The 69,457-nt window shown below is 39.5% G+C and overlaps 9 protein-coding genes across 21 annotated transcripts; 3 read left to right on the forward strand and 6 right to left on the reverse strand.

The window, feature by feature from the left end:
* Positions 1–4,776: 4,776 nt before the first annotated feature.
* On the forward strand, positions 4,777–5,683 carry LOC141612618 (RING-H2 finger protein ATL80-like). Its single transcript, XM_074431432.1, has one exon. It carries the CDS (start codon positions 4,964–4,966, stop codon positions 5,543–5,545), a length of 582 nt encoding a protein of 193 aa, XP_074287533.1. The 5' UTR covers positions 4,777–4,963; the 3' UTR covers positions 5,546–5,683.
* A 1,890-nt stretch (positions 5,684–7,573) lies between these two features.
* On the forward strand, positions 7,574–9,779 carry LOC141610582 (protein trichome birefringence-like 42). Its single transcript, XM_074428745.1, has 4 exons — positions 7,574–8,101; positions 8,629–8,806; positions 8,964–9,148; positions 9,242–9,779. The coding sequence occupies exons 1-4, from the start codon at positions 7,653–7,655 to the stop codon at positions 9,714–9,716; spliced, it is 1,287 nt and encodes a 428-aa protein (XP_074284846.1). The 5' UTR covers positions 7,574–7,652; the 3' UTR covers positions 9,717–9,779.
* Positions 9,780–9,827: 48 nt separating this feature from the next.
* LOC141610581 (putative F-box protein At1g49610) lies at positions 9,828–11,803 on the reverse strand. The gene is made up of 3 exons (XM_074428743.1): positions 10,691–11,803; positions 10,405–10,584; positions 9,828–10,317 (listed from the first exon to the last, which is right to left on the reverse strand). The coding sequence occupies exons 1-3, from the start codon at positions 11,648–11,650 to the stop codon at positions 10,015–10,017; spliced, it is 1,443 nt and encodes a 480-aa protein (XP_074284844.1). The 5' UTR covers positions 11,651–11,803; the 3' UTR covers positions 9,828–10,014.
* Positions 9,942–19,209, reverse strand: LOC141610580 (putative disease resistance protein RGA1). Of its 11 annotated transcripts, none has more exons than XR_012528349.1 (4): positions 18,948–19,209; positions 17,902–18,095; positions 12,710–16,814; positions 9,942–10,022 (listed from the first exon to the last, which is right to left on the reverse strand). XR_012528349.1 is itself a non-coding variant. In XM_074428740.1 (3 exons), exons 2-3 carry the CDS (start codon positions 18,067–18,069, stop codon positions 13,462–13,464), a joined length of 3,489 nt encoding a protein of 1,162 aa, XP_074284841.1. In that variant the 5' UTR covers positions 18,070–18,095; positions 18,948–19,039; the 3' UTR covers positions 12,665–13,461. The 11 variants fall into 11 exon arrangements, 3 of the variants coding, with proteins under 3 accessions (XP_074284841.1, XP_074284843.1, XP_074284842.1); XR_012528351.1 differs by having other exon boundaries at positions 17,976–18,095; positions 18,948–19,052; XR_012528350.1 differs by having other exon boundaries at positions 17,942–18,095; positions 18,948–19,052.
* Positions 19,210–20,094: 885 nt separating this feature from the next.
* Positions 20,095–35,236, reverse strand: LOC141610585 (putative F-box protein At1g49610). 2 transcript variants are annotated; one of them, XM_074428749.1, is made up of 4 exons: positions 35,150–35,236; positions 21,005–22,797; positions 20,716–20,895; positions 20,095–20,621 (listed from the first exon to the last, which is right to left on the reverse strand). In XM_074428749.1, exons 2-4 carry the CDS (start codon positions 21,962–21,964, stop codon positions 20,319–20,321), a joined length of 1,443 nt encoding a protein of 480 aa, XP_074284850.1. In that variant the 5' UTR covers positions 21,965–22,797; positions 35,150–35,236; the 3' UTR covers positions 20,095–20,318. The 2 variants fall into 2 exon arrangements, with proteins under 2 accessions (XP_074284850.1, XP_074284849.1); XM_074428748.1 differs by lacking the exon at positions 35,150–35,236 and adding an exon at positions 31,793–31,866.
* Positions 23,543–29,351, reverse strand: LOC141610584 (putative disease resistance protein RGA1). Its single transcript, XM_074428747.1, has 2 exons — positions 29,020–29,351; positions 23,543–27,160 (listed from the first exon to the last, which is right to left on the reverse strand). Exon 2 carries the CDS (start codon positions 27,144–27,146, stop codon positions 23,790–23,792), a length of 3,357 nt encoding a protein of 1,118 aa, XP_074284848.1. The 5' UTR covers positions 27,147–27,160; positions 29,020–29,351; the 3' UTR covers positions 23,543–23,789.
* On the reverse strand, positions 31,765–36,610 carry LOC141610583 (disease resistance protein RGA2-like). 2 transcript variants are annotated; one of them, XR_012528356.1, is made up of 3 exons: positions 36,522–36,610; positions 31,983–35,758; positions 31,765–31,866 (listed from the first exon to the last, which is right to left on the reverse strand). XR_012528356.1 is itself a non-coding variant. In XM_074428746.1 (2 exons), the coding sequence occupies exon 2, from the start codon at positions 35,447–35,449 to the stop codon at positions 32,042–32,044; it is 3,408 nt and encodes a 1,135-aa protein (XP_074284847.1). In that variant the 5' UTR covers positions 35,450–35,758; positions 36,522–36,610; the 3' UTR covers positions 31,765–32,041. The 2 variants fall into 2 exon arrangements, 1 of the variants encoding a protein (XP_074284847.1); XM_074428746.1 differs by having other exon boundaries at positions 31,765–35,758.
* A 2,577-nt stretch (positions 36,611–39,187) lies between these two features.
* On the reverse strand, positions 39,188–41,623 carry LOC141612619 (F-box/LRR-repeat protein At3g58900-like). The gene is made up of 3 exons (XM_074431433.1): positions 40,126–41,623; positions 39,868–40,047; positions 39,188–39,770 (listed from the first exon to the last, which is right to left on the reverse strand). The coding sequence occupies exons 1-3, from the start codon at positions 41,101–41,103 to the stop codon at positions 39,468–39,470; spliced, it is 1,461 nt and encodes a 486-aa protein (XP_074287534.1). The 5' UTR covers positions 41,104–41,623; the 3' UTR covers positions 39,188–39,467.
* A 3,215-nt stretch (positions 41,624–44,838) lies between these two features.
* Positions 44,839–50,992, forward strand: LOC141610586 (aspartic proteinase A1-like). Its single transcript, XM_074428750.1, has 14 exons — positions 44,839–45,075; positions 47,032–47,404; positions 47,507–47,567; positions 47,828–47,922; positions 48,003–48,115; positions 48,228–48,396; positions 48,496–48,535; positions 48,643–48,707; positions 48,947–49,060; positions 49,185–49,249; positions 49,392–49,551; positions 49,628–49,747; positions 50,416–50,504; positions 50,730–50,992. Exons 2-14 carry the CDS (start codon positions 47,033–47,035, stop codon positions 50,812–50,814), a joined length of 1,548 nt encoding a protein of 515 aa, XP_074284851.1. The 5' UTR covers positions 44,839–45,075; position 47,032; the 3' UTR covers positions 50,815–50,992.
* Positions 50,993–69,457: the final 18,465 nt, after the last annotated feature.

The raw sequence follows: 69,457 nt of genomic DNA on the forward strand, positions 1-69,457 counted from the left end.
CGATTCAACCTCAAATAACGAGCATTAATACATTTTTCACGATTATCCGAGGTTCGACGAATGCTGGTTTATGGCATATCGGCACCACCAAATGTCTTCCGTTGCTACTCAAATTTTGCGTGGGTGCTTTATCTGACCGGAGGAACTTTCTATGTGATTTCCGAAGAATTTTGTTCCGGGACCTTGGAATCCCGAAAAACCGTGTATTATGCACTTCAATTTGAGTCGTTCGGGATGTCGTACCAGACCCTGTTTCTTTTTCTCCCGGTTTTTCAATCACGCGTCCGAGGTCATTTCAGGAGTTAACATATTCGATTCAGCCTCAAATAACGAGCATTAAATAAGCATTAATCCATTTTTCACGATTATCCGAGTTTCGACGAATGCTGGTTTATGGTATACCGGCACCCCTAAATGTCTTTCGTTGCTAATCAAATTTTGCGTGGCCGCTTTATCTAACCCGAGGAACTTTCTATGTGATTTCCGGATAATTTTGTTCCGGGACCCTGGAATCCCGAAAAATCGTGTATTATACACTTCAATTTAAGCCGTTCGGGAGGTCGTACCATACCCAGTTTTTTTTTCTCCCGGTTTTTCAATCCCGCGTCCGAGGTCATTTTAGGAGTTAACGTATTCGATTCAGCCTCAAATAACGAGCATTAATCCATTTTTCACGATTATCCGAGTTTCGACGAATGCTGGTTTATGGCATACCGGCACCTCCAAATGTCTTCCGTTGCTACTTAAATTTTGTGTGACCGCTTTATCTGACCCGAGGAACTTTCTATGTGATTTCCGGAGAATTTTGTTCCGGGACCCTGGAATCTTGAAAACACGTGTATTATACACTTCAATTTGAGCCGTTCGGGAGGTCGTACCAGACCCTGCTTCTTTTTTTCCCGGTTTTTCAATCACGCGTCCGAGGTCATTTCAGGAGTTAACCTATTCGATTCAGCTTCAAATAACGAGCATTAAACGAGCATTAATCCATTTTTCACGATTATCCGAGGTTCGACGAATGCTGGTTTATGGCATACCGGCACCCCCAAATGGCTTCCGTTGCTACTCAAATTTTTCGTGGCCGCTTTATCTGACCCTAGGAACTTCCTATGTGATTTCCGGAGAATTTTGTTCCGGGACCCTGGAATCCCGAAAAACCGTGTATTATACACTTTAATTTGAGCCGTTCGGGAGGTCGTACCGGACCCAGTTTCTTTTTCACCCTAATTTTTAATCACGCGTCCGAGGTCATTTCAGGAGTTAACCTATTCGATTCAGCCTCAAATAACGAGCATTAAACGAGCATTAATCCATTTTTCACGATTATGCGAGGTTCCACGAATGCTGGTTTATGGCACACCGGCACCCCCAAATGTCTTCCGTTGTTACTCAAATTTTGCGTGGCCGCTTTATCTGACCCGAGGATTTTTCTATGTGATTTCCGGAGAATTTTGTTCTGGGACCCTGGAATCCCGAAAAACCGTGTATTATACACTTTAATTTGAGCCGTTTGGGAGGTCGTACCGGACCCAGTTTCTTTTTCTCCCGATTTTTCAATCACGCGTCCGAGGTCATTTCAGGAGTTAACCTATTCGAATCAACCTCAAATAATAATCCATTTTTCACGATTATCCGAGGTTCGACGAATGCTGATTTATGGCACACCGGCACTACCAAATGTCTTCCGTTGTTACTCAAATTTTGCGTGGCCACTTTATCTGACCCGAGGAACTTTCTATGTGATTTCCGGAGAATTTTGTTCTGGGACCCTGGAATCCCGAAAAACCGTGTATTATAAACTTCAATTTGAGCCGTTCGGGAGGTCGTACCGGACCCAGTTTCTTTTTATTCCGGTTTTTTAATCACGCGCCGAAGGTCATTTCAGGAGTTAACCTATTCGATTCGGCCTCAAATAACGAGCATTAAATGAGCATTAATCCATTTTTCATGATTATCCGAGGTTCGATGAATGCTGGTTTATGGCATACCGGCACCCCTAAATATCTTTCGTTGCTACTCAAATTTTGCGTAGCCGCTTTATCTGACCCGAGGAACTTTCTATGTGATTTCCGGAGAATTTTGTTCCGGGACCCTGGAATCCCAAAAAACCGTGTATTATACACTTCAATGTGAGCCGTTCGGGAGGTCGTACCGGGCCCAGTTTCTTTTTCTCCCTGTTTTTCAATCACGCGTCCGAGGTCATTTCAGGAGTTAACCTATTCGATTCAGCCTCAAATAACGAGCATTAAACGAGCATTAATCCATTTTTCACGATAATCCGAGGTTCGACGAATGTTGTTTTATGGCATACCGGCACCCACAAATGTCTTCCGTTGCTACTCAAATTTTGCGTGGCCACTTTATCTGGCCCGAGGAACTTTCTATGTGATTTCCGGAGAATTTTGTAAAATATCCTTAAATCACACGAAATATTTCTCGGGTCAGACAAAGCGGCCTCACAAAATTTATGAAGCAACAGAGGACATTTGATGCGCTGCCTTATTGCGATAAACCAGTTTTCAGCGGAAATAGGGTTTTTTGATAAAAATGTTATAATACATGTTATTTTGGGTTGAAATCGAATTTGGTAACTCCTGATGCAACCCTTGACACATGGTAGGAAAACTTGGAGAATAATAAACGAGACCCCGTACAGCCTCCCGAACGGCTCCAATTGAAGTGTAGTACACGTTTTTTTTGTGATTTTAAGGTCCCGGAACAAAAATGCCCGTAAATCACACGGTTGGTTTCTCGGGTCAGACAAAGCAGCCTGAAAAAATTTGAGAGGCAACAGAGGACATTTGAGGCTGCCAGAGTGCGATAAACCAGTTTTCAACGGAAATCGGAGACTCGTTAAAAATGTTATAATACTCCGTACATGTTATTTTGGGTTGAAATTGAATATGGTAACTCCTGAAGCTACCCTTGACACATGGTAGGTAAATCGGGAGAAAAATAAACGAGACCCCGTACAGCCTCCCGAACAGCTCAGATTGAATTGTATAATACACGTTTTCTGTGATTTTAAGGCCCCGCAACAAAAATGTCCGTAAATCACACGGATGATTTCTCGGATCAGACAAAGCGACCTACTATTATTACTTCATTTTTAATATGGTGACAAACTTTGAGAAATAATAGAAGACATTTGAAGCTGTCAGTATGCGTGTGCGATTAACCAATCTTGATTCTTGGCCATAGAACCAAAAAATTACGAGTCTTTGGATCCCGTTGGAAATGGAAATTCTTAGGACAGCATCAATACCAATGAATATTCTTTTGTACTTTGGACAAACGGATGGTGTTCAGCAGAGAACAAACTACATGTGTAAAGCATGAATTAGATTCTTTTATAAATTATCATCTTTTGGAGAACTACTTTTCTGATTAGGTTATCCCACTACTTCTATAAAGAGGGCATAAAAAAGTTGTCCCACTTCAAAAGTTCACTATAGCTTTTTGTCATGTGTAAGGTTTAGGCCCTGTTTGTTAAACAGCGGATTAATTTCAGCATAAGCAGATTGTAAAAGCAGATTATAAATGGCAGATTTTATCAGAAGGTTTGACTAGCATATTATAATTAGTAGAACTAATTTGAGTGTTTGGTAATTGACAGATTACGATTAGTAGATTGTTAGTTTTCTTTGTAAAATGGAGAAAAATTTCCTATTTTACAATATGCTAACCAATATGCTGGGTAAGCAGCATATTATAAAACAGCATATTGACCCCAAATATGCCGTTTCAATATGCTGTTTACCAAACACTAAAATTAGCATATTGATTGGTCAAACATGCTAAAACCCTTGAATATGCTAAAAATTGGCCAATATGCCGTTTACCAACAACGCCTAAACCTATATTGCTCAGATTCGATTAGAAGTATTCCATATGGGTGCGTGTCCAAGTCTCAGATTTATTTATTTTATGAAAAACAATTTATGTTTTTTTGGTTTAAAATAAAGTGTCCGAGTATCCTACCTATGTCTGAGTGTCGTCATTCGAAAAAAATACATGAAGTAATATTGAAGAGTCCGAGCAACATAGCTTTAAACATTTGCTTTTACTGAAACTTCACTTTAGCTTGTTTTTCAGTAGCACCAGGCATGTTATGTTCAAAATCATATTTAAGCATTGACCATGTTTTTCCTTAGTTCTTATAATATACATCTCATGTCAACATTCTGACATGGACATGATACTTCGGCGCTTCATTTAAGACTAAAAGAATGTGAGAAATTTTCATAGAATAGCCGAGTTGACTAACTTGACTCTTGGAATATGCCCTTTTCGGATACTTCCTAACGAGTCTAAGTAGCATAACTTGGAATGTAATGCTCTAGTTCTTTGTACTCAATGCTAATTACTCTGAACAATTACTGTGCAGTAAAAAAATCAGTGAAATGACAATATGGTGGCTATGCTAATGCTTTTGTACTGTACTAGTGCACTGAGAAGTGACAAACCAATCAAGGCTTGACAATTTTTCATAAAATAGCCACGTCTGGCACTTGGGTACACACATGTCTCCAACCATTCAAATTTCAAACCGAGTCTGAGTAACATAGGGAAAATGATCAATATTGCTCAACTAGTGAAAATCAAATTGTAATTATTTGGAAATTTTATTATAAAAATGTGTCATGTAAGGTTTTTGTAATATTATAAAAAATAGAAAAAAAGGGCAGTGAACTCTCTGCATCATTATATGGACTGACTAACCTATACTGATGTATTAAGCTAAACCACTAAGTATAGTTGATTGAAGAGAACCTTTCTTTACTGTCCTTTGATTGGCTGACAGCATCTTTTTCCTGTGTACTGATGTTACTATAAAAGCTTCAGCAATCAACATAATTCCTAGACTTCCAACATAATTCCTACACATCCCTGAATAAATCTTAGTAAAAACTATCCTCGGCCCTGAACCCTAAACCCTAAACGCTAAATCCTAAATGAAGTGATGGGTATTACCCTGAGAATTTTAACTGCTGTCAACGAATCAATGTCGACAGAGAATGCAGACCTTAGTTCAGCACAATCTGACTACATTGTCATCTTGGCAGCTCTCTGCTGTGGCCTTATATGTGCAATAGGCCTAGCAATGGCAGCTCGTTGCGTCTGTTTCCACCGACATCTTCATGTTTTTTCAACACCTCCAACACTTCCCGTCTCAGTACCGCCACCAGGTCTTAACAAGAAGATCCTGGAATTGATTCCGACAACCAAGTACGTTCCTGAACGGACTGTAACAGATGACAGTGTGGAACAGACAGAATGTGCCATCTGTTTGTCGGAATTTACAGATGGAGACCTTATGCGAGTCCTTCCTCACTGCGGTCATGTATTTCACGTTACCTGTATCGACAAATGGCTTGAGACCAACTCTTCTTGTCCCTCGTGTAGACAGTTGATTCTTCTGGTTTCTCGGTGTCATCACTGTGGCGGGTTTTCTGCCAGTCAGGGATCCTGTGGGGTTGAGGTTGATGTTCGAGAAATTGATATGTTGTCTAGCCAAGATTGTGCTCATGGTTTTTTACCATAACAGTTTACGGTTTTTTACATCAGTTACTTTTACTGATGCTTTTTTTTTCGTCTGAAACCTGATAGAACACAAATCTTTGACAGATTGATAGACTTGTGTATATAAATAAAATCCAAAAATTTACATTTTTTTCTGATATTCTTTTCGCGTAGCCACGGGTTCTCTGTCGAGAATCCCTGAATATGTTCGCTTAATCTCTTACGAAGAGCAAAGTTTCCTAGAATTTCGCATTTACAGCGTGATAATTTGCTAAAGGGTAAATTGATAAACACTACCAACTTTGTTCATCTTTTTCATAATTAATACCAACATAATCAATAATTAGTAATCAGTACTAAAATATTAACTTTTTTATATGATGAGTACCAAGTCGCCTTCTTACACTAAATTATTTCCTACTTTTAAATGTGCTTTCATCTAAGAGAGGGATTTTGGAAGTGGGTGAGTGGAGATTTGTACTTGAATGATGGCTTTTTGGACTTTTTCGAATAGGTTAAGATGAGATTTCAAGGTGACTTGGTACCTATCGCAGTAAAAAGTTACGGAGTAATATTTTGGTACCGATTACTTTATTTATATTGGTACTGATTATGAAAAAGTCCTTATATTGATACTGATTATGAAAAAGTCCTTATATTGGTAGTGTTTATCAATTAACCCTTTGCTAAATGTACCTCGGAAATGTATCTTCTAACTAATCTGTGAATCATTTCCGATATCAGACTATCAGTAATCAATAATCAAAAGAATAAAAGTAAAATGACCCAGTAAATTATTTGCACCTCTATTACTGCGCAGTCGTAATGCTTCAGAGTTCAGATACAATCTCTTGCGTTTCCAACACAAGGGTAAGATGGCGCACATTCTTTGCCAATTATAGGCAAATGAGCCATTAAGACACTAGCGTAATGTTAAATAATCCGAAATATGAAACTTGACTCTCTTGCAGGTCCAAATGCTAGAGTATATAAAAAATGGAAATTTTCTGGTCAGTCCACTTCCAGGGATTTTGGGTATAAAATATTTTACAAAATCAGATTTTTGGTAATGCATGGTATATAAGTCAGAGATTCTTTACATTTCCCACTAATAAATTTTTTAATTATTCTTTAATTTTCCTGATTAGTCTTGCACTTGCTGTTTACTACATAAAGTTTGATTAATTTAAAGGAACAATTTTAGAAAGATGCTGATTAGTGGAAGCACCATATGCTTGTCACAAATTCTTGTTTATGTTAAGACAGGGCATATCCGTCTTAAACATGAAACGGGTCAAATAGATAGATGAGACAAAAAGTAGAATGTCCAGGGAATGGAAACAAACTTTGTCTCATCTATCTATATTGGGTAGTATTTGACCCGTCTTAAACTTAAGACGGATATGACTGTCTTACGGGAACCAACTGATTCCTTGTAGCATTATTAATTACTGGCTGACTCCAGTTAGCATTCTGTCAGTAATGACACAGTGGACACTGACTACTGAGACTGTGTGCAGCTTAACAAAAACAATTGATCCTCTCGGTCATGAATTATGAGCACTCAGATCAACTGGTAACGATTAATCTAATTTTAATCTAAATTTTCGTGTTTTTTTCTGGCAAAACGGACTTGACTTGTATTCCTATTTTCTGTGTTAAACGACCTAACCTAAACCCCGCTTGTAGACTGTTTTTAATCTGATAAAACGCGAACATGATGTGATTTTACTTGAAACCTACCCGATTGCCACCTCTAAGTCCGAGTCACACTAATTTGTGGGACCTATCGAAAGGGGGCCGGGGCCCTTCATGAACACTCAAGTCATAATTTTGCCTTATTAATTAAATGGTGGTTGTCTGGGTGACCACTAAAATGGTAAAATGTGTACTTTCCAATTCCCACTATAAAATGAAATAAATGGGGGTGGTATCGAGTCTCGGGACCACCCTGTCGCACTTTTATATGGGATCTATTATTTTGATGGTCCCTACACAGTTGATGGAAGAGGGTGGTATTGAGTCTCGGTACCACTCTGTAGTGCCATCTCATTTTCCGATATGAATGACAACCTCACAATAAGCAAATAAGTTAATAACCATTAACCAGTTACCATTGTCAAAAACTAATGGAAATAAGCTCAATTAACAAACAATGGAGATCTATAACATTATCAAGCTTTATATGTTGCTTTATTTTCATTTATTTTATTCACCAAAATCGACAAAGTTCGAATCTTTTTAGCTCCAAAAGTAAAGTTCTTACATTCACAGTAGAACAAGAAGCACCCAAAATTATTACTGCAGTGAGAAATTTTACTGATAAACCAATGACGACAACATTACCTCAGTGCCTCAAGTGCTCCGGCAAATTGCGAGGCAAGGAGGAGTCGGATGTACGCAGCCTCGAGTGTGACATTAATGTTGGGAAATGGGTTTATAAGCCAGGAATTAAATCAAGCTATAATCATAGTAACTGTCCATTTTTAGAAGAGAAGATGAACTGCAGAAGTAATGGCAGGCCAGATTTTGAGTATGAGAATTGGGTGTGGCAGCCCAAAGATTGTGACTTTATTCAGTATGCTCAATACAATTTTATGTTTTTAAAGTTTTGTTATTATTTTTGGAAAGATTGCTAGATGAACCATCTCAACCAAAACCTTAAGCTGATGGTTGATGCCCAACTATTATAAATATTCCTATTACGCTCCCTCACTCAAATGCCCGTTAGGCTTGAAGAGTGGTTAGTTGTGCACCGGCTCCCCCGTACCGTGTGCTGGGTTTCCACTTCGAGTTTTTGAGGAGTTTTGAGGTTGTCAGGCTCTGATACCATGATAGATGAACCATCTCAACCAAAACCTTAAGGTGATGGTTGAGGCCCAACTATTATAAATATTCCTATTACAACTGACCTCCCCAAACCCCGTACTTACCTTGACGAGGAGTCGAGGACCTTGTTGGGGGTGTTTGTAACAATGTGGTATCAGTTGGTCTTGCATAAGACCGTCTTAACTTAAAACTCTCACAACCTTCTTTTATTTCTACCTTTATTTTTAATTTAAAACCGTCTTAAACAAGAATTGGTGATGTGGTATAGTTTTGCAGGTTTAATGGGACTGACATGTTGGAAAGACTAAGAGGGAAGAAAATGATTATAGTAGGTGACTCCCTGAATCGGAATCAATGGGAATCGTTAGCTTGCCTACTGTATTCTTCGATTGATCCTGCTCAAGTTGAAGGTGTGGAGTTAAGAAGTAAAAACAGCAAGATGTTTAGAGCAAAGGTATAAACTTTTTTTAGAGTTTGGGGTCTGAGACTAGACACATACCCGTGTTGGATACTTTTAACCGGAGTATGAGCAACATAGGCAATTAAGAACCTGATAAGAGTTCTTCTGGTTTGTGAAACTAATGTTTTATTTACTGACTGGTTTAATTCAGGAATATGATTTCACATTGGAGTTCGACTTCAGTCCGTTCCTTGTGCAACTAGATGTGAACCATGACAGTGGTAGCAAGGTTCTGAAGCTTGATGAAATTTCGGCTTCAGCTGACAGTTGGGTTGGTGCTGATATTATGTTGTTCAATACAGGACATTGGTGGGTGCATTTGGGGAAGTATAAGACGTAAGCGACATTTCATTATATTGTTCAATACAGGGCACTGTAAGTCTGTAATCCTGTAATGAATGACCGGGAATTTTGGCATGACGTCTGCAGGTGGGACTTATTTGAGCACAAAAGAGAGATAATGGAAGACATGAACATTGAAGTTGCATTTGGTTTGGCAATGAGAACCTGGTCGAGATGGATTGATCGGAATGTGGACCAAAACAAGACGATGGTCCTGTTCAGGAGCATTTCACCGGAACACCATGGGGATTTCTGGTGCTACAATGTAACAAGGCCAATCATGGATGACTCGTATGCATCATTGTTTCCAAAGTCTCTATCAACCATCGTCCGAGATACAATCAAGAGAAGTAGAACACCGGTGAGATATTTGAATATTACTAACCTGTCCCAACCTAGAAGGGATGCACATCCTGGACTGTACAGGAGTAGTAGGTGGAATGTGATTCTGGAGAGGTATAAAAGTCGTGTATCGTCGTTTGTTGATTGTAGCCACTGGTGCCTCCCTGGTGTTCCCGATACCTGGAACCAGCTGTTGTATTCATTTATGTTCAATAGTTAGGAGTACTTTTGAAGTTAAAGACAATCAGTTAATTTAACAGCAAAAATAGTTTCCGGTAGATGAGGACCCTGTTGTACTTGAAACTGACCCATGACAACTTGAAATTCTTCCTGCATTGAAGTAAAAAGTGAGATATTCCGCAACTGTTCTGAACACAATAACATTACTCCAACGCCTCGTAAGGTACATAACAATAGACTATTACATTCTTTATTTAAGGAAAAATAAATATCAGTTACATTGAGACGAAAAGAAAAAACTATTTTACAGCTGCTGAAAATTAACCATAATTTCGACATCATCTCTCTTTAAAGAGGGAAACTATCAGATGTTGAGAGGCTCTTGGGAATGTTAGCAAGTTGTTAGAAAACTCTGTCCATTGCTCTGATGACAACACGCTCTCGTAAAACGATTTATCAGCCGCCTTGTAATAAATCACTAGTTCAGCAAGGACAGTAGCATTCTGGAGCAGGATGCTTATCAAATGAACCAAACAAGGGTATGAGCACATTGAGATGTTGTAGATGACTACGCTTTTGAGAGAGCGTGAACAGCAGTCTTCTTCATTCATGCTGCAATTATCGAGTTTTGATTCAATTGGCTGCAGGATCACAGTTGACAAAATGAGACGGAAAGTTTACACTGAAATATTCGTTCTTTGAGTATAATGTTTAGAACATTGAAGTACCTGAAGAAAATCGCTCTGCCAGCTTGTGACATCTATCACAAGTTCCTCCAAGTACGGTGAACTTCTCAGCATGCGACACAGTCCAGGGATGTGCTTCTCCGTCAACCACATACTAAGCTCAACGCGCTTCCAATTCATCGACAATTGTGGAAGATGCTTTTCCATGCAGTAAAAGAGCACCTGGGAATAAACAGGCACACAAATACAGAATTAAACACTTTACTGTTTACTGTTTACTGCAGAAGTAAACTTAAAGAGGTAATAAAACACAGGAGAAACGTCTTACAGTGACAAATTCACACGAAAATGAGACGATCTTGGCACCTAAAACCGAGTTCAAAACAGTCATAAACTGATCAAACTCTTTGAACTCCATATTTGGAGAGCTAAGCTTAAATCTAACATCGACAAGAGATGACAGATCTTGAAGTTCCATACAATTAACCGTCCCAGTGAACCAAAACGATCTCAAATTCGGGCAATTAACAATTATCCCAACATCGTAACATATAGAAATATCAAGTATCAGTTTTTCAACATTATTAGGAGCATCAATAATCAGCTGCTCCCATACAAAACAATCATTAATCTCCAGTTCCTTCAACAAAGGACAACCTTGAATGATAGAATGTATCACAGAATTACTGATCTCGACAAATATCAGCCTCATAACCCGTAACAAGCCCATCTGAAAATGAGTCACGAGCTTAATATCGAGAATCTCCAGCTTCAGTTCAGTAATAGAATCACTGACAAATTCAGTATAAGGTAACTTATACTGCGGTTCATCTGGTTCAACCATACCAACATTAAACTCAAGAATTTCGACATTTTTCTTTAGAGCAAAATCTATCCATGAGTCTAGTTCATGACTTAGGTTACCCTGTTGTATGCAATAATAGAAGGTATCCCCAATACTAACCCGAAACCTGGTGATCTTGGGGAGCCTATGGCGCACCAGGACGTTCTGTACAAAGATGAAGAATGCCCGATTCAATGTCGAGCATCCATCATAATCATCAGCAACATCCTCACTAGCCATAAGATTGTCAGGACTAGTGTTGTACCATATGTCAAAGATTGAGTCATCAAAATCGAGACTCGGGAGTAAAGTCCACAAGGTGCCAAAGGGCTTAAGTAACATGGTTCTTACAGAATCAAGGGTGGGTAGAAATGACAGGATGTGTATCAGAATTGTGTCTGGTAATACAGATAGCCTATCCACCATTTCAACCTTGAAATTCATAATAGAGTAAATTAGTTGTATTAAATTACGTCAAGTTCGATATATAGAAGGGGGTCATGAAAAAAAGATGACTAGCTAAACACTATAAAGTATGCAATATATAGAAGGGGGTCATGAAAAAAAGATGACTAGCTAAACCAATACAGCAAGTCTTGCTTGTGACAGTCTTAAGTTAAGCAGTCTCACAACCCCGTTTCACTTTTAACATTATTTTAATCGGTTGTGAGTGCTGTAATAACTTTTGACAGTCACAAGTAAGAATTTATGAATGCAATGAAACAAGACCATATAGTAGTATTACTAATGTTAATGAAGAAGTGTTGGAACAAAAGAATTAATGGATGATAATATCATAGTAGACTATACAATATGCTTATATAGTAATAAGAGACTTCCCTTGCAATCTACTAGATTTCTTGTGAAAATACTATAGTCTATGATGTGAATCACATATTATTTGGACTTGGTCAGACCACATGATACTTCAGTACTCCGCAAGGAACAAAAAGTTGAGTGGAGATCCTCTCCATTTCCTAAAGCGAAATGGAGAGGCCATTCCTTTCGGTGGCCCAGATCGCATCTTGGAATTATCGAACGGTTCTAAATTTATGGGTAAAAATAAAGGAATAATGGGGTTTAGTGGAAAAAATATTATTTAAAGGATCTAAGAGAGGAAATGGCCTCTCCATTTCCTAAAAGAAATGGAGAGGATCCAAATCCCAAAAAGTTGTACCAGCAAGTCTCCCTTGAGACGGTCTTAACTTAAGACGAGAAGAATGTCCTCATTTTATAATAAAAAGTTACCATGCTAAAATGTTATAACTAAAATTGTCACTTTCTAACAACAAACTGATGGTAACTTTTTATTGTAAAATGGTCACATTTTATCCACCTTAATTTCAGATGAATACCACCTGTCTGAAATGACTTGACTAACTTCCTTGCTAGTATGAAGCAAAGGACAGATTATTGAAGTTGGTTTGTGACTGAACTGAAAAAAAAATATGCAAAAATGACCGGATTCAAAATGGACTTTGATCTAAAATTGGGAAAAGTTACATCAAGTAGAAACCATAACATACTACCTAGTCCAGCACCCGACAATCGGCACTTTGAACTCCAGGTTTTGAGATCTAAGATTCAATATAACATCAACAAGAGATGAAAGATCTTGAACTTCAATACAATTAACAAAGCCAGTGAACCAAAAAGACCTCAAATTCGGACAATCAAGAATCGGCCCAACATCATAATGTTCAGAAGTATCAAGTATCAGTTTTTCAACATTAGGAGCATCAATCCTCACCTCCTTTGAAGCAGAACAATTATATAAATCTCAAATTCCTTCAATACAGGACACCCTTGCGTGATTTCATGAAACACGCTATCACTGATCTCGATGTGTATCAGACTCAGGACCCGTAACAAACGCCTCTGAAAGCGGGTCTAGAGTAATCGCAGGAAACTCCAGTTTCAGTTCAGTAATAGAATCACCAACAAATTCAGTATAAGGTAACTTGTAGAACCGGTCATCTGGGTTCGCCATATACCAGCATTAAACTCAAGAATTTCAACATCTTCCCTTAGAGCAAAATCTATCCATGAGTCTAGTTCATGACTTAGCTCACCCTCTACTATGAAGAATACCCGATTCACTGATGGTTATGAGTATTCATCATTATCATCACCACCACTGCTACCAGCATTAACTTGTTGACCAGATTAAAAAAGAGAGGAAAAAAACTCTTGGAACTGCAATGGGAAAGCAGAATGCCGTGAGGATATCTCTCGATTAGGTATCTTGCTAAGCATCATCGATGGAAATCACCTAGCCGGATGTCAACAGAGGGTATATGTCGGAGCTTGGCCCAGTCCTCCCCATTTGGATTCCGGAATCTTTCAGTTACAAACGGACACCCTCTTACCTCCAGCAGCTGCAAGGAGATAAGGTCCCGCAATATACCTACATTTAATTGGAGTTTCTCGCAGTTTATTATGCGCAGTGACCGGAGAGACGACAAGCAACTTATCCACTCGGGGAGGGATGTAAGATTACATAACTTGTCAATTTTTAAGTTTTCAAGAGAAGTCAAATGTCTGATTCCTTTAGGGATGGTTTGCATCATCAAATTTAATAATTCCAGGGACCGGAGTGTTCCCCCAATGGATCTCCATGGCATCCCATTATCATGATCATCATCATCACCGTCACCATCTTCTTCTTTTGTTCCTGAGAATAATAAACTGGGGAGTGAGCTTAATCGTAGCGAATCCAAAGCTGTTAGATACTCCCACCCTACTCCTTCCAGAGACCTCAACCTCCTACAACACATAATTTTCAGGCTCCGTAGGGAATGACAGCCCTTCAATTTCCCTGCAAGTTGTGACATACTCTCTATGTCATCATTTCCATATATAAGAATGCTAGTTAGACCTTCTGTCGTCAACATTATCAGGTAATCAAGGTTGTCTACTTCCACCTCCCTTAGTTTGATTGTATCGTCAATCCATAATTCTTCATTCACAGCATACAATTTCAGCGTTTCAAGGATTATACAAGCAGGAAATGATGTCAGTTTTTGACACGCATCAATTTCCAATTTGGAGAGCCGGGAAAAGCAAGGTTGTACATGATTTTTGCAGTCTATATCTTCCCCTCTCCACCATCCCCTTAACTCACTCGCAAATGAAATTTTAAGTTCCTCGAGGGATGGAAAAAACACATCTCTATTACTGCCAATATGAGTTGAATCCTCTATGTACTCCAATTTAAACAAAGCATCTAGTGACAGTGACTTGAGATGGGGTAGTTTGCTCAATGACGGCAAATGCAACACGTTGGGAAAATTGAAAAGCTCAATATGGACAAGATTCGGAAGAAAGGTGGCCCAGTTATTAACTTCTCCAGCTCCCCGCCATCTTGATGGAAGTTTAGCTCCGTTGTAAACCCTCACACTGAGTTGCTTTAAAGAAACAGGGGGCTCGAGTTTTTCTAGCAAAGTTTCATGGTTTCCACCACATTGCATTAATATCTGTAGATCCTCAAGATGGTTCATGCTTCTCAAATATCCTCCCCTACATTCCACAATATTCATGAAGTTATGAGTGATTCGAATATATAAGCTTCCTCTTAGGTTCTTCAATGCCAGTAGATTTTCTAGCTCCGCAATTGAATCACCCACAACAAACCTGGTAAGAACACATAGGCAACTCAGTTTGTATAGACCTGAAGGCATGTGTCTCAACGCAAAACAGTAAGATGTATCCAGGTGCCTCAGATTTGCCAACTTGGCCAAACCCTTTGGCAACTCTTTCAAATCTTCGCACCTCCTTAGATCTAAGGTTTGCAGATTATACAGTTTTGTAACTGAATCAGGAAGCGCCGTTAGACGCTTATTGTCAGATACATCAAGATACCTTAAATGAAATAGTTTACCAATCGAATTTGGTAAAGTCTTGATGTCAAGGTCATGCAGATCTAATGTCCTAAGAAACTTCCAATTGTCTACCAATTCAGCTACCTGAAAGTTGATTTCAAACCCATCTCTAACATAAGAGCGGATCTTACACTTCGAGAAAATACTTCCTTTACATTTACTTCCTATGTGAAATAAGTGATGAGCTTCATCTCCAAAATTGGTTTGCATAGAACTTACTGCCACAACACCCTTTCCTGCTACCTTTTGAGCAACATCGTGAATCAAGCCATGGATTTTAAATGATTTAACCCCACCAAGATTATTCCTTTCTACATCTTGAAAAAAACATCTTCGTAGCAAGATTGAAATGTACTCCTCCCCAGCATCTTCCAGGCTCTGACCCACATCCAATGGAACTATGTATCCTTGTGCCATCCAAAGCCTAATCAACTTCTCCTTGTCTATTCTGGTATCCTTGGGGAACAATGCGCAATAGGTAAAGCAAGTCTTCAGATTTGATTCAAGGTTATCATAGCTAAGCTTCAGTATGGACATAATCTTATTATCTCCATCTTTAAGCTTGGCTATTCCGCATTCTTGAAATAATTTCCATTTACTTACATTCTGACCATACAAAAGTGTTCCAACAACTTTAATAGCAAGAGGAACATTGGAGCATTGTTCAACAATCTTCTGGCCAAGTGTAATTAATTCAGCATAATTCACATCTTGTCTATCTTTTTCCCCAAATGCTGTCATCTCAAATAAACGCCATGAATTTTCAGGAGACAATCCTGTTAGCTCATATTTATGTTTCTCATCAACCACCATTGCAGTCCTTTCAGAACGTGTGGTTACCAAAACCCTACTTCCTCCTCCACCACTCATTAAGAATTTTTTTAAACTAAGCCACTTCTCAAGATCTTCATTCCATACATCGTCTAGAACTATCAAGTATTTCTTCCCTCCAAGAAAACCTAGAAGTTTCCTATGTACCAAATCCATCGTTGAACTATCATGTTTCTTATCAGAAGCTGATTCTAAAATCTTAGCAAGAATTTTTTTCACTTTAAATTCCTCTGCATTTTCATCAGACACACATGTCCATAACCTCAAGGGAAATGCAGCTTTAACTCTATCATCATTAAACACAAGTTGGGCAAGCGTAGTTTTCCCCAACCCACCAATTCCCACTATAGAGAGGAAAGACACTTCATCTTGCAAACTAGAATCTAACAGTATATGGACAACCTTATTAAGATCGCGTTCTCTCCCGACAATAACCTCATCTGAATACACATAAGAACAAGTGTCCTCCCTTCTCCCCCTAATAGATTGAGAGTCAACACTAAACCCAAATGTGTTATGATTACTAGCAATACCATCAAGTTTCTTCCTAAGTTTCTTAACCCCACGAGACATAGAGTAAGCAACACCAAGGGTATTTTTCTTAGTAGAGAAGAAGTCTCGTACCTTTTCAGATAATTTACCATCCTTGTTGTGCTGCTTAAGCTGAGCTATAGTACGAAACTCATCAAACAAATCATCAGCGTCATAAACAGCATCGTTCAGCTTCCGAATATAGTCTTGCGCTTCGTGGGAAAGTTTATCCTTAGACTCGGCATCAACGAGGACTTTCCTGATGGTAGTGATGGTGTCTTTGAGGTCGTCAAGCTCAGATTTGTAGCCCCATGATGAGCAAATCTCTTTGATGGTGTCAGACCCAACCACTTCAATCAGTTTTCCTGCAAGACTGATCCCTAGTTCAGCCATTATTTTCAAAGTAATGGAGTTTTTGAATGTGAAGGAGCAATATAAGACAATGGTGAAGAGATTTGCAAACGTAATGACTTGCTACCTCTAAATCCAAAAGACTATAATTATATTATTACTGATATTAGTGACAGAAGTGGGGGATCAAAAAGCTAGCAGAACAAAAATGAGGCACGACAAAGGAGTACAGCGTAATCGTTATAAAATACTCCCACCTCCTCGGTCTTGTTTTTTTAAAGTTTGGTTATGGCACAAGAACCAATATGTATACAACAAGAACAACATTACCCCAATGCCGATGTACGCAGTCTTATCCTGTGTTAGCAACACAAAGAGACTATTTCCAAATGAGCCAAGATGTGAAAATTGCGTCGAGAACCAATATGTATGTTTTAAAAAAAAATACAAAAAGTATAAAAGTAACATGTCCATGAGAACGGAATTTCTTTTACATACCTATAACAGGATTGTAAATAAACAACTAAGGCGTCCAAATACGGAGGTATATTATATTATTGATTGATTGATTAACCCGCAGAATAATGAGGAAACAGCTCCAAGAAAAAGTACAATCTAAATATACTATAAAATTTAAAAGTTGTTCAGGAATTCAAACTGGTGTTGCTGTGTTAGGTAGGTGCAAAGAACATGACAATTATTTGTATCTCTTTTAATAATTATTACCTTAACATTATTTTGTTAACCAAACAATGGAAGTCGTAGAACCTTTGATTTTCTTCTGTTAAGACGTTTTCTCTCCATTAGAGAAGAGTGAATCGGAAGTGGCTGGATGGCTCAAACTCTAGTCACTTTCCTTCCAAAGGCCAAACAACACAAATTCTCAAAAGAGACGGTCTAGCACAGTTTTGTGAGATTGTTACATTTACCCACTAATTATCTGTTGTAGCAAAAAAAATTTCCTTTGCCATGTACTTCAACCTCTATTAACTTGTGAGACGTTCTCCGAGGAGACTACCCGTCGATGCAACACTTCCTACTTTAGAGTAAACTAAAATAAAGCAAACAAAAATACAAAATGGTAGAAGAAAGAGTATGTACATATAAAAATTTGTGAGCAGGAAAAATTTGAAGGATTTACTATAACTGGAACCATGAATTTGAGGATTGCGGACAGATTACGCTGGCATTAGAATTCATATCATCAGCATCAGCGGCCCTTGTAGCTATCCCGGCACCCTTGCCAGGGGTTGAATTAAGGGAGAACATAGCAGTATAGCACCAATGCTCACTTCCTGTATTAATCATACATAATTAATTTAATACTCATTATGTACTGATGAACCAAATATAACACGTCCGCTATCCCAATTATATCGTCCCCATTTGTTTTCCGGGTTTTCCAAAAAAAATTCCCTCTTCCAGAATCCAGTAAATAAAATAGTGATCCATCCCATATTACCCTATTTTGCCAACAAAGCGTCTTGCTTGTGACGGGCCAATCCCGTCACAAGCTGAAGACCTCTCACAAAAAGGGAGAGGAGACAAGGTGGGGCACCCCCCATGTGCTTCCCCACTCACCTCTCATGGGTATTTTGTGAGAGGAAATGGTATCCGTCACAAGCTTGTGACGGATATCGCCGTCTTCAATGAGATTTTGTGTTTTGCCAATAATTATACAAGTCCTACAAATCCTTCATCCCGATTCTATTGTCCCCATTTCCTTTCCGGCAAGCGGAATAATCAAAAATTTGACACAAACTACATGTTTAATACAGTATTAATTTAAGTACATGATTAATCAAGTTGCAAGACCAATTAAATCCCCAAATTTACATAATCATTGATTAAACAATTTCAGATACAATATTAAATGTTTATATTAAACAAAGTGGAAGATTCACAACAACCCACCATCCATATCTCAGAAAACGTCGGCTAATTTCAATACGGAGTAATTCATTTTTCGGGTCAATTTTGCCATGTCTAACTAACATTAATACAAAGATTGCAGCATAATCACATCGGGGAAATTGTGTGCTAAATTAACCAAACAATTGCACACAAGAAAATGTTGATGAAATCAATATTCAAAATTCATTAAACAAATCAATTGCAGAAGAGGAAAGGATGAGTAAAAAATTAACCTGTTCCGTAGTTACTAGTTAAGATTTCCTGCTTTTCATCTTGTTTTTACTGGTGTTTATTTGATCATCTGAGGAGTTAAAAACTCCTAAATAAATTTTACTGACAGAAGAAACGGTCAAGGCTTTGTTCTTTTGGATAGGGCTATGCATTGTGCCGGGCTGGGGTGCGGGCTGGGCTGATGGTTTGTGGCCCAGTACCGGCACGAAATTGGGGGCGGGGTAGGTCGGGTCGGGTCGGGTTGGGTTGGGTTTCATATTGTCTAGCCCAAACCCTGCCCATATAGTGTTCTTTTTATTTTTTCATATTTTATGGGCTAAGTCGGACTGAACCGATAAACTCTAGCCCAACCTGGGTATAAAGGTGGGTCGGGCTGGTCAGGCTGGGGAAATACCGGCCCACGAGTGCGTGCTCGGCTGAGCTGACACGCACCATTTAACACCCCTACTTTTGGATATAATATCAGTTCTAATAAATTTGAAATCCAAAATAAACTGACCCGGCCCACCCGATCAGAAACAACATATGTGGAAAACCTCAAACAGTGAAACAACTCGACCTAAACCCGACTTTTTGACCCATTTGTTACCTTTATCTAAGAGTAGGATTTAGATCTCGGCAAAAAATTCCAAATCCAACCGTTTTAAAACAAGTGAATTTGAACTAGATCTAAATATTGTGATCCAGATAAAACTCATTGAATCTGAATCCCAGGATATGGACAAGATCCTAGATTCATTGTGATCACTAACTAGGTGGACTCCACCGTCAATCCAATTCACTGCTCTAGCACAAATATTTTAGGAGTAGAGATATTCGGATAATATCTTACTTTTTATGTCTGTTTCATATATTTGTTTAGAATTATCCTAATGACACGCTTACAAGCTTATAATTAAATTCCGTAAATGAGACATTTCAAATGTTTGGATAAAATAAGAATTTTAATTGGACTTGGGCCCTATTCTTTTCGGCTGAAACGGCCTGAACTAAACTTAATTGAATGAAGTTGAATCTAGAGTTCATTGGTGAAGAGATAAGCTGAACTAAACCGAGTAGAGCTTAGCTGAGCTGAACTAAAATGAGCTGAAATTAAGCCGGAAAGAAAAGGCCTTAGCCTCAATTCCTCATCAGATCTAACTTGGTTAAGAGTTAGAGATTCTCAAATTCATTCTCCATTAGTCCATTGTATCATCTCAATTCCATCAATGTATGATCTAGAATAGTAATTTTTCTTAGGCAAGGATTTTCAGGCAGATAACAAAAGATCCATTACATTCTTTAAGGAAAAATAAATCTCAGTTACATTGAGACGAAAAAAAAGTCCGTACTTATTATTTTACAGCTGCCGAAAACCATCAATAATTTTGAGTTCAAACCTCTTTACAGAGGGAAACAATCACATGTTGAGAGGACCTTGGGAATGTTAGCAAGTTGTTAGAAAACTCGGTCCATTGTTCTGATGACAATAAGCTCTCGTACAACAATTTATCGTCCGCCTTGTAATAAATCACTAATTCAGCAAGGACAGTAGCATTCTGTAACAGGCTGCTTATCAAATGAACCAAACAAGGGTACGAGCACATAGAGGTGTTGTAGATGACTACGCGTTTGAGAGAGCGTGAACAACAGTCTTCTTCATCCATGGTAAAATTATCGAGTATTAACTCAATTGGCTGCAGAATCACAGTTAACAAAATGAGACGGAATGTCCAACACTGAAAAATATATGCTTTTGGTGTATAATGTTTAAAACATGATATGAAGTACCTGAAGAAAATCTCTGTGCCAGCTTGTAACATCTATCACAAGTTCCTCCAAGTACGGTGAATTTTTCAACATGCGACATAGTCCAGGGATGTGCTTTTCCGTCAACCACATACTAAGCTCAACACGCTCCCAATTCAAAGATATTTGTGGAAGATGCTTTTCCATGCAGTAAAAGAACACCTGGTAATTAACAAGCACATAAATACAGAATTATACACACTACTGTTTACTGCTGTACTGTAGTAGACTCAAATTAAAGAGGTAATAAAAGGCAGGAGAAACGTCTTACCGTGACAAATTCACACGAAAATGAGACAAACTTGGCAGTTAAAACCGGCTTCAAAGCAGCCATAAACTGTTCAAACTCTTTGAACTCCAGATTTTGAGATCTTAGATTAAATTTAACATCGACAAGAGATGAAAGATCTTGAACTTCAATACAATTAACAAATCCAGTGAACCAAAAAGACCTCAAATGTGGACAATTAACAATCGGCCCAACATCGTAATGTTCAGAAGTATCAAGGATCAGTTTTTCAACATTAGAAGCATCAATCCTCACCTCCTCCAATACTGAACAATTATAAATCTCCAATTCCTTCAATACAGGACACCCTTGAGTGATATTATGTAACACATAACCACTGATCTCGACCCGTATCAGCCTCAGGACTTGTAGCAAACTCATTTGAAGGCGGGTCTGGGGCTTAATCTCAAGAAACTCCAGTTTCAGTTCAGTAATTGAATCATTGACAAATTCAGTATAAGGTAATTTGTACAACAGTTCATCAGGTTCCACCATACCAACATTAAACTCAAGAATTTCGACATCTTTCCTTAGAGCAAAATCTATCCACGAGTCTAGCTCATGACTTAGCTTAGCCTCTTCTATGTCAGAATAGTAACTCCCACCGATACTGACCCGAAACCGGGTTATCTTGGGGCGCCTGTGGCGTACCAAGACATTTCGTACGAAAATGAAGAATGCCCAATTCACTGATGAGTATTCATCATTATCATCACCACCACCATCACCGGCATCAACATTGTCAGGACATAAGTTGTACCATATGTCGAAAGTCGAGTCATCGAAATCGAGGTTTGGGAGTAAAGTCCAGAGGGTGCCAAAGCGCTTAAGTAGCATTGTTCTAACAGAATCAAGGGTGGGTAGAAATGACAGGATGTGTACGAGAATTGGGTCGGGTAAAACAGATAGCCTATCATTTACTACTTCAACATTAGAATCCATAGTATTTTACCAATATTATCAATCTATAATATCGACTAGTTCGATAAGTCGATAACCAAAGGACTTTGTTGCCCTTTTCGGACACCACCTATCCAGTTCGAACTCAGGCTTTAAGAAAAATGACTGACTACAATATACTAATGTATAACAGTAGAAGTGTAAAAACAAAAGACTTACACTAATGAAGACGGATATTGTCGTCTTAAACAAGAATTTGTGACTACACACTAATATCAGATGATACAAAAACAGTAGGAAGTTAGATTGATGAAAACCTGACTTCACTTGGGCAAGTTGTTGAAAGAAAAGATAGACTTCCCTTGCAATCAAAAGATTTGTAGTAAGGATATTATATAGTATATGATGTGAATCATATTTTTTGACTTGGTCATACCACATGCTAATTCAGTACTCGACAAGGAACAAAAAGTTGCACCAACTTGATTGAATTTTTTGCTTTTAAAATGTCTGTAGACCTATTTTTAAAACAAAACTGTTTATGTGTAGTCTGATATTATAAGGCTTTGTCGCCTTTGAGACTCAAAATGACCGATTTAACAAAAACCTTGATACTTATAACTGAAATAAACCCATAACGACCTGAAGTCGACTTCGGTCCGTTATCAATCATATATGTCTCACAATTTTTACATGTGAGACACCCTCATAGGAGACTAAGTGTTCACGCGACACTAGCTACTTTAGAGTTAGAAAAATGCACAAACTGATCGAAGAAAGAGCATTTAAATATAATAATCTGCGAGGAAGAAATTTAAGGAATTTACCTACCATAATGCAATTTTAGTTGGAATCATGAAAGATCCGTTGAAGACCTGTGACACAAAAACAAACTAAGACTACTAGTCTACTACTTCCTCTGCCCCAATTATTTGTTTAACTTTGATTAAAATACTCTCACAAAGATTACAAAAGGTAAGCAAATCAATAAATCGAGTACTGTGTTTGGTAAAACTAATTTGAAAAAGGAATCGAAACACGAAAAAGCGACTGAAAAACGAAAAAGCTAATCGAAACACGAAAAGGAAGGTGATAAGGAATCGAAAATTAGGATTTGAAAAGGAATCGATTATATAAAAAATGTTTGGCAAACTAGCTGAAAAGGTAGCTGATTTTTGGTAAAATGACGTAAAAGGATATAATAATTATTTAATATTATAGATTGAAGGGTAAAACACGGAAAATAACTTATTTCAGGCACCTGAAATCTCAAATGCTACTCTAGGTAGCATTTCATTTCAGGTAGCTTATTTGGACAAATAAGCTACTTGCCAAACATTTACACAAAATTCAGGTAGTTGAAATTTTGGTCAAATGAGCTACTTTGGTCAAATAAGCTACCTGAAGTGTCATGCCAAACAGAGCCTAATACTCTCCCGTTATCCCAACTATATTGTCTCCATTTGTGTTCCGGGCATCCAACAATACTTCATCCGAATTCTATTGTCACCATTTCCTTTTGAGCAAGGTTAATAATATGTCATTCATTTTTTTTTTATTAAATACAATCTTTATAGTTAAAAATACAATATTTAACCAAATCGGACAATACCAAAACTATTAAAAGAAGAATAATCAAGTTGATTAAACAACTTAAGCACATGATTAATCAAGTTGCAAAACCAAGCATTATAATAAAGAAAAAGCAGGTTGCAAAAGAGGAACAATTATCAGTTGATTAAACAATTGCAGAGACAATATTAAATGTTTAAATATAAACCCAGAAAGGGGAAAAATAAGCAAGAAAAAAGGGGAAAAAAACTCTTCAAACTGCAATGGGAAAGCAGAATGCCATGAGGAAATCTTATTAGGATTCACTAGGTCGGATGTCAACGGAGGGTATATGTCGGAGCTTGGACCAGTCCTCCCCATCTGGATTTTGAAATCTTTCAGTTACAAACGGACAACACCTCACCTCCAACAGCTGCAACAAGGTAAGGTCCCGCAATAAGCCTACATTTAATTGCAGTTTCTCACAGCATATAATGCGCAGGGATCGAAGAGAAGACAAGCTACTTATCTCTTCGGGGAGGGATGTAAGATGCCATAACTGGTCAATTGTTAAGTTTTCAAGGGAAGTTAAATGTCTGATTCCTTTAGGGATGGTTTGCATCGTCAACTCTAATAATTCCAGGGACCGGAGTCTTCCCCCAATGGATCTCCATGGCATTTCATCATCATCATCATCGCTGTAGTCACCATCTTCTTCTTTTGTTGAGACAGAGAATGTCAACTTGGGGAGAAACTGTAATCGGAGTGAATCCAATGCTGTTAGATGCTCCCACCCTACTCCTTCAAGAGACCTCAACTTAATACACCCCTGAACTGTAAGGCTCCGCAGGTAACGACAGCCTTTGAATGTCTCTGCAAGTTGTGACATACTCTCTATGTCACCATTTCCAGATATAAGAACGCTAGTTAGACCTTCCATTGTCAACACTTTCAGGTAATCAAGGTTGTCTACTTCCACCTCCCTTAATTTGACTGAATCGTTCCCCTGACCCAAACTCGTGAACCATAATTCTTTGTTCACAGCATACAATTTCAGCTTTTCTAGGCTTACACAAGCAGGAAATGATGTCAGTTTTCTACACATACTAATGTCCAGCTTGGAGAGCCGGGAAAAGCAAGGCTGTAAATGATTGTTGCAGTCTATATCTTCCCCTCTCCACCATCCTCTCAACTCACTCATAAATGAAACTTTAAGTTCCTCTAGGGAAGGAAAAAACACTTCTCTACTACTGCCATTACGGGTTGAATCCTCCATGTATTCCAATTTATCCAAAAAGGCTAGTGAGAGAGACTTGAGATGTAGTAGTTTGCTCAATGACGGCAAATTCAACAAGTTGGGATAACTGAAAAGATCAATATGGACAAGATTCGGAAGAAAGGTGGCCCAATTACCTACTTTTCCAGCTCCACGCCAACTAAATGGAAGTGTAGCTCCTTTGTAAACTGACAAATTGAGTCTCTTTAAAGAAGGAGGTGGCTCGAGTTTTTCTAGCAAAGTTTCATGATTTCCATTAGCTTGCATCCATATCTCTAATGCCTCGAGATGGTTCATACTTCTCAAATATCCTCCCCTAACTTCCACGCTACCCATGAATTTATGATCGATTATAATTTCAAAGCTTCCTCTTAGATTCTTCAATGCTAGTAGATTTTCTAGCTCCCCAATGGAACTTTCTCCACTCACAACAAACCAGGTAAGAAAACATAGGCAACTCAGTTTGTCAAGACCTGAAGGCATGTGTTTCAAGTCATAACAGGAAGATATATCCAAGTGCCTCAGATTTACCAATTTGGCGAAACCCTTTGGCAACTCTTGCAAACCTTCGCACCTCTTTAGATTTAAGGTTTGCAGGTTATACAGTTTTGTAATTGAATCAGGAAGCACCAGTAGACGCTTATTGTAAGATAGATCAAGATACCTTAAATGCGATAGTTTACCAATTGAATTTGGTAAATTCTGGATGTCTAGGTCATGCAAATCTAATGTCCTAAGAAACTTCCAATTTTTTACCAGTTCAGCTACCTGAAAGTTGATATCAAACCCATCTCGAACATAAGAGCGGATCTTACACTTCAAGAAAACACTTTCTTTACATTTACTTCCTATGTGAAATAAGTGATGAACTTCATCCCCGAAATTGGTTTGGATAGAACTTACTGCCACAACACCCTTTCCTGCTACCTTTTGAGCAACATCGTGAATCAAATCATGGATTTTAAATGATTTAACCCCTCCAAGTTTATTCATTTCTACATCTTGGAAAAAACATCTTCGTAGCAAGATTGAAATATATTCCTCACCAGCATCTTCGAGGCTCTGACCCACATCCAACGGAACTATGTATCCCTGTGCCATCCAAAGCCTAATCAACTTCTCCTTGTTTATTCTGAAATCCTTGGGGAACAATGCGCAATAGGTAAAGCAAGTCTTCAATGGCGATTCAAGGTTATCATAGCTAAGTTTCAGTATGGACATAATCTTATTATCTCCATCTTTAAGCTTGGCTAATCCGCATTCCTGAAATAATCTCCATTTACTTTCATCCTGACCATATAAAAGAGTTCCCACAACTCTGATAGCGAGAGGAACATTAGAGCATTGTTCAACAATCTTCTTGCCAAGTGTAATTAATTCGGCATAATTCACATCTTGTCTATCTTTTTCCCCAAATGCCGTCATCTCAAATAAACGCCATGAATTTTCAGGAGACAATCCTGTTAGCTCATATTTGTGTTTCTCATCAACCACCATTGCAGTCCTTTGAGAACGTGTGGTTACCAAAACCCTACTTCCTCCTCCACCACTCATTAAGAATTTTTTTAAACTAAGCCACTTCTCAAGATCTTCATTCCATACATCGTCTAGAACTATTAAGTACTTCTTCCCTCCAAGATAACCTAGAAGTTTCCTATGTACCAGATCCATCGTTAAACCATCATGTTTGTTATCAGAAGCTGATTCTAAAATCTTAGCAAGAATTTTTTTCACTTTAAATTCCTCTGCATTTTCATCAGACACACATGTCCATAACCTCAAGGGAAATGCAGCTGTAACTCTATCATCATTAAACACAAGTTGGGCAAGCGTACTTTTCCCCAACCCACCAATTCCCACTATAGAGAGGAAAGACATTTCATCTTGCGAACTAGAATCTAAAAGCATATGGATAACCTTATTAAGATCGTCTTCTCGCCCGATAATAACCTCATCCGAATACACATAAGAACAAGTGTCCTCCCTTCTCTCCCTAATAGGTAGGGAGTCAAATCTAAACCCAAACCTTTTATGATTACTAGCCATACCATCAAGTTTTTTCCTAATTTTCTTAACTTCTCTGTACATAGAAATCACGACACTAGGGGTATTTATCGTAGACGAAAACAAGTTGCATACCTTTTCAAAGAGTTTAGCATCCTTGTTGTGCTGCTTAAGTTCAGCTCTAGTACGAACCTCATCAAACAAATCATCAGCATCATAAACAGCATCCTGGAGCTTTTTAATATAGTGTTGCGCTTCATGAGAGAGTTGCCCCTTAGACTCGGCGTCAAGGAGGACTCTCCTGATGGTGCCGATGGTCTCTTTGAGGTGATCAAGCTCAGATTCATAGCCCCTTAGTGAGCGAATCTGTCTTATGGCCTCAGACCCCACCATTTCAATCAGTTTTTCTGTGATTTCAGCCATTGTTATTCAAAGTAATGAAGGTTGTAATTGTGTGCAGGAGGAGATTGGAGTACTAATGTATTTCAGAGTAATGAATTGATATCTCAATCTTTACCCAAATGACATCTTAAATAATGGCAGGTTAAGATATGAAGAATTAAAAATGCACGAGACTATCCAAGCTGGTTTTCATTATGACAGGCATATCCGTTCTAAGATTATAACTGGTCAAATAGCGCTTCATTTGCATAGCTGGCACAAACTTTATGCTAGTTTCAAGGCATTCTGCTTTTGCCTCATCTATCTTATTTGAACCGTTTTAGGTATAAAACAGATATGTCCGTCTTAAACAAATAGGTATAAAATACAGATACGGCACTTCCAAAACTGCGGGCATCTTCCTAAGCATCTAGACATTCAGACATTATTGAATTATTGAATCATTGATTGAATTTATACCTTCAGTAGCAGATAATTAATTGATACTTTAGTTTTAGTTGGTTATTGTTGACTTGTTGAGGATCTACGAAAAGCATGTAGCACTAATCAGGACCTCATGTTTCATTTTTCTTTTCTTTCCACTTTTCCTGCATATATTTTTAATTTACTACACTGGTAAGAAACACTATTGAGAGTCTTTGGTAAAACATAGGTCGAAACAAATATATCCGCGAAAGTGGTAATCTAGCCCTTTACTTATATTCTTTGGATAACTTATCGTGGTTATAAATTTAAAAGTTTTTTTTTTCTTAAGAGGAACAAGATTACAAAAAATTTGAGGTGCGGAAATCTGTTATTCAGTTGCCATTGTCTGACCCAGTAAGTGGATTATACATCTGATGTAGTACATCAGGTATAGTTTTTGAGCATTAAGATAAAGTTTTTGAGTTTTAATCTAAAATTTTTGAATTTTATTATAAAGTTTTTGAGTTTATTACTTAAACTTTAATATCAACAATTGGTCTCCCTTGTGACGGGTTACCATTTGTGACGGATATTTTGTGAGATAAAATGGTAACAAAATGGGTTAGTGGAGAAAGGGGACCACATGAATAGTGTTGCAGAGAGAGAAAAAGTGGGTACATTGTGAGGTAAAATGGTATCCGTCTTCAGCTTGTGACGGATATGTCATGTCTTCAATGAGAATTTGTGTAATATCAAAAAGTTACGTTATAACTCAAAAAAATTACATATAAGCTCAAAAATTTTGATTTTTGACATCATAAAAAAAAAATGTAATTTATAAACTCTATAGTACTTAAAAAAAATACATAAAAACTCAAAAAATCATTAAATATGATGTAGTACATCTGATGTACAATCCTTTTTCTCTTGTCTGACCATCTGCCATTCATTTTAGACCAAAAACTTTTCAATTTTTCGTAAAATAACCAAGTCCGACACTTGGGTATGCACCCGTCTCCGACCCTTCCAATTGAATCAATCTGTCACTAACGCGTTTCTGAAGTATTTTACACATAGAAAACTTCAAAAAAAAAAAAAAAAAAAAAAAACCAAGAATACTACAAATTATTCCTCTGGAGTTTAATTTAATACAGTAGCTCCTATCAATCATTTGTTTAAAATGAATGAGACGGAAGACGGAGTGAGTATTTAACTTCAAAGGTATCGAACAATTAGATAGCGAGTTTATCTTGTCTAAGACCGTCTTAACATTAAATCACATTAAAATATAGAAAGAAAAGAAGTCGATCTTATTCTATAATTTGTGAAAATGGGGACAATTAACAACATTAAGAATATATAACGATAAATAATTAGTAATAAAATCAATCAACATGAATTAACAATTAATTAACAGAAGAATTGAAAAAAAGAGTCAAAGATGAGCGAAATCAAACACCTGTTGATTATGAATGAGGAATTGAAATTCGCAAATTCTCGTAACAATTTGAGCTGGAATCATATCCAATCATCGTTAATTACTCTTCTTGTAATTCCGATTTCCCAATTTGTAAACTGGTAAAATTTGTAAATTAAAGAATCTGTTTTTCTATATACGGAGGCCGGAGTTTGTCTATGACCCGATTCCAATCTGAGCCGATTAGGGTTTAGGGGCATAAACGAGCCAATCTGAGCCGATTAGGGTTTAGGGGCATAAACGAGCCAATCTGAGCCGATGCTAGCGATCGTCTCGGAATTTTAAGTGCAAGGTGGGACTTGGCTCGAGCTTGAATTGAGCTCGGTTGTCATTATGTTTTTTTCATTTACTCGTCTTTACATATGATTAAAAAAAGAATTTCTTTTCTTATTAAAAAAAAGCACATATAGTTAAAAATGTTACTCTTTCGTCACGGTTATTTGTTTACCTCTATTTCACTTTTGGATGTCTCATTTATTGTTTACTATTCTCATTGAAGACGGACACTTTTCGTCACAAGCTGAAAACGGGCTAAATATCGTCATTTTAACGACAAAATGTGACCATTTTAATGACAAATTATTATAGCTTAGGAAATTGTTCTGGTAACTTTTTAGGTAAAATGGTTACATTTTCGTCTTAAATGGGTCACATTTTACCCCGTCTTCAGCTTGTGACGAAATGTACCCGTCACAAGCAAGACGCTTTGATTGTCCACTTATCTCTTGATAACAATACCTATAAGGCCCTGTTCTTTTGGACTTAAAGTCATTTAATATAAGTTTACTTTAGATCCTATAAGTTCAATTGATTGATTCGAGATCCTATAAGTTGATTCGATTCTATAAGTTCGATTCGATTGATTCGAGATCCTATAAGTTCGATTCGATTCGATTCGATTCGATTCGAGATCCTATAAGTTCGATTCGATTGATTCGAGATCCTATAAGTTGATTGATTCGATTCGATCCTATAAGTTGATTCGGATCCTATACCTCACTTAATTTAAGTTCGATTCGATTGATTCGAGATCCTATAAGTTGATTCGATTCGAGATCCTATAAGTTGATTGATTGAGATCCTATAAGTTGATTCGATTCAGATCCTATAAGTTGATTGATTCGGATGCAATAAGCTCGATTCGAGATCCTATAAGTTAAGTTAAGTTCGATTCGAGATCCTATAAGGATTCGATTCGAGATCGATAAGTTTCATCAAAAAAAAGCAGGCCTAAATGGTCATATCCTCTCTCCTTCACCTTTGTGCCAAAATCAAAGGTAAACTTTAATCAGGCTTGAATTTGATGAACTCGGCTTGAGCTTGGTTTGATCGAGTTCGAGGCTTAAATTTAACTTTAATCGGGCCGATTATGAAGGCTTGACGAGTCGGTTATTCATTCATAGTCTTAATCGTATTACAGAATCATCTGCATCATTTTCAAGGTCCAGGAAAAAAAGGATAAAATGGGTGATCAGAGATTAAACCATTATAGAAATTTAACAAATCTTCTTCTATTATCTCGTCCCCCGAAAGATAAGTTGGTAAACAAATGGCGGGAACGGAGAGAATACTTGCTTTAGAGAGAAAAATCAGCACCAGAACTTAAGCAAACCACCACTACAATTAATTGGGTCCTAAGAAGACCAAAGAGGTGGGTTGCACTTCCGCTCAACATTTAGCAAGCAAGAGAGTTGCCCTACTCCTCCTCCTCCTCGGATTTCGAAGGCAACTTAACAGACGAGAGTTTACGGGCATAATAGCCATAAGGCGGAGATAAAAACAATCGCTGCAAAATTAATAGCTAGTGAGGTGAAGAACCAAGGAGTACTATTCATAAGGACAAAAGGCGATAAACACAGCTAGAAATACTCAGGGCCGGCTGAATGGGTATACAATCCGCGCGGTCGAACAAGGCCCCCAGTTTAAGAGGGCCCAATAGTAGTCTGTGAGGTTGTTACATATAAATATTAGCGAGATATCATGACATAAAGCTGTTGGTGTCTTGGTGGTAATTGATCCATTTATTGTCACCAGTGACTCGAGTTCGACTCCATGCCCAATTCACTGATGAGCATTCATCATTATCTCCACCACCACCAGTCACCACCACAATATCAGGAATCGAACCTGGGTTGTCTGTGAAAATGCAAATGGCGCACCAGAACAGTTCGTATGAAAATGAAGAATGCCCAATTCACTGATGAGCATTCATCATTATCTCCACCACCACCACCGGCGGCATTAACACTGTCATGACAAATGTACCATATGTCAAAACTCAGAGTCATCAAAATCGCGACTCGGGAGTAAAGTCCACAGGGTGCCAAAGGACTTAAGTAACATAGTTCAGATAGAATCAAGGGTTGGTAGAAATGACAGGATGTGTATGAGAATTGGGGCTGGTAATACAGATAGCCCTATCATTTACTACTTCAACCTTTCAATCCATAGTATTTTACAATAAGTCGATAGCCAAAGATCTCAAGTTCGATTTAAGAAGTGGTAAGGTTTTGTCACCCTTGTAACCAAAATGACTGACTACATAATATTACTGATATAGAACAGTAGAAGTGTAAGAACAAAAGAACTACACAAGTTTCATACGGATATTGTCGTCTTAAACAAGAATTTGTGACTACACACTAGTAACACAGTAAGAATTTAGATTGATGTGAATCATATTTTTTTGACTTAGTCGTACCACATGTTACTTCAGTACTTGACAAGGAACAAAAAGTTGCACCAACTTGATTACCTATTTTAAAGTCATCGTTTAAGTCTCTTATCGACTTCTATATTTCAAGAGTGACTTGCTTAAACTGAGCCGAACTGAAATCCGGGAAAAAAAAAAAAACATGAGTCAAAATTAAGCGACTCAAAATGACGGATTTAAAAGAAAAACCTAGCCCTAATTGATTACATTTTCGGAAAGTATAGAAAAGAACCTTCACATGAGCTGCATAAATCAGATGTGCTTGGCAAACTTATCAGTGCATCTAATGACTTAATTTGCACGGATGTCAACAGAGGGTATATGTCGGAGCTGGGCCCAGTCCTCCCCATCCGGATCTTGAAATCTTTCAGTTATAAGCGGACAATCCCTCACTTTCAACAACTGCAAGGAGGGGAGATCCTGCAGAATACTCGGTTCTAAACGGAGCTTTGGGCAGCCAGTTATGCAAAGAAATCGAAGAAAAACCAAGCTACTTATCCATTTTGGGAGGGCTTCCAGATTCTCGCACCAGTCAATTGCTAAGTTCTCAAGGGAAATCAAATGTCTGATTCCCTTAGGGATGGTCACCATGTTCAACAATAATAATTCCAGGGATCGGAGTCTTTCCCCAATGGATCTCCATGGCATCCCAACATCATCATCATCATCATCATCCTCATTATCATCATCATCACCATCTTCTTTTTCTTTTTCTGATTCCATGAAAGTCAAACTAGGGAGATTCACTAATCGTAGTGAATCCAAAGCTGTGAGATGCTCCCATCCTACTTTAAGAGACCTTAACCTATTACAATACGTAACTGCCAGGCTCCGTAGGGAAGGACATCCCTTGAATGTCTCCTCAAGTTTTGACAAACTCTCTATCTCATCATTTGCAAATATACAAATGCTAGTTAGACCTTCCGTGGTCAATACTGTAAGGTAATCAAGGTTGTCTATTTCCACCTCCCTTAGTTTGATAAAATCGTTCTGACCCAAACTTGCAATCCATAATTCTTTGTTTGCATCATACAATGTCAGCTTTTCTAGGCTTACAGAAGCAGGAAATGATGTCAGTTTTTTACACTCATAGATCGACAACTCGGAGAGTCTGGAAAAGCAGGCCTGTGAACAATTGTTACAGTCTATATCTTCCCCTTTCCACCATCCTCTCAACTCCCTCAGAGATGAAATTCCAAGTTTCTCGAGGGAAGGAAAAAACACTTCTCTATTACAGCAAGTATAGGTTGAATCCTCTATGTACTCCAATTTTTCCAAAGAATCAAGTAGAAGTGACTTGAGATGGGGTAGTTTGCTCAACGACGGCAAACACAACAAGTTGCAAGAATTGTAAAGGTAAAAGTGAACAAGATTGGGTAGAAAAGTGGCCCAATTATTTACTTTTCTCGCTCCCCACCAACTTGACGGAAATGTAGCTCCATTGTAATCAGACAAACGGAGACGCTTTAAAGAAGGAGGTGGCTCGAGTTTTTCCAGCAAAGTTTCATGGTTTCCACCACCTTCCATATCTATCTCTAGTGCCTCAAGATGATTCATGCTTCTCAAATATCCTCCCCTGCATTCCACGGTACCCCTGAAGTCATGAGTGATTTTAATATAAAAGCTACCTCTTAGGTTCTTCAATGCTAGTAGATTTTCAAGCTCCCCAATGGAACTTTCGTTGTCCACCATAAAAATGGTAAGAGCACATAGGCAACTCAATTTGTCTAGACCTAAAGGCATGCGCCTCAACTTATGACAACAATACACATCTAAGTGCCTAAGATTTGCCAATTTGGCTAAATCCTTTGGCAACTCTTTCAACCCTTCGCACCTCTTTAGATCTAAGGTTTGCAAATTATACAGTTCTGTAACTGAATCAGGAAGCACCACTAGACGCTTATTGTCAGACAGATCAAGATACCTTAAGTGCAATAGTTTACCAATTGAATTTGGTAAAGTCAGAATGTCTAGGTCATGCAAATCTAATGTTCTAAGAAACTTCCAATTTTCTACCAGTTTAGCTACCGGAAAATTGATCTCATACCCATCTCGAACATATGAGCGGATCCTACACTTCGAGAAAATACTTCCTAAAAATTTACTTCCTATGTGAAATAAGTGATGAGCTTCATCTCCTAAATTGCCCTGGATAGTACTTACTACCACAACACCCTTTCCTGCTACCTTTTGAGCAACATCGTGAATCAAGTCATGGATTTTAAATGATTTAACCCCTCCAATATCATTCTTTTCTACATCTTGAAAGAAACATCTTCGTAGCAAGATTGAAATATACTCCTCCCCAGCATCTTCCAGGCTCTGACCAACAATACCTGGAACTATGTATCCTTGTGCCATCCAAAGCCTAATCAACTTTTCCTTTTGTATTCTGAAATCCTTGGGGAACAATGCACAATAGGTAAAGCAAGTCTTTAATGGAGATTCAAGATTATCATAGCTAAGTTTCAGGACGGACATAATCTTATTATCTCCGTCTTTAAGCTTGGCTAATCCGCATTCTTGAAACAATCTCCAATGACTTTCATGCTGGCCATATAAAAGTGTTCCCACAACTTTAATAGCAAGAGGAACATTACAGCATTGCTCAACAATCTTCTGACCAAGCTTAATTAATTCAGAAGAATTCACATCTTGACCCCTTTTTTCCCCAAATGCTGTCATCTCAAATAAACGCCATGAGTTTTCAGGAGATAATTCTTTTAGCTCATATTTATGTTCCTCATCAACCACCATTGCAGTCCTTTCAGAACGTGTGGTTACCAAAACCCTCGTTCCTCCTCCACAACTCATTAAGAATTTTCTTAAACCAAGCCACTTCTCACGATCTTCGTTCCATACATCATCTAGAACTATTAAGTACTTCTTCCCTCCAAGAATACCTAGTAGTTTCCTATGTACCAAATCCATAGTTAAACCATTATGTTTGTCATCAGAAGCTGATTCTAAAATCTTAGCAAGAACTTTTTTCACTTGAAATTCCTCCACATTTTCGTCAGACACACATGTCCATAACCTCAAAGGAAACTCAGCAGTTACTCTATCATCATTAAACACAAGTTGGGCAAGCGTAGTTTTCCCCAACCCACCAACTCCCACTATAGAAAGGAAGGACACTCTGTCTTGCGAACTAGAATCTAAAAGCATATTGACAACCTTATTAAGATCGCCCTCTCTCCCGACAATAACCTCATCCGAATACACATAAGCACAAGTGTCCTCCCTCCGCTCCCTGATAAATCGGGAGTCAACACTAAACCCAAATTTGTCATGATTAGTAGTAATGCCATCCAATTTCTTCCTAATCTTCTTAACCTCACGAGACATAGAGTAGGCCATACTAATGGTATTTTTCTTTGGAGAAAACAAGTTGCGTACCTTTTCAGATAGTTTAGCATCCTTGTTGTGCTGCTTAAGCTCAGCTAGAGTACGAAACTCATCAAACAAATCATCAGCGTCATAAACAGCATCCTGGAGCTTTTGAATATAGTGTTGTGCTTCATGGGAGAGTTGATTCTTAGACTCGGCGTCAAGGAGCACTTTCCTGACTGTGGTGATGGTGTCTTTGAGGTCTTCAAGCTCAGATTTGTAGCCCCATAATGAACAAATCTCTCTGATGGCCTCAGACCCCACCACTTCAATCAGCCTTCCTGCAAGAGTGATCCCGATTCCAGCCATTATTTTTCAAAGTAACAGAAGTTGTGTTTTTGCGTGTGGAGGGGAGATTTGAGTGCTAAACTGCAAATGTATTTCTGACTAGTGATTTGCTAACCAAAACACTACTTTAATAATATCTTAAAAAAGCACGCGGTCGACAAAAGAGTACAGTATAGTCCATTAAAAATACAAATACAGCACTTAAAACTGTGAAACTTCATGGCTTCTTCTTGAACAATGAGGTACCAGTACAGGTATAAACGTGTAATATTATTTGATTAATCTGCCCGAAAAAGAGAGGGAACAAAGAGCTCGAAGAGAGAGCATAACCTACAAAAAACAGAATAAAAAACTTGCTTGTCATGTTGAATCTCAGGGCATCTTTCCAAACAACAAGGTATCAGAACAGATTAAAAAGTGACCTCAGGTTAGTACATTTTTTAAGAGTCGTATCGACTTTTATATTTTAAGAGTGACTTGCTTAAACTAAGCCGAACTGAAACCTGATAAAAAAAAAAATACAAACAAAAAAGGGTTATTTCACATGATTAATCCAAACTAATACTACTCTTCTCATATTAATACAAACTACACTTTAACTGAGAATAAACCAACCTTTCACCTCACTTAACTTTTACTAAACTCATGGAAGGGATACCTATACTAGTATACTACCAGTCTCCTATACAATTAATTTTCCCAAATACCCCCCTAATCATGTTTTTCCCTGCAAACCTAAATCATTTCAAAACCTAAATCAATCAAAAAGTCTAAACCAATCTCTTTCCCTAAATTAATTTCCCCCTAAATCAATAAGAAATATGTCATGGCAAATGATAACGCTAGAGCTGGAATCCTCACTCCTCAGAAGCGATCGACAATGTAAAAACGAAGATCCAAGACAAAGAAGGCATCCCACCAGACCAACAACGTCTAATCTTCGCTTGAAAGCAGCTTGAAGACGGGCGCACCTTAGCCGACTACAACATCCAGAAGGCAAACTAGGCCTTTGTGGTGGTGCTTAGAAGCGCAAGAATAAAACCTAAATCAAGCCAAAAAAGATTAAGCATAAGCAAAGGAAGGTTAAGCTTACTGTATTTGAAACAAATTTACAGCAAACTTCATCTTTTTGATCTTGTGCTAGTAGCTTGTTTGGGAACAAGCATTCCATTTCTATCTTTCCCATATTCAGTCTGCAACTATATGTCAATTAAAGTCAAGATCACTCTGAGTTCCTAATGATTGTCAATGATATCTGAATTTTTAATTTATTTTTAGATGAAGAAGAATCACAGTTCTGTAATATGCACTTTTATGATAATCAAAATCTTGAATTGAGAATTTTTGTGTTTCCCAAACATAATATTTGGATTTGTAATTTATCATTTCAATTTCTAGATTCTAGGCATTATTGTGTTAAGGAACCAGGGAGAAAAAAAAAAAGTGGACCCAAGGATGACCTGATGGGAAACCGTTCATAACAGGTAAATTTTGGCTTGGGTGTAGTAAAAGTTAAATGAGATAATAGTTCGGGTTATTTTCAGTTAAAGTGTAGTTTGTATTAATATGAGAAGAGGAGCCTTAGTATGGATTAATCACGTGAAATAACCCAAAAAAAAAAACCGTGAAGTACAGAAAAAATTTCCGTCACTTTTAAACAAGATTTATTTTCTAATTGGTACCGCTGAGTTTCAACTCTTACCCACTCAGCACTCAACTCAACTACCAACCGTGACCAGAGCCAATTTTCCGTCACTTTTGCTCCGTTAAGTAGAAGTATACCTAGCTCATCAAGTACTGCTAATTGTGAGTTCCTGATGTATTTTAACTTCCAATACTTCCAACCGCGACCAAAACCAATTTTCGGTCACTTTGAGCTTTTATAGACAGCTACAGCTTTGATGCTTGATAGCTACTCGCTCCGTCTCAATCATTTGTTTACCTTTGATTAAAATACTCTCTCAAAGAATTAAAAAAAAGGTAAACAAACGAATGGGACGAGGGAGTACATGATTAACATGAACCTTGGCTTTATACAGTATTAAAAATTAACATAATCATGGTAATTACTGTATATAAGCAGAACTATATTAAAAATTGCATAATCATGGTAATTCGGAGTATTAAAATGTTGATGAAATCAAAATTAAATTAAGCGAAGAATTTTCAACTTTTAACGGAACAATTGAACAAGAGTATAAAGATTAGCCAAAACAAACCTTTAGGGATTGAATTTGCAATTTCTTGCAATAATTTGCGCTGGAATCACATGGACTACAGAAGGAAAATAATTTTAACATAACTAAAACGGAAACATCAAGTACTTTAGTTACGCATTTAGATCTTCCTTTTAATGAGCTTCGTCCTATCCTTAGGGAGGACATCTTTGGGGTTACTACCCCCGTGTAATAGCTACTAGTTAATTTCGGGGCTTTCGCCCCTCTCTCGCACCAAAAAAAAAGAAATGACCGAGACACAATTAAAAAAGACGTAAAGAAATGACCGAGACAGAGGATATGGAGGACGAAGTTCTTTAAATTAGTGTTGACTCTTGAGTAGAGCGGGCAACCGAGTCACTAGACCCAAACCCGAGCAAACCCCTCTTTGATAGAACCCGAGAATATTGCAAACCGAAACCGGCCCGCCTGGCCTGATGCCGGCCAAGTATGATCCCGACTTGATTAGATTGATGGCAGATGGCCCGATAATTATTAAGCTTAATATTGATCAAAATGAAAGTAATTTAGGGTTTAGTTTGATATGTTTGGTTTAATAATGATGTAACTCAACCAAATAAAAGTTGAAAACTACTCCCTCCGATTCACTATGATCTTCCACATTATCTTTTGGGGAGTTTTTAAGAGGAAGGAGATTTGTGGTGGAAAATGGAGGAAAATGAAAATAAGAGAGAGACTCATCTACAATAGGTGGGTAGCATTACAACCCAAGAATATTTGATCATGACTTTCTTAAAATAAGAGAGAGAATGTGGGGTCACAAGTCATAAAAACCACAAATAATAGACTAATAAGGAAAGTGGAAGAACTTAGTGAATTTGCCATTTTTAGAATTGTGAAACATCTTAGTGAATAGGAGGGAGTATATTTTAATGGTAAAAAATTGCGATAAAATGTGATCAGTAACCGGGCCCGATATAACCCAACTCGATCCTATACATTATTCGACCCAAAATAATCTGTCCTAACCTGTACCCAACTCGACCCAAAAGGCCAGGCTGACCCGATAGTAATATGAACATAAAAGCCCGAGAAAACCTCGTAAAAGCCCATAAGTACTTAAGCCCGAGAAAAACTCGTAAAAGCCCATAACTACTTCACTACTTAAGTTACTAGCCTACAACCCTTGTGATTGCAGTGGAAAATGAGGATGATTGTCTCTCAACTCTCAAGTCTTACACAAGCATTGACAGTAATTCTTAGGAGTATCACCATAGAGAAATAAAACCGACACTCGGTTCACAAACTACGCTGGGGCGTATGAATCTCGGCAAGCTTCTGTGAGAGTTGAATTTCCCACTGCATTGCTAATAGGCATAGGCAAGCCTGGCTGTAGAGTGTCGTGGTGCGGCTATTCAAGAAACTTGTGCCTGTCACTAGTGATAGTCCCATGTCTCCTTCAAAATACCTCTCCTCCCTTTCCCGCCAATTCCTCTATCCAAACAAAGCCTAAATGATGGAAAAATATCGGAATACTATATGTTGATTTGAGTCAGAACTAAGCGACTCAGAATGACTGATCTAAAACAAAATCTTGGGGTTAATTGTAAAAATACGCAAATACATAATCCCAACTGTTCTTTCAAAATAATATTATCCAAACGCCTCAAAAGAAAGATCTCGGAACTGAAGGTGTAAGGAATAGGTCTGAGCTGAATACATAATACCAACACATACAGTTCTGATTAAACCAGACGATAAATAACCCGCCTTTACTAGTAGAAAACTAAGAACTCGCCTCTGAAATCATGCAGAAAGAAAACTACCCTGCAGCTGCTGAAAACCCTACATTAATTTTAACTTCAAATGGATTTGAAGAGGGAAACTATTACATCTCGAGAAGCCCTTGGGAATGTTAGCAAGTTGTTAGAAAACTCTGTCCATTGCTCTGATGATAGTACTCTCTCGTACGGCCATTTGTCAGCCGCCTTGTAATAAATCACTAGTTCAGCAAGGACAGTAGCATTCTGTAACAGGCTGCTTATTAACTGAACCAAACAAGGGTATGAGCACATTGAGGCATTGTAGATGACTACGCGTTTGAGAGAGCGTGAACAGCAGTCTTCTTCGTCTATGCTGCAATTATTGAGTTCTGACTCGATTGGCTGCAAGATAACAGTTAACGAAATGAGACGGAATGTCCAAAACTGAAAAAATTATGCTTTAGTAGTATAATAATTTTTAAAACATGATATGAAGTACCTGAAGAAAATCATAGTGCCAGCTTGTAAAATCTATCACAAGTTCCTCCAAGTGAGGTGAATTTCTCAGCATCCGACACAGTCCAGGGATGTGCTTCTCCGTCAACCACATACAAAGCTCAACATGTTTCCAATTCATCGACATTTGTGGATGATGTTTTTCCATGCAGTAAAACAACACCTGGGGGAATGAACAATTACACAGATGCACAGTAAACTCAAATTAAAGAGGTAACAAAAGGCAGGAAAAACGTCTTACCGTGACAGATTCACACGAAAATGAGACGAACTTGGCACTCAAAGCCGGGTTCAAAGCAGTGATAAACTGTTCAAACTCTTTGAACTCCTCGTTTCGAGATTTAAGATTGAATCTAACATCCACAAGAGATGAAAGATCTTGAACTTCAATATAATCAACAAATCCAGTGAACCAAAAGGACTTCAAATTCGGACAATTAACAATCGGGCAAGAATATCGAGAATCAAGTATCAGTTTTTCAACATTAGGAGCATCAATAATCAGCTCATTCAATGAAGGACAATTATCTATCTCCAATTCCTTTAATAAAGGACACCCAAGAATGATTTCGCGAAACACAGAATCACTGATCTCGACATATATAAGCCTCAGGACCCGCAACAAACCCATCTGAAAGCGGGTCTGGAGCCTCATCTCGAGAAACTCCAGCTTCAGTTCAGTAATGGAATCACTGACAAATTCAGTATGAGGTAATCTGTAAAACAGGTCATCCGGTTGCACTAAACCGAGATTAATGTCAAGAATTTCGACATCTTTCCTTAGAGCAAAATTTACCAATGAGTCTAGTTCATAACTTAGGTCACCCTCTTTCCCATTGTGCTCATACAATAAGTAGGACCAATTTATATTTAACCGAAACCTAGTAATCTTGGGGCGACTATGGCGCACCAGGACATTTCGTACAAAGATGAAGAATGCCCGAGTTGCTGGTGAGCGTTCATCATTATCATCACCACTACCGTCACCAGCATTAACATTATCATCACCACTACCGTCACTAGCATTGTCCCAATAGCGGTAGACATGATAGTCATAAATATCGAAACTCGGGACTAAAGTCCATAAGGTGCCAAAGGGCCTAAGTAACACGGTTCTTACAGACTCATAGGTGGGTAAAAATGACAGAATGTGTATCAGAATTTCGTCTGGTAATTCAGATAACCTATCATTTACTACTTCAACCTTGGAATAATCCATTGTATTTTACGGTAAGTAGTCGATAACCAATAGCGAATCCAGAAAAAATTCTGTCCGGGGTGCTGATTAATATTTAAATTCTGAAAAAAATTATAAATTTATTTTTTTAGCCTGAAAATTAGACAAAATACGCAAAAAATTCTGTTTCCAGTATCCACGTACCCCGGAATGATGTTAGTAGATCCGCCACTGTCGATAACCATAACCAAAGGTCTCAAGTTCGAACGCAGGCTTTAAATAAAAATGACTAACTACATAATATTACTGATGTAGAACAGTAAAAGTCTAAGAACATAAGAACTACACAAGTACACAGGTTTAAGACGGATATTGTCGTGTTAAACAATAATTTGTGACTACACATTAATATCAGATTATAAAAAAGACAGTAAGAAATTTAGATTGATGAACACCTGACTTTACTTAGGCAAATTGTTGATAGAAAAGAGAGACTTCCCTTGCAATCTAAAGAGTGCAACTAGTAAAGATACCCCTTCATCTCGTTTATTTGTATACCATTTTTTGTACGAAAAATTTTAATTAAAGATAAATTAATGATTGAAGCGGGGAGAGTATTATACTTCCTCCATTCAACTCCACTCTACCACTTTCTTTTTTCACGTTTGCCAACGCGTGTTTTATGCGTTAAATATCGTTAGCTACGTATTTGCAAAAATTATAAAAGTTAGATATTTTTAATGTACTCGTAAAAACGAATCAAACAAGATCCCACGTGAATATATTTCCAGTTACGTATCGAGAGAAAATCGAAATTGAATACCCAATTGTGAATAGTGTACAAAAGTGAAATAGGTAGAGTGGAGTTGAATGGAGGAAGTATATTGTATGATACTCCCTCCATTCAACTCCACTTTGCAACTATGCTTTTTGCGCGGGTATTAAGAAACGGATTAAAAAAACTATTAAAAGTATGTAGGGAAAGGGAATGGTGGAGTTAAAGATATTAAAAAAATATAAAGGTGAGTTTTATGGTGGATTTGTGTGGGGTATGAATGACATTTTTTGTAAATATAGATTTTCAATAAGGATAAAAAGGTCTTTTACATGTCAAAATAAGGAAACCTGTAAAGTGGAGTTGAATGGACGGAAATAGAATACTTGTAAAGTGAAGTTGAATGGAGGGAGTATGATGTGAATCAATTTTTTTTTGACTTGGTCGTATACCACGTGCCAATTCAGTACATGAGAAGGAACAAAAAGGTGCACCAACTTTATTGGGTAAAGAGTAGAGACTTATTTTTCTAGTAATTTTTGTAGCAGCTAGTCTTGTTTGTGACGGGCTAATTCCGTCACAAGCTTGTGACCTCTCACAAAAAGGGAGAGGGGACAAGGTGGGGCACCCTCCATGTGCTTCCCCACTCACCTCCCATCGGTATTTTGTAAGAGAAAATGGTATTCGTCACAAACTTGTGACGGATATCGCCGTCACAAATGAGATTTTGTGAATTTTTGCAGGTACTTTTAAATTTTTTTCATTTTTTAAGATATACTCCGTAACTCTTTTTTCTTGTAAAAATACTTTGACCGTCAATAATTCTTGATTTTAAGTTCATAATATGATAAATTTCAAATTGACCCCCTTTAAGACGTCTTCAGTTTGAAAAAAAGAATTCATAGACATCTCAACTCGTAGTCGACAATTATGGTCGGTCAAAATTTATTCGTTAAAAAAGCTTTGACCAAACATAACTATAGGCTACGAGTTCAAAAAAGGCGAATGTGATTTTTTTTCCCAAATTCAAGGCCTTGACGAGATAATTAGTTTGAAAAAAAAAATATCGTTTTCTGAACTCGTAACATAGAATTATTATCGGTCAAAGATTTTTTGTGAAAAATGAGGGGTACACCTTAGAAAACGTAAAAGTTTAGGGATACAAGAGAATATCCCTTTTTCTAAGAGTGATATGGACTTTTTAAGAGTGACTTTTTTAAACGAAGCTGAATTGAATTTCACACAAAAAAAAAAAAAAAAAAAAAAAAATCTATTACTCCATATTTGTCAGAATTATCAATTACGCGACTCAAAATGACTGATTTAAAACAAAAACCTTGAATACTTATAACTGAAATAAACCTGTAACGACCTGAGTTCGACTTCAGTGTGTTCTTGCGCAAGTTTCGGCATCATCTGACATTGGTGGGTGCATTATGGTATGCGAAAAGGCAGCTACCGGTCATTTATAGAGAATTATATTTCACTTTGGCGGCCTGAGTTATGAACTAATTATAATTTGCTGTTCAATAATTCTCTATAAATGACCGGTAGCTGAGTTATCGCATACCATTGCAGGTCGGACTTATTTAAGCACAAAAGAGAGCTAATGGACCCAAAAAGACCTCAAATGCGGACAAGCAAGAATCGGCCCAAAATCGTAATGTTAAGAAGTATCAAGTATCAGTTTTTCAACATTAGGAGCATTAATCCGCAGCTCCTTCAGTGAAAAACAATTAGAAATCTCCAATTCCTTCAGTATAGGACAACCTTGAACAATTTCATGAAACACACTACCACTGATCTCGATGCAGGACCCGTAACAAACGCATCTGAAAGCGGGTTTGGTGCTTAATCTCAAGAAAGTCCAGTTCCAGTTCAGTAATTGAATCACTGACAAATACAGTATTGAGTAATTTACTTTTAGTTAACTTGAACCGAACTTTATAAGCTGAACTGAAATAAAATAAATTGAAACTAAATTTCAAAAAATGGCCCTTTTCACTTTTGTAATTGCTTGATTGCCGGCAATTAGAGGCGCTGTCGCTCTTGCAGGTTGATCTGACCCGACACTTGGGCCATCGGTCTACCGTTGACATAGTCTTCCCCTAAACCTAGACCTGACAGACGGGTCAACCGTGATGGGTTTGGGTCAGATAAATTTCGGGTTTGTAAGACTTCGAATCAGGTCGCGTCGGACTGAGTCATTTCGAGTTAAGTATTTACTATCAAGTACTTTATGGATAACAATCTGTGTGCAATAATAAACATTTGAGTTGGATTATATTGTGGGGTCAATTTGGGTTCGGGTCAACAATAACTAAGCCAGCCCAACCCAACGTCCCGACCTACCCTCACCATAGTCGAACATAGAGCTGGACTCTAGCACGGGTTGGCCCGGCCCGCACCCTCGGGCTCAACATACCCCAGACCGCTGGCCCACTGTCATGGCCCGCTCAGCCCGCTCAACAATCTGGGCCGGTCCCGGATTCTCTTTTCCCCAGCCCACACTACCCAACCCACCCAGCCCGCTCAGCCCGCCAACTTTTCAACCCACTTTACCCAATCGGGCCGGTTCAGGGCCACCACTTCTCAACCCGGCCCGCTCCAGCCCGCAGTGTGGGCTCGGGTTCCCCATCCACCAACCCAACCCGGGTTCAGTCCGGCCTGGCCCATGCTGAACCGGCCCGAAGTCCAGCTCTAGTCGAACACACATCCGCTTCTAAGTCGATCCAACCCGATCCGTGAACACCTCTACTTGCAATATTTGGCAATTAACATCACTATCTCTTAACCATTTTTTTCTTAATTTTTTTGGGGTATTTCTATCATGTGCCCACTGGGCACATGTTAAGAAAACCAAAATGAAAATAATTAATGCTATTTTTATGGGTAAAAGGTAAATGTGATTATTTATTTTAATTTTCCATGAAAATAGCATTAATTATTTCTATTTTTGATTTTCTTTAACAGGATAGAAAAACCCATTTTTTTGAGAGAATATCTCTTACCAATTCTTGATTCCATATAGATAATGCCGACGCAAGAATTAAGCAAATGTGAATGCACATGAAACACGCAACATAACTTCCTCAACTCTTATAACTCCACATACACACACTTCTTTTACTTCCACTACATTCACAATTCACAACTACCTTTATTTATTCATACAAAAATACAAATACAAATACAAAAATCCCAACTTTTTATCTGTCTGATTATAATCAATCACTCAGGTGAATTAATCATCTCAATCTTCCTTTTCTTTAATTGGGTTTTTGTTTTATTTTAATTTTTCGTGCTGTTGTTATTTCATTTTTATGTTTTATGTTGATTGAGTTTATATGTTTTTGTTTATGTTTGAGTTTTTATTTCGATTATTGTCTTTCCCCGTCATTTGTTGACCTTTTTTATTCCTGGGGAAGAGTATTTTAATCAAAGGTAAACAAATGATTGGGACGGAGAGAGTAATTGTGTTGGACGAAGCTCAGTAGCGGAACCGTGATTTATTTTTAGTTAGGTGGCGAAAAGTTTGGGGTGGGTAACTGGGGATAGTAATGGTATAAGGTAAACTCGGAAAAAAAATCGAATCTTTTGATCAAAAGTTCTAAAATTGGGAGCGTCCCTGCTAACCCACCTTGGCTCCATCACTGAAGATGTTAAAGGTTCTTTGATTAAGCAAATTATTGATTATTTTGATAATTTTTTACATAAAGTTGTTAACTTTAGGTAGTTCAATTGATGAATTGATAGTGGGTTTTGGATTTTAGGTTAGTAAAGTTCCCTAATTTGATGTTTATGTTGAAATGATCATTATGCGTGGATACGATATTTGTCCTAGTGTCTCGAGGGCTCCTGCAAAAGGCGGGGTGGGTGATGAGGGTGATGGGTCGGACTTTAGTCTAGTAAAGTTTCCTAATTTGATGTTTATGTTGAAAGGATCATTTCTTATTTGATGATTATTCGCTTGAATGAAATTATGGATGGATACGACATCTATCCTAGTGTCTCGAGGGCTTCTGCAAAAGGCGGGTGATGGGTCGGACTTTAGTCTAGTAAAGTTTCCTAATTTGATGTTTATGTTGAAAGGATCATTTCTTATTTGATGATTATTCGCTTGAATGAAATTATGGATGGATACGACATCTATCCTAGTGTCTCGAGGGCTTCTGCAAAAGGCGGGTGATGGGTCGGACTTTAGTCTAGTAAAGTTTCCTAATTTGATGTTTATGTTGAAATGATCATTTCTTATTTGAGGATTTTTCCCTTAAATGAAATTATGAATGGATACTACATTGTCCTAGTGTCTTGAGGGCTTCTGCAAAAGGCGGGGTGATGAGGGTGATGGGTCGGATTTTAGTCTAGTAAAGTTTCCTAATTTGATGTTATGTTGAAATGATCATTTCTTATTTGATGATTATTCCCTTAAATGAAATTATGCATGGATATGACATTGTTCTAGTGTCTCGAGGGCTCCTGCAAAAGACGGGGGTGATGGGTCTGATTTTAGTCTAGTCAAGTTTCCTATTTTGATGTTTTATGTTGAACTGATAATTTCTTATTTGATGATTTATTCCCTTAAATGAAATTATACATGGATACGACATTGTACTAGTGTCTCGAGGGCTCCTGCAAAAGGCGGGGTGATGAGGGTGTTGGGTAGGATATATAAAACAATAACCTTATATGTTACTCCCTCTGTTTTGGTCATTTGTTTACCTTAGATTAGCGGACTTTGATTTAGTGTTAAAAAAAAATTCCATACCTCTACCATTAAAAAAAAAACAAATGATTGGGTCGGAGGAGTAGCTAACAATATAGGGAGGTGTTTTGATAATGACCCAAAAAGAAGATGTCTAAAATTAGATCATTTGGATTTTCAAGAGTTATTTTGAGAGCTTTGTACCCTATATTTCAGAGGGTAATTTTAGATGTTACATGTGTTATCACTTATCATTGCTTCAATTGACAACTAAATTAGTGTGTAAGATGAGGTAATGACAATTAACAATGACTATTGATCTACTTAACATTATATATTTTGCCTTAAAATGTTGATCACAAACATTGTTTTGTAATTTAGTTAACTTTGACTAGATGACAAAGTCGATTGTCTTTTACTGTTAGATGATTATTAGTCCTGTTGAGACATATTTGAAAGTAATGTAACTCAATAACGTTATGGTTTGCAGAATGGGTACCATATTTCGAGTCATTATTCCGTGTTTTCTACTTGTGCTCCTTGTATTGCCTCTGGGGTTATCAGCATCAGATGATGGCCTGTTCAGAGTTGGTTTGACAAAGAAGAAACTGGACGAAGTCAACCGAGTTGCCACCCAGTATAGTTCGAAGGGTGATAAGTTAACCTCGATGTTACAGAGGAGATATGGTGCTGGAAACACTTTAGGAAGTGATGATGATTTTGACATTGTTGAACTGAAGAACTATATGGATGCTCAGTACTTTGGTGAGATCGGTATTGGCACTCCTCCCCAAAAGTTCACTGTGATATTTGACACCGGAAGCTCCAATCTCTGGGTCCCATCCTCAAAATGTTACTTTTCTGTGAGTAAAAAAAGCTGTTTTTCTTTGATTGCCTGATGTCAAGTTTTATTATTGTCATATGCCTTTTCATCGCTGATGTATTTGTAACCTGATTTCCTGTAGATTGCATGCCTTCTTCACCACAAGTACAATGCGAGGCGGTCAGCCTCTTATACTAAAAATGGTTTGTCTCTGCTCCTAGTAATGGTCTTTTTATGTCTTCGATCATTGTCATTCTTGTAACTGTTGGGAATCCTCGGATTTTTGTAGTTGGTAATCATCGTTTGAAGATTTTTGCTATCTTTCTGCAATATTGTGTCTAGTGGTTGATTTTATCTCGTGTAATGGTTGATATATTTCTTTTTGTTCTGGTTGTTTGATGATTGTTTTTATGACATATGAGCCCTCCATTTACCCTTTTCTTGGATTTTATACTCCGTGCAGGAACCAAGGCGGGTATTCGATATGGTACTGGATCCATTTCAGGGTACTTCAGTCAAGATCATGTTACAGTGGGAGATCTTGTTGTTGAGAATCAGGTAATTATAGCTAGATTTTATGAAACTGCTGTTTTGTGCTGTCTTCAGTATTTTACCATACTCTGGTATGTGTTCTCCAGGGATTTATCGAAGCAACAAGAGAGCCTAGTATCACATTTGTGGCTGCGAAGTTTGATGGCATACTCGGGCTTGGATTCCAAGAAATTTCTGTTGGCAATTCTGTTCCAGTCTGGTATGTTTCCGATTGGACCATTCGTCATGATTTTTCAATGTTCACTCGTAATATCGTAGACATGTACCAGCCGTGATGTTTTCTGAAAATTATCATTCTTTGCTTTGTCTAGGTACAATATGATGAAGCAGGGTCTTGTCAAAGAACCTGTATTTTCCTTCTGGCTAAATCGTAACACTGATGAGGATGTAGGTGGTGAAATTATTTTCGGTGGGATGGATCCTAACCATTACAAGGGCAAACACACTTGGGTTCCCGTGTCACGTAAAGGATATTGGCAGGTACTATTTTCATCCATTACCTGCTTTATAATCGTCTTATGTTTTGTTTCATTGTTTGTTCGTCCTCAGCTTGTCAACATGTTTATTTTAACATTGCAGTTTGACGTGGATGATGTCTTGGTTGGCAGTGAGACAACTGGTATGTTTTTGTTGTTCAAAAGGGGTTCATATTGTCTTATTTATGCCCTGCTCAATTTATACTTTGTGCTCGACTCTTCCCTTAAAACTAGAGTTATTGTATCTCAGGCTTCTGTGATGGTGGCTGTTCTGCAATAGCCGATTCTGGGACTTCTTTGTTGGCTGGCCCGACGGTAAGTCTTTGTCCACCATAATATGCTTTACACTCTAAATTCTGTATGTTAAGCAAAATTGTCTGCTTTTTTTTTGGTAGATATTATACTTTCTATTACGCTTCAGGGTTTTTATTTCCGCTTTTGTATCATGTCTCTTGAGTCTTATAATTTAGAACTGTGGATTTTTCTGTCCAATTTTTTACGATTAGACAAATTGTAAGCCGTCTATCAATAATAATTATTTTGGTTGTTATCAGGCTGTGGTTGCTCAAATTAATCATGCTATTGGTGCTACTGGAATTGTCAGTATGGAATGCAAGACAGTTGTCTCAGAATTTGGGGAGCAAATCCTGGAGATGTTAGTATCAGAGGTATATCCTGTAGTAACTCTTCACTGTAAATTACTAAATTGTCAACAATTTTCGAAAATTATCGAGCAATTCTTATCATCTGGTGTTATTTTCACTATTAATGCTATTGAGGTATGTTATATAGGCTCGGCCACAAAAGATTTGCTCCCAAATCGGTCTCTGTACTTTTGATGGCAAGCGAGGTGTCAGGTCAGTTTTTGTGTTTTACCTTGTTATTCATTGCCAGAGTATATTTAAATGTTGTCGGAAACCTAGAAATGGCGGTGTCTGTGTTCCTTCTTTTTCTGGAATTTGTCATTGAGTTTGAGTGAGACCTTGTGTTTCTGTACAGTATGGGTATCGAAAGTGTGGTTGATTCAAGTGATGACAAGTTGTCTGGTGGCCTCGTCCGTGATGCTATGTGCACTGCATGTGAAATGGCAGTGGTTTGGATGCAGAATCAGTTGAGACAAAATGAGACTGTAGATCGCATTCTCGATTATGCCAATCAGGTATAGTAGATTGACCCTAATTAAATGGCTAATAATCTCGTTGGTTGAGATCTTACTCAAGTGATTCTCGTTGCAGCTTTGTGAACGACTGCCTAGTCCAATGGGAGCATCTGCTCTTGACTGTGCTCGTATTTCTTCAATGCCATATATTTCCTTCACCATAGCTGGAAAGACATTTGATCTCGGACCTGAGCACGTAAGTAAATAGAATACTATCGAGTACGCCATTCCTTCCTTGGACTAATAATAATAATGTTATGGTGTGAAATTTCGGCCTGAGACCCGATCTCGGATTTGAACTTCTTGGCCTAATCTTGGTCGTTGCTTCGTTACGCTATAAATCCTTGGTACCGACCAAGTAGAAAGTAAATCATTTACATTAGGACAAACCGAAATAAAAAGGTGATCATTTTTTTTGGACGGGAGGACCGGGAGTAGAGTTATGAAGTCTTTGCATTATCTTGCACATCATGACCAGCTACTGTGGCTTTAGTTTTGCAATTCTTAGTACATCACTGGGAACTAGACCTGTCAAACAGATCAGGTCGTGTCGTGTTCGTGTTCGTGTCAATATTAAACGGGTCAGTACTACCTCAACCCTAACCCGACCCAATTACATAAACGGGTCATTTGTCTGAACCCTAACCTAACCCAACCCATTTAATTTTTCTATAACCCAACCCGACCTGTTTAACCCATTACAAAACTTGTGAGCCGAAAATAACCCGTTACATTCAGGATCTACACTTGCTGGATGTTTTGTAGTTGGTCGTGACATTTAATCCTGTCATACGCTGTGCGCCTGGTTCCTTCTATTAGCCACTTGCTATATTTAACTTGAAAACTGTTGTGATCTCTTGACAGTACGTCCTCAAAGTGGGCGAGGGAGACGTTGCACAGTGCATCAGTGGTTTTTCTGCTTTGGATGTGCCTCCTCCTCGTGGACCCCTCTGGTAAATTCCGAGATTCCAACTTTCCTAGTCTCTTTTCATTCTTTTACGTAAAAGAACACGCAGTGATGGATCCATATGTTTTGTAATGAGGCTCTGGGATACTGTAATTCCGCAAAGTGCATTTTTTCAGGGCTTGCGGGAAAACTTTTCCAGAATAGTTGGCTTTTATGGCATTTCGAGTTCAAAAACGAGTGTACTAATGCCATTACTGAAATTTTGGTGCAGGATTCTGGGAGACATATTTATGGGGAAGTTTCACACAGCATTCGACTATGGTAATCTTCGAGTTGGATTTGCAGAAGCAGCATAAGCTAGGAGTTGTAACCTGCAGTAACCTTTATTAGTGTTATGTTGTCAATACGTTGATCGTTTGCTACGTTAACGGAACATGTGTAAATATTGAATCACCATGCCCTGGATATTATAAGGTTATGGTGATCTTGTTGTATCCTGAAAGACAAACAGAACAAAGTCCGCTTTTATGACCATTTAATCTCGCAGAGTCCTCCACTGTGTCGCTTGAAGGTGTGTTGATTGAGAGTAATGACTCACCTAGGGAATTTATTTTGAGCTACGTATTATATGCTCCGTATTGCTCAAGTTGAGATTTGTTTGAAGCTAAGCGGGATTTTATATTCATTGCTCAAGTTCGGCTACTACTAGGTTCGAACAAATCTCAAGCTAAACTCGAACTAGAGAAAGATTTGTTCGGTTAGTCTTGTTTGAGAGTAGTCCATGGAGGAAGTACGTTGGTATCTTGGATTATTGGCTCACGTAGACGCAGCGGATCAAGGACAACAGGCCTGGCCCCGGGGACCTAAGGAAGTACTTCCTCCATTCAACTCCATTCTACCACTTTGCTTTTTCACGTTCGCCAACGCGTGTTTTACGCGGTAAATATCGTTAGCTACGTATTTGCAAAAATTATAAAAGTTAGATATTTTTAATGTACTCGTAAAGACGAATCAAACAAGATCCCACATGAATATATTATCACTTCTGTATTGAGAGAAAATCGAGATTGAATGTGCATTTGTGAATAGTGTAAAAAATAAAAATAGGTAGAGTGGAGTTGAATGGAGGAAGTAGTAATCAGCCGGTGTACGACTAGATACAATATCACATGCAAAAAGTGCATTATTATCAAATGTCCTCTTTAAGTTTGTAAGAAAGTGAGTATTTTTGTCAATTTGCAACAATACATCCTAAAAAAAAATAATTACGTAGATAACTATTTGATTAAGTTTAGGATCAACATTTTCTCAGTCTTAACTTTAGGCGAAAAAAGGTCCATCTGAAATGAGAATTTGTCGTATGCTATCTTGGATTATTATTGCCTTGCGCGTAGACGCAACGGATCAAGGACCAAAGGCCTGGGGCCTAAGGAGTAATCAGTGGTGTACGCCTGAATACAATACCATATATTGTCACAAGTAAGAATTAAGGACCAAAGGCCTGGGGCCTAAGGAGTAATCAGTGGTGCACGACTGGATACAATACCATATATTGTCACAAGTGAGAATTTGTGTATATTGTAACTGATGGGGCATATTCTGCACCCGCTGACCGAGTCAACATCTTGACCAAGGTCAAAGCTAAAAGACAACAAGTCAAACAGAAGGACAACATAGCCGACAGAAGCCTGCCGGCCTGTCACTCACTACTCGGTCTCGGCAACTAGCCGGCCGAGAGGCATACCCGTGTACTCACATCAAAGCCCCCTCGGCACGGGGTCAACCCGGCCTGCCATGGGTCCCCGGCCGAGGGTAAGAAGGTATTTCCACCTGCTAGCCACTTGGCCACTACGTGACAAAAGGTGAAAGCCTATAAATACTCCTCAATCCTCATTGAGAAATGGATCCGAAATATAACCTAAACACCTCATAATCTGGTATCATCTTCCTTATCTCTCTACAATATACTTCGCCAAGTAACATACGACTTAATCCCTTTAAGTTTACTGACTTGAGCGTCGGAGTGAGTACGCTCGGCCAAAGCCGAGCCCTCAGTTTGTTCACTGTTTCAGGAGAGGCCGAAAGGAAGTCAAGCAAAGACATCATTCTACAAGCCACGAGTGGTAACAAATATCTGCTCTGGAACTACACCTGAAACAATTGGCGCCGTCTGTGGGAATCACGCGTACTAAAAGTTAGTTACCTACATTCCAAACAAAATAAACAAAAACCCATTCACCAAGCTAAGAAGATGTCAAAGCAACAAGAAGTAGTAGTGACCGACGAAACTCCGTTCTACCAGGACGACGCCGTCCCTAATTCTGAGATCAGGCAGACCCCTACCGGCCAAGTCACTGAAATGGCGTACGGGATGCCGAGAGAGCAAGCAACACCGCTGCCCACCGACCAAGTCACTGTCATGGGACATGTGGCGGATGCAGCTAAACTGAAGCTATTCCTGGACCTAATGGGTAGCACGCCGGCTCCCACTGTCACGACGACAAGAGCGGCGTCACCCCCACAGGAGACCAGGGCCCAAAAAGTGACTCTGAGAAACTTAAACGGAGCACTAGAAGAAACCGACCATGTCAAGACGCCGGGAGAGCCCAGAGTGCCAGTGGTAGACCTGAGCCCTTCCCGCACTCGCGGGAGGACAGCGTCGCCGCGGCACCAACGAGGCCTACCCCAGAGGAGTGAAAGGAGTCCGACTCACCAGAGTCGGAGAAGAAGCCCGACTCACCAGAGTCGGAGAAGAAGCCCGACTCACCAGAGTCGGTGTAACACCCCTAATTTCCGTAATATAATTTTATAATTTTATTTTCCCATATTTTATATTTTATTTTCGGGAAAATATCTGTTTGTCGTCTTTTGGGCTCGTTGGGCTCGAAAAACGGTGAAGATTCGTTTCCTCCTTGGGTCTCACGTGATGCTTAGTGTTGATGGGTGAGTTTTGGGCCTAAACCTAGAATAAACCCATGAGCTTCTCTATAAATATAAGGGGAAACCAAACCCTTGCTCTTCTTTTCTCATAATCTCACAAAACCCTAAACCTAATTCTCTCCTCCTCTCTTCCTCCCTTGCCGCGCGCCACCCCTCACCTAGGGTTTCGTGCCGTTCTTTCTCTTCCTCCTTCCTTCATCGTTCTTCGTGCTTAGATCGATCCTACTTCTTGGATTTATCTATCCTCTTCGTAAGTTTTTATGTTTCGCGTAGTTTTTATAGTTTTATAGTTTTTATATATAGTTAGTATATTTATTAGATTCGTTATCTTTGGCACGTGATGATCCATGAAGGCGTGGAAGTTGCTCCTGGAGAGGACGTTTACATCGTTGAAGACGATCTTTAGGGTTATTTGCTTAACAAGGTAACTAGGTGTTTCTCTTTTAATTGTGTTTATGCCAATTGGTGTAATTAATATGATTTAATGATTGTTTTGCATGATTGGTACATGTTTGATTATTTGTTATCATGATTAAGTGTGTTTCACATGTTCGTATATGTTTTTATGTAATAATTGTATATCATATGTTGTTTATGCATTATATTATGGGTGTCATGAGCGCAATTAGGGTTTACGAATAAACCCTAGTGGCGGCATAATAGGCGGCCAAGAGTTCTCTCCAAAGTTATAGCTAAAGCTAGTATAACATTGATGATGATTCAAGCGTTATAGCTTAAGTTAATACAACTTTGGGTAACTACTCTAGTTATGGCTGGACCTACTATAACATTGAAGTACGAGATAAGGTTATAGCTGTAACTAATGTAACCCTGAGATTTATGGCTCAAGGTTATGGTTAATGCTAGAATAACTTTGAGTTTCGTGTCAAGGTTATAGTTGAGGTATGGATGACTTCAAGTTATATATACTAAAGTTATAGACGAGGTTACTATAACCTCGCATCCGGAGTTTATGTTGTGGTTAGAGTTACTATAACATTGAATGGTTAATGTTAAAGTTATAGCTGAGATTACTATAACATTGAATAGTTGATACTTGTTTCACTTGTTATGTGGTGTTCAGTTTCATTATATAACGTTATGTTTGCATATATCGTTTACTACTCTTGTCCATATAATTGTAGGATAGTCAGTTATATTATCCTATGATTTGATAGTGATGTTATTCACATGTATGTATGGTCAGTTATACTGTGCATTGTTTGTGGGCTGGTTGTATAGATGACGTGAGGTATCAGTTATATACCGAACGAAATGAACTAATGCAACCCTTGGGTCCAGTGTATGGTCTATGGTCGGGGGGTAATGGAGGCGGTTGTTATACGCTCTATTCCCGAGTGTCGTTCGGTGTACTGATTATTGCACCGAGAGTCCGCCAGTGTCTTAGACATATAGGCAGTGATACGCTATACATAGTACCTTGGATGCAGTTGTTATACGATCCACACCGATGGAGGCAGTTGTTATACGCTCCGTCAGTTAGAGGCAGTTGTTATACGCTCTAAGGCGTTCATTTTATACACCGTGCTTGTGATTAGAGGCAGTTGTTATACGCTCTAGTAGGTTGTTCATTTGGTCACATGTTACGTGGTCACAATGGTTCTATGATGTGCATGATGTCATAGTGTGGTTTGTGTTATGTGTCGTCACAGGTTATCTTGTCGAGTTCTCATGAGTATAGATGGTCTCACATGTTTACTAGTTTTTCATTTCAATTGTTAATGACTGTTGGTTATATTCAATTGTTGTAAACATGACTGGGAGAGCATCTAGTTACTCCCGACTGATTGTCGACCTCCCTTTCAGGTTGTTCAATTCGTTGCTGTTTGGTTGATGCTTGCTTGGGGAATGTGCGAAACGAGCTTAATAATAAATTAGGACTTTACTTTATGTTTTAAGGACCTTTTGAATAATGTATTAGTTGTTTTGGGTTTAGTAGCGAACCGGATTGGTCAGGTGTTTCCGCCACCTTGACCCTTTTATCAGTATCGTACTCTGATATTTACTTTATATAAGTTTTTCCTTTGTTTTATAATCTGGGTTGTTACAGTTGGTATCAGAGCGAACACGCTCCCAACTCTCGCTTAGTTGATGACTAAAATAAATGACCTAGTTAATGAGTGAGAGTAAATGGGGTAGAAACCAATAGGACTGGTTGGTTTTCTTATGTTTGTAAAGTGCATGAGTAGTTGTTTGGAGTGGTACGTAGGTTCTACCACTTATAATGAGATTTCGTTCTTGCAGATGGTGCGTAACGCTAATGGTGAGACCGATGCTGACCGCATCAGGAGACTTGAGGCCGCTTTGGCATCTATGGCCGAAGGTTTCACTACTCACCTCAACAACAACAACAACAACAACAACAACAACAACAACAACAACAACAACAACAACAACAACAACAACAACAACAACAACAACAACAACAACAACAACAACAACAACAACAACAACAACAACAACAACAACAACAACAACAACAACAACAACAACAACAACAACAACAACAACAACAACAACAACAACAACAACAACAACAATGACACGCCTGTTGTTGACCTGTCAAAAATAAAACCTAACGGTCTCAACTAAATATGTAGTAGAGGCAGTCGAGTATCGAATCCTCAGGGAGGTAATGCAACTACAGCTGTCTATCTCTAATCCTATGGTAACAATAGGGTTGATTGAATTTTTGGTTCTAAACTACGGAGTTAAAAGAAGAGAAATAAGGCAGAAAGCAGTAAAGCAAGAAATATGAATTAACTATCAATAAGAGGGGGACATGTCGGGAACTCGGTTCACTACGGTAGTTTAACAACTCAGCAGTAAATGACTCAGACGAACTAACGCGAGACGGATATTAGAAGGTCCTTTCGGTCCACTTCCCACCCTAAAATACCACTAACTTAACTTTCGTCCTCATTAGGGGGCATCATTTTATAGCAGGCCTATTTAATCCAATCTTTCGATCCAGGACTAATTGTAGCCAGATTAATGGGTGACATAGAAGCGTGCACTCAACTAGGTCGATAATTACAGTTATATTGCTATAGTGACAGAGTCTCTTTAACTAATTCGTCTAATTCATTTACTACGTCGTCATTATTCTACCGCAGATCCCCTAATCCCAACATGAAAGGATTTAGCTACTCATATTATTAATGAAACTAGCAGCAAACAAGATTCCAGCAGAAGACATGACGGAATAATAATAAAAAGCAATGATAAATAAATTAGGGCAAAAGGAAAATAAGAGCAATAGCATAAAAACAAGAAATAAACAACAAATGAAGGTTAATTAATATTAAAGAGGGAAAGAGAATTACAATCCGAGAAATTCCGGCGTAAAGAACGAAATCCCAGTGGAAAATAATCCAACGTCGAAAGCAACAGTAGTCTAATGTGTATGAATAGAGAGTAAAAGATCGTTAAAGGGATTAAGAGATTAAAAACTAGATAAAAGATAAAAGAAGATGACTAATAACCTAGTTAAACATAGGTTATATAGCCAAAAAGCCTAAGTGTTTATGCGTAAGTAAAGAAACACGGACTAATTAAAGCCCACAGACGAAATCCTCTCGATCGAGTGGATTAGACCACTCGATCGACCAATGTCTCAACAGGAACTCCTCGATCGAACAGCAAGGTTCTCGATCGAGGGCTTGATCAAAGGCTGGTTACTCGATCGAGGAAGGAACCTCTCGATCGAGCTCAGGGAGCTTCAGGGACCATTCGATCGTCCTCCAGACAGCTCGATAGACCACCTATCAACTCGATAGACCACTTGGGTCCTCAATTCAGCTCACGTCTTCACCCAAATGCTTCGTAATGCGTGCAACGACTCTTCAAGTACAGCATCTCACTCTGGGATAATCCCGTCTCCTCTAAATGCATGCAAAAAGGACGAAATAGAGTATGGTTTCGCTTCTTTCGCGATTATCCCTACAAAAAGGACAAAATACACCAAAGTAGCCAATTCGGGGCAAAATACTATAAAAACAGTATATGAATGCATGGAAATACGTGCTGAAATAGGCCAAAAAGACCGTACATTAGGCACGTATCAAATCTCCCCAAACCAAACCTTTACTCGCCCTCGAGTAAACTCAAAACTAAACTAATGGAACGGAAATGATAACTCAGAGCTAGCCTAACTTGTCCACTTGAACCACTTTAATGCAACGAAATTAACGATTAAAGCTAGACAAAGTCAATACGCAAACGAATTATAAGTCGTTCGTAAATAAAGTCGACCTATCGACCTTGCAAGACCAACAAAACCGGACTCTCACGTGGTCACTCTTCTCTCATGAAGCAAAGGGCAAATGTTATATGTAAAAGAGAGAGGAAAAACAGTCACTCGCCTAACTGCGACCTACATAGCATGCATGCAACAAAGATGAAAGACAATTCAAGTACTAATGCACACACTCCAACCAATAATGTCCGTCACAGCCGAGGGTTTGCAAATAATATGGGAATAGTGAGGTTCAGGTGAGAAAAGGCAAAACAGTTATGGAAATGTGGGGGTAAAAGCGTCAAGCTAGTTCCTAACGGGACCATAATAAACCATCCGGATCTCAACTGTCTGAAAGACTAAACACAGGTGCCCTTCACTTGGCACAAAACTCACTAAACTGGAAACACAATCTCCTCAAAAAAATATAAAGTAAGAGTGGAGGAGCTAGACGGTCACAAAGTTCCCTTTTTTAAACACCGTCTGAGGTAACTAACTGAACCAACCAACCCTCTTGTCGATTGTACATCTTCGAGCATCTTCTCAACTCTGACAAGAGGGTACAACTTTTTTCACAATCTATCTCTTCTTTTTTTTTTCGTGAATCACATCATTTTTTTTCATTTTCTTCCTTTTTTTTTTTTCTTTCTTCACGTTTTTTTTTTCTTCTTTTTTTTTTCATTTTTAATTTTTTTTTTTCTTTCCTTCCTCCTTCCTTAATTCAAACACCAACTCCAATTGAGAATTACGGACCAAACTGCAACTGAAAACATACCACAAAAAGACAGACTAACTAGCTTGACTAGGCAGGCTTAGTTTGGAATGTAGCTAATGGGTCAAAAAGGCAAGTTTTGGTTAATGTGGAGCTAAATGGGTGAAGAATGTAAAGAAAGGGAAATTGCAAGACCCTCCCTGCATGTGACACCAACCGCAGACCCGAATATGTGCATTTGACAAGAAATTGAATGTCATAAATGTGCAAATGAGATGAACATGCTATGCAAGGAGTACTACTCAAAATTCCTAATGAACTGGTCATGAATGTCACCAGTTATGGCTCTAAAAACTCAGAATTTTTAAGTAGTTTGCCAGTTTATCAGGTCAAGTCTAAACAGTCAGCTATTATTTGAACAGAAATTCGTAGACTATGCGAATTGACAAAGCTTAAAACCATCAATAATGTGCAAGGCTCAAGTGAATTGACAAGTTAAGTGCAGTTTCATCACGGGAATCTACCGTTCCGACTCAACCTAAATGCAAAAATAAACGTGAAAATTTTTTGAATTTTTTAACATTTTTCTAATTTTTTTGGATTTTTTGATTTTTAATGAAAATAAACAACAAATGCAAACTGAAAAATTAAACGTGAATGCAAAACAAATGCAGATGCAGACTCAAAAGGATGCAATACCCTCCCCAAACCAAAACGGACAACGCCCTCGTTGTCCTCCAGCATACACCAGCAGAAAAATGGGGGATGGGGGTATACAACCAATAAAAAGAAAAATAAAGGAGACGAAAAATAAAAAGAGTGAGAGAACATACAAAACACGAACTTCCCCAAACCACCTTAAAATCGGGGAAGTGAGTAGACCCGAAGAGCTACTCGTCGTCGGCACCATTGTCTCTCGTGCACTCAGACTCAACAAAATGGTCTCCCAAACCAAAGAACAAACAAGGGGAGACTCGGTCATCTCCATCCCGATCCTCCGGACCGGGTACGAACGGAGGGTCACTCGCCTCCTCTCTCGGCGGCTCTCGCGCCGCGTTTCGCTCTGCCCGTAGAATCGCACCTCTCGTTCTACATTGTCTCCTCCTTCTCCTCATCTCGAGTCGGAGGATAGTGGAGGGTACCCGTCCGCTGGGTATCGGTAGAAGGAAGGATGCGGCCACCCCTCTGGAATCGGTCGCCGGGCCCGGATGTGGAACTCGTAGAGAGGGAATACGGCTAAAGCCATATCCCGTCTCATCTCAGTAAGGTACCTGCACAACTCCGGAGGCAAGGCATCACGACGCCCTTGGTCTGTGACCGCGGGCGCCTCTAAAGCAGGAGGGCAAACAAAGTTGGCCGGAAAAACCGAACCAGAAGGAGGGTCAAGTGGAGGTGGAGTATGAGTCTGAGTAGGTGTGGGCTGAGGCTGAGGCGTGGGTGTCGGTCCAGCCTGGGAGCTAGAAGATGCTCCGGCCTCGCGCTTCCTCTTCTTCGTAGAAGAAGAGGGAGGGGTGAAGGTAAGGTGGTAGGTAGGTGGAGGTGGCCTCGCTCCCTCATCAGCAGTAGGGAGCGGCGAAAGTGGGGGAAGGGTAGAGCACGGCAAGGTAACAGACGTGGAACTGCAGATCTTCCACGTCCTCGCGCTCCCCTTCGCCCTGGGAAACCAGGTCAAGGTAGCCATGGCATCCAGGTCAAGGTAAGCCACCTCGTCAGGTACACTGAGTCCTGGCTCAGTGGGGTAAAGGTGGCGGGCAATCCTAGTCACCAGCCCGCCGCAGACAACTGCGGTCTTAACCCGAGTCCCAATACCGTTCCAATGCTGAGCTACCAGAAAGGCAATGTTCAGAACAAACGGGGTACCGTAGTCAATGTTGAGGTACCCCGCGAGAATGGCTAGCTCAGTGTTGGTAACGTTATTGGGCTCAGGGCGCCCAAAGATGGTCTCTGCTAATAGACGCAAGTAGTAACGGGGCGCAGGTAGATGCACATGAGCTCCCTTCCGTGTCTGGAAGGGAGTGTGAGAGAGAGCAGCCCAGAGTAGCTGAAGGGGCTCTCTAGGTGGGGCAGTGGGACCATCACTAACTAGTCCCAAAACCTCCCCAAACTTGGCCAATGTCCAGTGATGTGACTCATTACGGAGTCGGAAGTGAATGCAGGCACTGGAGTGGTCAGCCTGGTAGGTGTCGGTGTCAAAGGAATAGGAGCTAAAGAACTCGTACGTAAGGGTACGAATGGTAGCCTCCTGCATGGCAATCAAACCCGACATACCCGTCCCGTTCAATAAACTACAGACCTCCTCATAGATGCCTAAGGTCTCTAAGTCAGCTCGTGCAAGGAAACGGGTGGAGGAGAGGGGGCAACGAAGTAAAGCGACTAACCGGTTCCGGTGAGCCTCTGAAGTGAAACGTACCGAAGGCATCTTCGGTAGAGGTGCGAGTGCGCCCTCCCTCGTAGAAACAGCCTCAGAAGGGCTGGAAGTAACGGCTAACTGGCTAGCCTGTGGCTGGCTAGCCTGCGGGTGTAGCCTCGGTGGTAGCATACCAGGTTGCTGGAAGCGAGGAGTGCGTCCACAGTCCAGCAAAGAGAAGGGCTTAGGAGTGCTGGTAACGGCGGAAGCTAAAGTGGTGACCAAGGTAGAAGTGGTGACAGCAGGGACCACTAACTCCTTCCCGGACGAGCTAGAAGAGCTGGAGGACGTGCTAGTAGAAGACAAGGAACTCGCGTCCATCCTGCAAATTATCAAAGGGCATGAATAAGAAATATGCTGCTAACCGTGATTAAAACGATCGCTAACCAACATGTGACAGCAACAGAGCAGCCCTAATAGTCGAAAATTCGACTTCCAGAATACAAAACCAACAATTCCTCAATAATTTTCGAAAAACAGCAAGTGAGTGGTGATAACATGATAAGGCAATGACTGCAAAAGAGCTAAAATAACATGAAAACCAGAAATGGGGGCATGTATGACTTTGGCAGTCGAGAATAACCACTCACAGCGCGAGATTCTCAATGATTCAAAGCATGTAATGGCGACAGGGGACGGAAAAACAGTTAACAGCGGTTAACAACAGTGACAAGTAAGCGATAACCGCATATAACAAAACACGACAGCAAGACAACCGTCTGACAGTCGAAATTTCGACTCACAGGGACCCTAGTCGCAAAAATCGCGCAAGATTCGAATTTAACTTGCAAAAACAGTGAGGAACTGCGCAAATATCATCATCGAGCTAATCAAGGGCAAATAAACCCAAATTAATCGAATAAATTCGACTATACATGGAATTTTCGAACCCTAATGCAAAATCATCTCAAAAATTCGAAATAAATCAAGAGAAATTGCAAGGAGTGTGATAGAAATACGTACTTGATGATGATTAACCTACAAAGTGCAATTAAACTTCAAAAACGAGCAAGCAAGGCGGATTTTTAATCAAAAACCCGCGAACCCTAATCCCTTTAAAAACCGCAAAAACGAGCAAGAAAGAGGGGGAAAATAAGGGGTTATGGAAGAATAATTGACTAACAAGAGGATGTAGGTGGTAGATTTGATGATTTTGGGCAAGAAATGGGGATTTGGGGAAAAATCAATCGCAATTAGGGTAGAGGTTAGACGGAAATTAGGGGTTAAAACAATTTAGAAATGAAAACTGAAATAAAAAGGAGTTAAGTATAGAAAGACTCCCGTCCACTGTTCATTTCACTCGATCGAGTGATTTTAAGTCACTCGATCGAGGTCTTTGCTGTTCCCCTTGCTCGATCGAGTAAGGACCCCTCGATCGACCTGTTTCCCTTTGGTCTTCCTCGATCGAGTAACCAGCTAGCTCGATCGACCTAATTACCACTCGATCGAGTACAAAAAGTACTCGACCGAGGGCTTCTTCTCGTTGACTCTTGGATTTCCGTCTTTATTTCCTCGGAATGCGTGCATTTCCCCAAACCTGCATAAAACACGTCCCAAAATACCAAATATGCAGAACACAGTCTATAGTCTTAGTCTTACGTTTAAAAAGAAATTGTCTAACTAATTGTCCTAATTAAAACGTAATAAAGAAATAAATTCAAAAGAAATTCAAACTAAAATTTGTTACAATTTGTTACACGGGGCATTTCCCCGTTTAATTCCCATCAGCTGTCAGTAGCCCCTTCGTGGGCTTCTGACTGGAGGACGTCACTTCAGCGACACTGACTGTCCTCTTTGACTTCCATGAACTTGAATTTCTGAGAGGAGGAGGAACATAATTCCAGTCTATGTAGGTCCGAACTGCCTTCGTTCTCGCCCCTCTGTCATCTTCCTTGGCATCCTTTGCTCCAGGTTGATTGATAATGGTCTTACCACGTCCTTTGACATGACTCCTTTCTTGCCTTCATCCTGTACTGCGGTAAGGGAAACAGACGGATCTTCCTCCTTTTTGCTCTCGGTATGAGGCGGAGGGTTAGCAATAATAGCAATATTCTCCAAAATTGGAGTGTCAATAATAGGGTCACGAGAAGAGAGGGCATTGCAAGGCCGAGCTTGCACGGAGCCCTCCGGAACTTGACCGATGAAAAGTCGGCTCCTCATCCCCTACCCGGAAGGTCAAAGTCTTCCCCCCGACATCTATCACTGCACGGGCAGTGGACAAAAATGGTCTCCCTAAAATGATAGGGGTATGCACATCTTCGGGGATATCTAGGACGACAAAGTCAACGGGAATAAAGAACTTCCCGATCCTAACAGGTACGTCTTCCGCTACACCTAGTGGCCGTGATAGACTACGGTCGGCCATCTGGACAGTCATATTGGTGCAACTCAGTTTGGTCACACCAAGTCTCTTAGCTAGAGACAAAGGTAAAACACTTACGCTAGCGCCTAAATCGCATAGCGCATTATCAATCAATTGCATTCCTATGTGACAAGGGATCGAAAAACTACCCGGGTCTGATTGCTTGAGAGGTAGCTTATTTTGAGACAAGGGTGACCCCATCTCAGTTAAAGCTACTGTCTCGTTATCATTAACGGTCCTCTTACGTGCTAAAATATCTTTCATAAATCGTAAATAAGAGGGTACCTTCATAAGCAATTCAGTGAACGGTACAGAAACTTCCAAACTCTTCAACAGTTCAACAAATTTGCTAAATTGTTGATTAATCCTGGTATTCTGCAGCCGCCTCGGGAAGGGAACAGTAATTGGAATCTCAAGTCCCTTATTTCTCGCCTCCAAAGTGTCTTCCGGAGCAAGTTCAGTATCCTTCGGACGCTTCTTACCTCTCGAACGAGGCCTTTCTGGTAATTCATCGCTTAAACGAGCACTAGCAGGCTCTCGAATAAGCTTCCCGTCAACAATATCAGACGATCGAGCAATGGGTCCACTCGATCGACCTGTTTCTTCATCAACTTTAGTCGATCGAGCAACAGTACCACTCGATCGACCCTCTTCAGCTTCCAGTTCACTCGATCGAGCAGAGTGACTACTCGATCGACCAAGATCTTCACCATTTCCACTCGATCGAACTGGTTCGGCACCAGACTTCAGTCGATCGAGTAACTGCTTCGTCGTGAGTCCCTTTCTCTTAACAGAACACTGTTCATCATCTGTTACAACAGCTTCCAGGTCTGATTTCTTCATTTCTGGTCCCTTATAAGAGAGACCGCTTCTCAACTCTATCAAATGTACCGTCTCATTTGGGTTCTTGTCATTTTGAGTCGGTAAATGACCTGGCTTCCTCGAGGATTGATTCGCGGCGAGTTGGGCAACTTGAGTCTCAAGCGCCTTTATGGTCGCGTCTCGCTGTTGATCATTTGTGCTTCTTTGTTGATCACTTGCATGGAGCTGCTTTGTAATGGCTTGCATCATAGATTTCAACTCGCCCATTTCACTCACTCCACTTGAAGATGAACCGTGGCTAGGTGGGTTAAAGGACGGAGGTTTCTGATAGCCTTGTTGCTTCTGATGTGGCGGAATATAGGGCTGCTGCTGCTGGTTCGGAGGAGCGGTGGGGTTAAGCACATTGCTCTGATTACTCCACCTCAAATTGGGGTGGATATTCGGCTCATATTGAGCGTTGTTTTGCCTGTAATGTTGGAAGGCAGCGCATTGCTCATAAGGACTGGGACAAAAATCAGAGACATGTCCTTCTGCCCCGCACCTCGTACAGACGAAGGGACCGTCTGTCATAGCATTAACCTGGTACATCCCTGGCTTGAAAGTTCCCCCTAGTTCATACTTGTCGAACCTAGCAGTAAGGGCTTCTAATGCGGCTACTGAAGATGACTCAGCAGCTCTCCTTTGGTTTCCCCTCGAATTCCCGTATTCGGCCCTGTGAGTGGCTAAATCGTCAATGATTTTCCATCCTTTCGTCGGCCCCAAGTTGTCAGAAAATCGACCGTTGGCTGCCGCATCAAGTATAGCTCTCTGATCATCATATAAACCATTGTAAAAATGGTTACATAGACTCCATTTCTCGAAACCGTGGTGCGGTATGGTTCGCACTAGTTTCTTAAAACGGAGCCATGCCTCATGGAAATTCTCGTCGGGCCCTTGTTTGAAACTGGTTATCTGGGCTCTGATGGCTATGGTTCTCGAAGCAGAGAAATACTTTTTGTAGAACGCCAAAGCTAGCGAATTCCAATCCGTTATGGCGTGAGCAGCTCGGTCCAAATCCCTGTACCACTCCCTTGCAGCATCGCGGAGTGAGAAAATGAACATAGTCTCTTTGATCTGATCAGCTGTGACACCAGCGGGAGGAGGTATGGAGCAGCAGTAATCGATGAAGGTTTCCATATGCTGAGCTGCATCTTCTTTCGCAGCTCCCCCGAACTGGTTTTTCTCTACCATGCTGATATAAGACGGCTTCGGTTCGAACTTTCTGGCATCTCCCGGCAGTTCGAACCCTTTATAAAGATTGTCAGCTGTGGGCTCGGAGTGACTAGCAATGGTTGCTTCCTCGGCCATTTCTTGAAATTCTGGGAAAGTGATGGACTCAAGTGATGAATTTGAAACTGGAGAAGACGGTGGATTGTCTTCGAAAAGCTCGTTCTCGTAAAAACTGCCGCGAGAACTGGGCTCTTCCTCTTCCTGTTGCTCTTGAAATAGTCTCCTTTTTACGTGCAGAGACCTCTCAATCTCGGGATCAAAAGGTAGTAGTGGACCACCTTGCGACCTGCGCATAAGACGAAACTACAAACAAGATGTGAGAACAGTTTAAGGAACGATGTTCCTTAAACTAAAAAGAATTAAAAATAAAAACAGCTAGTAATTGGAACAATTGCCTCCCCGACAACGGCGCCAAAAATTTGACACGCCTGTCGTTGACCTGTCAAAAATAAAACCTAACGGTCTCAACTAAATATGTAGTAGAGGCAGTCGAGTATCGAATCCTCAGGGAGGTAATGCAACTACAGCTGTCTATCTCTAATCCTATGGTAACAATAGGGTTGATTGAATTTTTGGTTCTAAACTACGGAGTTAAAAGAAGAGAAATAAGGCAGAAAGCAGTAAAGCAAGAAATATGAATTAACTATCAATAAGAGGGGGACATGTCGGGAACTCGGTTCACTACGGTAGTTTAACAACTCAGCAGTAAATGACTCGGATTTAACTAACGCGAGACGGATATTAGAAGGTCCTTTCGGTCCACTTCCCACCCTAAAATACCACTAACTTAACTTTCGTCCTCATTAGGCAAGTCTCATCATTTATAGCAGGCCTATTTAATCCAATCTTTCGATCCAGGACTAATTGTAGCCAGATTAATGGGTGACATAGAAGCGTGCACTCAACTAGGTCGATAATTACAGTTATATTGCTATAGTGACAGAGTCTCTTTAACTAATTCGTCTAATTCATTTACTACGTCGTCATTATTCTACCGCAGATCCCCTAATCCCAACATGAAAGGATTTAGCTACTCATATTATTAATGAAACTAGCAAAGAAACAAGATTCCAAAGAAGACATGACGGAATAATAATAAAAAGCAATGATAAATAAATTAGGGCAAAAGGAAAATAAGAGCAATAGCATAAAAACAAGAAATAAACAACAAATGAAGGTTAATTAATATTAAAGAGGGAAAGAGAATTACAATCCGAGAAATTCCGGCGTAAAGAACGAAATCCCAGTGGAAAATAATCCAACGTCGAAAGCAACAGTAGTCTAATGTGTATGAATAGAGAGTAAAAGATCGTTAAAGGGATTAAGAGATTAAAAACTAGATAAAAGATAAAAGAAGATGACTAATAACCTAGTTAAACATAGGTTATATAGCCAAAAAGCCTAAGTGTTTATGCGTAAGTAAAGAAACACGGACTAATTAAAGCCCACAGACGAAATCCTCTCGATCGAGTGGATTAGACCACTCGATCGACCAATGTCTCAACAGGAACTCCTCGATCGAACAGCAAGGTTCTCGATCGAGGGCTTGATCAAAGGCTGGTTACTCGATCGAGGAAGGAACCTCTCGATCGAGCTCAGGGAGCTTCAGGGACCATTCGATCGTCCTCCAGACAGCTCGATAGACCACCTATCAACTCGATAGACCACTTGGGTCCTCAATTCAGCTCACGTCTTCACCCAAATGCTTCGTAATGCGTGCAACGACTCTTCAAGTACAGCATCTCACTCTGGGATAATCCCGTCTCCTCTAAATGCATGCAAAAAGGACGAAATAGAGTATGGTTTCGCTTCTTTCGCGATTATCCCTACAAAAAGGACAAAATACACCAAAGTAGCCAATTCGGGGCAAAATACTATAAAAACAGTATATGAATGCATGGAAATACGTGCTGAAATAGGCCAAAAAGACCGTACATTAGGCACGTATCAAACAACAACAACAACAACAACAACAACAACAACAACAACAACAACAACAACAACAACAACAACAACAACAACAACAACAACAACAACAACAGACTGTGTTTGATCGCTTTGCTCGTCACCGTCCTCCGACTTATGATGGTGCGAATGATCCGACTGTTTTGGAGGCTTGGATTCGAGAGATCGAGAAGTTGTTCCTCGCTACTGGATGTCCTGAGGATCATAAGGTGGATATCGCCACCTATTATCTGAAGGACGAGGCCGACAACTGGTGGGCTCTTGCTAGAGCTGGTCTGGAAGTTCAACCAGGATATGGTTGGGCTCTTTTCTCTGAGGCTCTGAAAAAAAGGTTTTACCCTGAAGAGATGCGCTGGCAGAAGGAGCAGGAGTTCCTTCGTCTACAGCAAGGTTCCATGACCGTTGAGGAGTACACCAACAAGTTCGTGAAGTCATCACGTTTCGTTACTTCTGTAGCTATGGACGAGGTTTCGAGGACTCGTCGCTATGAGAAGAATCTAGCTCCTAAGGTCCGGACTGCTATGTCTGGCATTCCTTCAACTTCTTTCCAGCAGGCTTATGATCGTGCTCTTAGTATCTACGATTCAGTTCTTGCTACCGAGGCTGAGGAGAGTGCGAAGAGTAAGTTCGTGAAGAGACCGTATGTTGCTCCCAATGCTTCCCAGAAGAAACAGAAGTATGAGGCTCGTCCGTATGCCCCGCGTGATCAAGGTCAAGCTAAGAAGGACTGGTCTTGCTTCCGGTGTGGAAATGCTTATCATCCGGGTAGGGACTGCGACGGTAATGTCCTTACATGTTATCTCTGCAAGTCACCGGGTCACAAAGCTGTTGACTGTCCTCAAAAGCCGAAGACTGATGCCCCGAAGACTAGTGTGCCGAAGGCTGATGCTCCCAAGACTGGGCGAGTGTTTGTTATGAGTCGTGCTGAGGCTGATGCTAATCCTGATGTGGTTATGGGTACCTTTCTCGTTCACTCTTTATCTGCTTTTGTTCTTTTTGATACGGGTGCATCGATGTCTTTCGTATCCGAATCCTTTTCCGTCCGTGCTGGACTTTCTTCTTCTTCATCCGTTCATACCTCTATATCCCTTCCTACGGGTGAGATTGTTTCTTGCTCCGTTCTTTTCATGGACGTACCTGTCAGTATCGCAGGGGCAATCCTTCCTGCTGATCTCGTCCAATTCAAACTCGGAGAGTTTGATGTGATTTTGGGTATGGATTGGTTATCTCGCTATGACGCTAGGTTCCTGTGTCGTGATCAGAAGATCGTGCTTAAGAGTCCCACAAGTTCGAGGGTTTCTTATCAGGGTGTTAGGGTTACACCTACGGTTAAGTGGGTTTCTGCTTTGAAGATGGTTAACATGGGTAGAAAGGGTCATCAGATCTATCTGTGCAGTGTCCATGGTGTTTCAGTTGAACCTAAGTTAGAGGATATTCCCGTGGTTAGGGAGTTTCCCGATGTCTTTCCTGAGGATCTACCTGGTATTCCTCCTGAGCGAGATGTAGAGTTCTCGATTGAGTTGCTACCTGGAACTGGTCCCATTTCGAAAGCTCCATATCGTATGGCGCCAGCTGAGTTACAAGAACTCAAGAAGCAACTTGAGGAGATGATCGACAAGGGTTTTATCCGACCGAGTGCTTCGCCGTGGGGTGCTCCTGTTTTGTTCGTCAAGAAGAAGGATGGTAGTATGCGGTTGTGCATTGACTATCGTGAGCTGAACAAGGTTACTATCAAGAATAAGTATCCTTTGCCGAGGATTGAGGACTTGTTTGATCAGCTCCGTGGTGCAAGTGTGTTCTCTAAGATCGATCTGAGGTCTGGTTACCATCAGATTCCACTTAGGAATGAAGATATTCCTAAGACTGCTTTTCGTTCGAGGTATGGCCACTATGAGTTCGTGGTAATGCCGTTTGGTTTGACGAATACACCTGCCGTTTTCATGGATCAGATGAACCGCACTTTCAGCGAGTATTTGGATAAGTGTGTCGTGGTGTTCATAGCCGACATACTGATTTACTCGAGAGATGAGGCTGAACACGAGAATCACCTTCGTGTTATCTTGGAGATTCTGCGTAAGCAGAAGTGGTATGCTAAGTTCTCAAAGTGCGAGTTTTGGTTAAAACAAGTTACCTTCTTAGGTCATGTGATATCTGGCGATGGAGTTATGGTTGATCCGTCGAAGATTCGAGCCGTGGTCGATTGGGAAAGTCCAAAGAATGTAAACGAGGTTCGGAGTTTCCTTGGTCTAGCTGGGTACTATCGT

This window comes from Silene latifolia, chromosome 11 (genome assembly GCF_048544455.1).
Source record: "Silene latifolia isolate original U9 population chromosome 11, ASM4854445v1, whole genome shotgun sequence".
Classification (NCBI taxonomy): domain Eukaryota; kingdom Viridiplantae; phylum Streptophyta; class Magnoliopsida; order Caryophyllales; family Caryophyllaceae; genus Silene; species Silene latifolia.

Bases quoted from the DNA above. Each gene is read 5' to 3' on its own strand.
- LOC141612618 (XM_074431432.1), top strand. From the start codon at position 4,964: ATGGGTATTACCCTGAGAATTTTAACTGCTGTCAACGAATCAATGTCG.
- LOC141610582 (XM_074428745.1), top strand. From the start codon at position 7,653: ATGGAAATAAGCTCAATTAACAAACAATGGAGATCTATAACATTATCA. The intron at 8,102-8,628 runs GTATGCTCAATA...ATAGTTTTGCAG, and splicing joins AAAGATTGTGACTTTATTCA to GTTTAATGGGACTGACATGT. The intron at 8,807-8,963 runs GTATAAACTTTT...GGTTTAATTCAG, and splicing joins GCAAGATGTTTAGAGCAAAG to GAATATGATTTCACATTGGA.
- LOC141610581 (XM_074428743.1), bottom strand. From the start codon at position 11,650: ATGAATTTCAAGGTTGAAATGGTGGATAGGCTATCTGTATTACCAGAC. The intron at 10,585-10,690 runs GTAAGACGTTTC...GTTTATTCCCAG, and splicing joins TTTCGTGTGAATTTGTCACT to GTGCTCTTTTACTGCATGGA. The intron at 10,318-10,404 runs GTACTTCAATGT...GTGATCCTGCAG, and splicing joins GGCAGAGCGATTTTCTTCAG to CCAATTGAATCAAAACTCGA.
- LOC141610580 (XM_074428740.1), bottom strand. From the start codon at position 18,069: ATGTTCTCCCTTAATTCAACCCCTGGCAAGGGTGCCGGGATAGCTACA. The intron at 16,823-17,941 runs GTAAATCCTTCA...ACTAGGGATCAG, and splicing joins AATTCATGGTTCCAGTTATA to TCTTGCAGGAAAACTGATTG.
- LOC141610585 (XM_074428749.1), bottom strand. From the start codon at position 21,964: ATGGATTCTAATGTTGAAGTAGTAAATGATAGGCTATCTGTTTTACCC. The intron at 20,896-21,004 runs GTAAGACGTTTC...GTTAATTACCAG, and splicing joins TTTCGTGTGAATTTGTCACG to GTGTTCTTTTACTGCATGGA. The intron at 20,622-20,715 runs GTACTTCATATC...GTGATTCTGCAG, and splicing joins GGCACAGAGATTTTCTTCAG to CCAATTGAGTTAATACTCGA.
- LOC141610584 (XM_074428747.1), bottom strand. From the start codon at position 27,146: ATGGTGGGGTCTGAGGCCATAAGACAGATTCGCTCACTAAGGGGCTAT.
- LOC141610583 (XM_074428746.1), bottom strand. From the start codon at position 35,449: ATGGCTGGAATCGGGATCACTCTTGCAGGAAGGCTGATTGAAGTGGTG.
- LOC141612619 (XM_074431433.1), bottom strand. From the start codon at position 41,103: ATGGATTATTCCAAGGTTGAAGTAGTAAATGATAGGTTATCTGAATTA. The intron at 40,048-40,125 runs GTAAGACGTTTT...TCATTCCCCCAG, and splicing joins TTTCGTGTGAATCTGTCACG to GTGTTGTTTTACTGCATGGA. The intron at 39,771-39,867 runs GTACTTCATATC...GTTATCTTGCAG, and splicing joins GGCACTATGATTTTCTTCAG to CCAATCGAGTCAGAACTCAA.
- LOC141610586 (XM_074428750.1), top strand. From the start codon at position 47,033: ATGGGTACCATATTTCGAGTCATTATTCCGTGTTTTCTACTTGTGCTC. The intron at 49,250-49,391 runs GTCAGTTTTTGT...GTTTCTGTACAG, and splicing joins GATGGCAAGCGAGGTGTCAG to TATGGGTATCGAAAGTGTGG. The intron at 50,505-50,729 runs GTAAATTCCGAG...ATTTTGGTGCAG, and splicing joins CCTCCTCGTGGACCCCTCTG to GATTCTGGGAGACATATTTA.